The sequence below is a fragment of the Cucumis sativus genome, chromosome 7 (assembly GCF_000004075.3).
Source record: "Cucumis sativus cultivar 9930 chromosome 7, Cucumber_9930_V3, whole genome shotgun sequence".
In the NCBI taxonomy this organism is placed as follows: domain Eukaryota; kingdom Viridiplantae; phylum Streptophyta; class Magnoliopsida; order Cucurbitales; family Cucurbitaceae; genus Cucumis; species Cucumis sativus.
The window spans coordinates 14505467-14576976 of NC_026661.2; the positions used below are offsets into that span (position 1 = coordinate 14505467).

The window sequence follows — 71510 nt, forward strand, 5'->3', positions numbered from 1 at the left end:
TATTTTGTCGGTCTAACATACAACCTTATAACCTCTAAACGCCAAGTACTCAACTTCTTGACACTTCGTCAAAATTTTCTCTTTTTCAACCTAAAAATTAAACTCACCTTAGCAACCCTAACTTAATTTTTATTCTTTCCAACGACCAAAACATATCCTCTAAAACCTTCATTGAGTAAATTTCGAATACCAACACATTCTAAACCTAACCTTTCAAACTTTCAAAAGTTTCAAGTTTTCTTATGGTTTGGGGTTTACACTAGCTTTGTATAGACACTTAAAAATTTTGTTGAGCGAAAGAATAGAGAGATTAAAGTGTTTAGATGAGATATTGGACATACAAGTTTCAAGTTTCAACATACTCATGTTGTGTGATTTGTGTGTGAAAATTTTTAAGTTGTTTATTTTGAATGTGATTTGTATGTTTTGATGTTTGATTGGTTTTTTTTTCTTCTCTTGTATGCTTATTAAGCTTAGTTGAGTTTGGAGAAACCCAAATGAGTTAAGAAAAACAAGAAAAATGATACTTGTTTTGAGAGTTTTTATTAAATATTCATTTGTGTTAGTGTAATAGTGAAGATTTAACTTAGCTTCCCAAAGGATAAGAAGGAGATACCATGGAAGGGTATGTCACGTACCAACGTGAATGATATTGAAGAACTAAAGGTTCCATCGCAGGCTACATTTCTTATCTCAGGCATCAACCATTTAAATTCTTTTGTTCCTTGTATCTTGTTATTCAACAATGCGGGTAAGTGTCTTGGACTTGGAAATAGGATTGAAAAGAAAGCAACATACTTGCAAGAGTTGAAGGAACATGCATGGATAGCTGTCATTATATTCTTGCCGTTTGTAGTCTTGGTATCGCCTCATGATCTGAATTGGTTGTTGTGTAAGATATTGTTTGCTTTCATGCTTCTTCTTGTCAATTACTTCTAGTAATTTTTGTAACAATTTTGTCTCTACGATACTTTCACTCTCCAACAAAACCTAGAAAAAAAAAAGTACATACCAACGAAGTTTTCAAAAAGTGTTTAAGTCAATTTGCTTTTTCATCTAATCAAGTTAGGGCTAGAAAGGTTGCTCGCTAGATGATTAGACTCAAATGCAATGTGAATATTGAATAGACCTAAATTTGGAAGTAGCGGATCATGAAACATAAAAATCACTCTAGAATCATAAGTCAATATTAATAATAATTCATACTCAACTTATTGTTTGCTGATGATAGGGCAATTAAGGGACGATGAAGGGTTTAAATAGGATAGAATAGAGAGTTTGAGATATTTTGAGACTTTTCTGGTGTTTTCATTCGTCTTTTCTTTCTTTTTTTTTTCTTTATTTAATTTAGAAAATTTTCACAATATTCTCCAACCTTCTACACCATGAAAAATGGAATTAAAATTAGTGCAACGATCATTTTGTGAATTCTTCTTCATCTTTGCTTAGTGTTTGAGGAGCAGGACGAAGAAGAATATTTAAATTATATGTTTGTATGTGCTGCAACACTTTCTATAATAGTTTGTTAAAAAGTTCATTTTCCTGTTTGTGAAACCATTTGGTGCTCTTTTACTCTTCTACTCCCATAGTTTCATTCACAGCTAACCTCCACAATTATTTAACCTTTCTTGTTTATACAAAATGAAAAGGCATTGCATTATTTCATTATTTCTTGTTTATCTCTTTTACTTTAAGGTAAAGGATATAGTGTTTGAGTAATGTTGTTCTACATCTAATTCCTTTGGAACAAAGGACAATGCCCAATTGGGTTGAGGAGAGGGATTAGGGGTTATAAAAATAATTATATATTTAATAAATGAAAACTTGGAGGGAAAATTTTGGTAAAGTTTTAGTATAGGAATGTTCTCAGAGGTCACCCAACATAGAATTGCTCCAGATTAAGCGCGCTTAACTTTAAAGTTCCTATGATCAAGCCACCGAAAAGGAAGATACACTTGTTAATATAAATAGTAACTTTTAATTCTTTTAAGTCTTTCTTAACATTACTTTCATGTTCTCAAGATCCCTCTCATTTAGATGTGATACCAGTTCATTCACGTCTCCTTCCTAATCTCTAGCGTTACATACATAGAGATATATGTCTGTTTATTGTTGACATTTGCTTTGTGGCCTCTTGAACATTTTCATCCATAGGCTTTAAGTTGATTGCTTTCACTATACTTTTCCTTGGGTTGAAATTTTTCCTTAGTCAGTTTTTCAAAGTGATTTATTTTATTATAATGCAAACAACATTCCTCATCATTGGTTAAGGCACAAAAGAAGAGATTACAAGGTTAATGTTGGTCTAGATACCATGATTTCAATATATAATATTCATTGCTCTTCCCAGGTACATACTTCAAGGGCTATGTTTCTAGTTTTATGATAGCTACACCCTTTTGTTCATTCTAGTTCAAGTTTGAGAATAAAGGATTTAGAAGAATTTTCTCTGTTGTTATGTTGGCAGTAGTTGTTGGAACTTAGAAGGTTTCCAAAATATTGTGATTGCAGTAATGCTTACACTTGCTTCATCAAACAAACATCACTTTTTATATCCAATTAGTTAACTGTTGAACTTTGACTGGCATGATCATTTGTTGATGGTAAAATGATGGTTTCATCCTCCGTGAACAAGAATCTTTTAAAATGAGATAACCAAATAATGATGATTTACTACCATATTTAGGAATTGGATGATAAGTTATAGTTTAAATTTCAGCAATATGGAGAGGCTTACTAAACGCTAAAGCAAACAAAATCAATGCAAAAATGAATACAAAAAGAATATTCACTAAATATTAAAGTAGAAATTATTTTCTTTGTCTCAAGCATTCTCATTTATTCTTTTGTTGCTAATTTGGAAATATATTTTCAAGATAGGGAAGGTTGAGCACCTTATTGCTTTGTGAAGTGCTTTGTACAATATTGTAACTCCCACACTTATGTTTCAAAGTTTAGGAACAAGCAAAAGAGTTTATACCAAACGAAGGCAAGGGGTACCCGTGACCAAGGCTTGGGCATTAGTTTTTAGTATTTTAGCTGAACCATACATGTATTTTTATTGCATTCAGTTTATGTATTGGATTCTTGTAAAATTGTTATCGACGATAATGTAATTTTAATTTTTATTATAAATATAAAGATCTTTCTAAACATATGTGGGTAATGTTGAATCATGAATTTTATTTTTTTTATGGCAGAAAAATGTTGACATAAGTAAATATATGACATAAAAATATGTGTTGTGAACTGAAAAATAACGACGCTAAAAAGTGTCAAAATATAAAGCATTTATTACATAGGAACATTCTTGTGATAGCACATTTCTTGACAAAAATCATGTGTAACGAAATGTTAAAACATGACACGAAATAAGTGTCATAAACAACGAAAAAAGGACATGAATAAACAGACTACCATCTGAACAATGACACTTTTTTTATGTCGAGTTATAGATAACGATGACACATTTAAAACATTAGTACATATTGGACATATGCCCTAGTTTATTGTATTCATATGTTTATTGTACTTATATGTGTTATTTTCTCATGGTTAAATTCAACGTTGTTTTATCTCATTGGGATTTTTAGTTCGAGTGAAAGTTTGTTGGAGTTTATGTCTTAAAACTTGTAGTTTGTAATCATATTTCATTCAATAAAGTCGTTATTGAAAAATAATTGTTAGTGAAATTGAATACTATAATCTTAAATCCAATAAACTAAGGTCCCGAGACTATAACAAGCACATGCACAGACTTGAGGTGGCAATGTTTCGAGGTTAGGGCTAAACAACTTAGCGTTTCTTTTTAACTTATCTTTTCAAACTGGTCGTACCTAAAAAACATCGTTCGATATTTGCTGTAGAATTGTCTAAGGGCATTAGACGGTATGTACATAAAAGCTAACATGTCCGTAGCTGATCGACCAAGTTATCGAACACAAAAAGCAAAGTGGTACCGAATGTCCTCGACATATGTGATACAAAGGGGGACTTCATTTTCGTCTTAGCCAGCTAAGAAGGATTTGCAGCGGACTTGTGTATCCTACCAGATGCAATTACCCAACCTAACGGTCTAAAGGTTCCGAAGGGTGAGATATATGTTCCCACTAACCCTTGTTAAAATAGTCTGAAATTTATTCATTCTTTCTTGGGGTTAACGCCTTAACATAATGGAACCTTATACCTCAAGAGTTTTACCACCCGTGTGACACGGGATGCCCAAATGTAGAGGGTTTTCTAGCGTCGAATGGGGGGCAACGTTATCATCTACAAGACTGGCGTGGTGTCGGTAACGCTCCACAACACCGAAGGAGTTCTTTAACATGAAACATTCTTATGCATGGAATGTAATTGAAAGAGTGTTCGACCTATTGAAAGGATGTTGGGTAATACTACGTAGAAATCCCACTACCCGATTCAAGTCCAATGTCAGACTATTGTGGCTTGTTGTCTCCTCCATAATTTAATAAATCGAGAGATGATGAACGCCGACATATTGGAGACAAAGACGAGGGTGACTCAACACACGCAACTACTAGTGGTGACGACATCACATACATTGAGGCCTTAAACGAATGGACTCAATGGCGGAATGCACTTGCTTCGTCGATGTTTACCAAATGGCAGTTGCGTAACGTGTTGTATCGTTTCATTTGTAGTACAACCCTGTTTTTAAAACTGTTGTAGTATGCATATTTCCCTGTTTCTTTGTTGTCCCACTATTTCGAATAATGAGACTTGGTTTAAAAAAAAAGTTTGTCCTTCATGTTTACTTTTCTTAATGTTTCGTCGGTTTATATGTTTATATGTTTACATGTTTACACGTCTATATGTTTATACGTTTTTCATTTCGTACAATACTTGATATGATTCAATTGTTATCAGAATGGTCATTTCATATAGGAACCCAAAGCATTCTTAGACACAGGCATATGAGGCATGCCTAGTAGATTGCCTCGTGAACTTGGTGAACACAGAGGGGGGAGGGGGGTAGAGTTTAGACAACGGGACCTTTTGCTTGGGTTATTTAGCATAATTGGTTAGAATGTTAGGAGAAAGAATGCCTGGTTGCAGTTTGACGACCACCGTCATCGAAAGTCGAATAAAATTGTTGAAAAAGGCGTTTTAGGCCATTGCTGAGATGAAGAGCCCAACAAACAGTGGTTGTGGCTGGAATGATGATGTCAAGTGCATCATCGCTAAGAGGGACGTGTTCGACAATTGAGTGTGGGTAAGATTCTAAAATTAATTATATGATTAACAGGGTATACTAGATTGCTAAACGCTTTGCGTTTTTCCTTGTGAATTTTTCATATACATCCTGCAACAAAAGGACTCCTGAACAAGTCCTTCCCACATTACAACAAGTTGTCGTACGTGTTTGGAAAAGACCGCATGACTGGTTTCTGTGCAGAGATGTTTGTGAACATCGAGTCTAATGTGCCATGACCCAGTGACGGTGTTCTCGTAGAGGATGACCTCGAGACCAAATTCCTGATTATGTGCAGCACGAGGATGAATATGTCGTCAGATGACATGATGGCCAATTGATCTGGTCGGACAAGTGACGCTAGAGCAAGTTCTAGTGGTCATGGACGCTACGACTGATCAACTTAAGACCATTGCAGAATGACCTGATAAAGCAATCAACTGGAAGGGCCCGGTGGTGTAGGAAGTCATTACGAATATGAAGTCCATCCCGAGCCTTACTATTGAGGACATTAGTAAATGTGTGATGATAGTGACGGAGAAGGTGTCACTAATGAGAAGCTTCATCAGGATGTCTGATCCGATGAAGGCCGCTTACTGTAGGGTCCTCCTCCCCGATAACCCATGAATATGATGCTTCATTTCTCGTGCTAGACGTTATTTTGTTTTCTCTTTGTCGGAACCATGTATTTGTTTTACTTATTTGCTTACTCGTTTTCTACATTGTACTGGATTTTAACTATGTATTTCAGTTTCTTTTTCGATGTTGCATGATGCGTATATAATTAATTTATGGACATTCCACCTAACACATAGTACCATACGGTGGAAAATGACATCGTTATCGAAATCTAGTAATGACACGTGATTTACGATAGCAATTTCACGTTTTAGAAAAAGAAAAAAAATATAAAGTATCCATGGTTAACGAACAAAAATTCGATTAGTAGATTAAAAAAAAAAAAAACAGAAATTGAAAAATTCAATTCGTTAGAAAAAAACTAAACTCAAAATTTTTTTGGTCATAATCCTTCCCCCAACGAAGATTATAAATAATCCTTCATAATTCTCCCACTTATTCCATTCCCCCAAACAAAACCCCACAATCCTCGTACTTAATCATTTTCCCCAAACAAAGATTATAAATAATCATTTACTTTTCATTATCCCCTTTTCCTTATTCATTTTCTCCCATTTTTCTTTCCTTCCCCCAAACGCCCCTAAATTTTCATTTCGTTCAAGTAAACTTTCCAAAAGAGTAAAACTTGGGTGCGGTGTTACCTAATCGTACATCCCTTCCACGTGGCCCATTTTTATGGTAGCATGTGTCGTTTTTCTTTTTAAAATTACCCTCTTTCTCATTCCTTTGTTCATCTCCTATTTTCTTTATTCTTCTTCTTCTTTTTTCTTCCTCCAAATGTCATTTGCAATCTCCAAAGGGTCATGTTTAGGGTTTAGGGTTTAGGCTCACTTCAGTGGTTGTTGTTCCTCTTCTTCACTATAGCAATTTTAAAGCCATCAAATCTTCTACCGATCTTCGACAAGAGTCTATGGTCCTTAAGATTTGCAAGTTTATGTTGAAGAAGAGATGTTAAAGAAAGGAAATAAAAGTACAAAATGACTGATAGTTGCATGCTTGAAAAATAGACAAAAATTAATGGTGAAGAAAAGAGGCTATAGAGAGGTGGAGATTAGAAAAGATAAGAGAGGAAGACGAAGAAAAGATCCAAAGAATGATTAGGAAGGAAAAAATAAGTGAAAATAAGAAAAGGAGGAAGAAGAAAAAAAAAAGAGAACGGAGAAACTGGAGATGAACAAAGAAAGGATAATATATGTATATTATTTTTAAAGTTAGATACATGGTGCAAAGTTTACTCAAGATAGTTATGAAAGTGAGCTCAGCTAACCGATATCGAAAGTTCAAACTTTTGAAAACGAGTATCATTGTATTGTATATTTTACTTTTATTTTAAACGAGTAACAGTAAAATAGAAAGAAGGATGACTGTTACAGGACCAAAATACAGGTGTGATTAGAAAGAAATTTAAAACTGAAAAAGAAATAAAAGGAAAAGTAGGATTTTCTATTTAGAAAATCTGTCTTGCAAAATTCAAAAGCCAAAGTAAACGACACCGTTTCTCAGCCAACTCGGACCATCCCGCAATTGCATAAACATATAGTAGAAATCACAAACCCAAACTCGGGAGGAGGAAAGAAAACAAGAAGAAGAAAAAGAAAAAGAAAAAGAAAAAGAAAAAGAAAAAGAAAAAGAAATTTCAATCTCTCATTTCCAAATTTGCAATCCAAATTTCTTCGTCACCCGCTTTCTTCTTGGTTCGAATTCTTTGGAAGTCTCATCAAATTCCTCCTGTTTTCGCTTTAATTCAATACTCAAAACACCGATTCATTATATTGATTTAAGCTGTTGGAATTGGTGTCTTAGTTGGCTAAACTAGGGCTTGTTGCTCCCCGATCTGCGGGAATTCAATGGCGGATCAGGAGGAGGAAGATCTCCGAGCGGCTCTACGGATGAGCATGCAGCAACACTCACCGCCGGAACCTAAACGGAGCAAGCCCAGGGATTCCCCGGTCGGACCTCCGACTTCCTCATCGGAGGAGTCTCCAGAAGTGAAGAGCCGGAGGTTGCAACGGGAGCTTATGGCTGCTGCCGCTGAGAAGCGAATGTTGGCCTCTAAGAGTTATTCTGAAGCAGTGGGTTCTTCGTCAAAGTCGGTGAAGAAAGGGAAGGATTCTAGTGTGAAAGACGAGAATTTGGGGAAAGAATTGTTGGAAACTGAAGCGAATCAGTTATTTTCAATGGTCTTCGGGGACGAGGTTTCCAAAGAAATACTTGCGCAATGGAGTAATCAAGGCATAAGGTGTGCTAAATCTCTGTACTAGCATCGGCTTCTGTGGGAAGTCTTAACTCTTAGGATGGGTATTAGTCTTATATTATGTTCTGCTTCTGCTGTATTTATTAATATTGCTACTTGATTTCTATATGATAGAGGAATGTAATTGTGAATAAGACTTAAGAGGGCTGCAAGTGGTATAGGTGACTTATACTTAGAATGGGATGTGTTACAATTTAGAAATTTTGAAGGTTCCATTTTTCTTGTTGATATACATCATGTATCTGAAATTGATTCTTGATACATTATAGCGTTCCTTTTTCTTTTTTTATCCATGATTTCATCAATTGTGGTCTTCTTGCGCTTGTTTAAACTATGATTGGGAAATTTGAATTGAACTCTGGTTGAAATGTATCATTTCTTTCTTTGAGAAAACCGGATCAAGCAGTTATAGTTTGAGTTTTAAAAGAGAAAATATATATGGCATGCTCATTTTAATACCCTTACTGGCTAATACTGGAAGAACTTTCTTTAGGTTTAGCCCCGATCCAGAAACATCAATGGGCTTAGTGCAGCATGAAGGTGGGCCCTGTGGCGTCTTAGCAACTATTCAAGTAATCCCTAATTTCTCAGAATGTAGTTTTTACTATATCTCACAGCATTTTATTTGACATTTAAGTTGCTCATATTGCTTTCAAAACATCTACGCTTCTTACTTTGCATTTATGGTATCCACAGTAAACTCCTGAAGTCCTTCCCTGTTTATTGTTTTGCTGTTAGTTCAAAAAATGAAAATTCGAAGCTAGTAACAGCTGTGCGTATGAATATGTAACTTAAGTTACTGATGCAACCTGCCAAATATTGTTTGTTTTCTTTTTCTTTTTCTTTTTGGAACAAGAAAATTTTCATTGATAAATGAAATAAGAGGAAACCGCAACACCTAATAGGGAAAGCTCTCCATTTGGAAAGAAAAAAAATATAAACTATAATGAGTAAAAGGATGATTAGATTTACACCAAAGAAACACATTAACTAAAACTAAATCCATAGACCACTTAAAAAGTGAGAAGTAATCCTTAAAGATGATCATTACATTCACCCCAAAGTGTCTAGAAGAATGCTCGCACATTAGCCAACCAAATTGTTCTTTTAGAACGACCAAAAGGATGTCTCACTAATAAAGAAGCTAGAAGATCAAATATAGAATTAGGACAAGCAAAAGACCAACCATAAGCTTCCAAAATAAGATTCCAGCTACGAGTTGCAAAAGAACAACGAGCAAATAAGTGAGGTGGAGATTCAATGTATCAACAACACAAGTGTCCCCAAGAAGGGGAGAGATGCATGTAAAGCATCTGCCTTTGTGGTTTATCAGTCCCATTAATAGCACCAAGAAATTGATCTTTTTTGGATAACGATCTTACCAAACTATATGGTAAAGATCCTTACTAGTAGAATCAACCAAACCTCTACCCACCAAATCCGCCATGAGAGATTTAATTGTAAAATTTAAAGAGGGATCAATAGTGCAAGTCCAAGTATCTGATGTTGTGCAGATTCTAACAAAAGATAAGTTATGAGATAAAGTAGCCCATTCAGAAATCTCCAAGTCATTTAGATTATGTAGAAGGTGTAGATCCCATGAATTTGAACCATCAATCCAGACATTAGCCACAATATCATCGGTGTGTAAAGCAAGATGAAAAAGGCGGGGGGATGTAGTAAAGATAAACTGCAATTGAGCTTAAAATCTTTCCAAAAAGAAGTAGAAGAAATATTGCCAATGCAACGTTGTTCACGACTAGCAACCAAGCCAATAGTCCGACAAATAAATCTTTAGGGGAATTTAAAGAACATCAATAACTAGATATTGGCCAAACTTTGATAGTCGCACAATGCTTGGCCATAACAATTAACTATCGCCATAAAGCATCCCACTCAATGAGGAAACACCAAGTCCATTTAGCCAAACGAGCTAAATAACAATGGTGAGAATTGCCGATGCCAATACCACCATCAGTTTGTAATCTTCCAATTCACATTATGCGTGTTGCCATTACGACAAGAACCTTTCCAAGAAAAGTTGGGAACCATCTTTTCTAGGTTATTGATGATCAAGGAAGGAGCATGAAACAAGGATAAATAATAAGTAGGGATGCTAGAAACCACTGATGGATTTAGTATAGGCCCAGGTGACTCGAGTTCCCCTTTAATTTTATGCTATTTATATAAAATATATATGTATAAACTGAAATAATACTAATAACAATAGCTAGCCTAGTGGTAAGACTGTCATACAACCCCCTCTAGACCCAAGTTCAAGCTCCACACTCCTTACATTCTCTTCTAGATTACTTTCACTGAATTCTAAAGTTCCCCGTCAACAAAATTTTTGGATCTATCATTGTGAGAAAGAGTAGTTTGAATGATTGTGTGCCTAAAGCCACAACCTTTAGAGATAAAGGTATACATCCAATTATGAAGCTTATGTCGAATCCTCTCAACAATCGAATGCCAAAAAGTAGTTGCCCTAGCCTTCCCACCCAAAGGCACGCACAAGTAGGTAGACAGGCAACAACCCAGTTTACAACCAAATGTGTTCAATATCTATTCAAAATCAAAATCAATAACATTAATCCCAAGCAACTCACTTTTAGAGAGATTAATTTTCTAAGAAATACAAACATTGACATACTGCACAAATACAACACGACATTGACATGGAGACGCGCTAATCTTAAAAATAGTTGGACACGACACATTGGGATACATTATTACTTTCTTCTTTTCTTTGAAAAATAAATATATGTGTGTATATTTTGACATATTGTGAAATATACACACATATTTAACAAACGGAATAAAAACAGGAATGGAAAAAAAGAACAATAAAAACAGAAGGAAAAATAACAGAAATGGGAAAACAAAACAAAACAGTAAGAGGTTTGAGATTGTATCTAAAACTTTCGCATTTCATAGAAGATTGAGAAATGCTCTCTTCTCTCTCCTTTCTCCTTACCCCCTCTGTTCTGTAACCGTGTCCTTGGCTTCGGCCACCATGGGTGCTACTACCAATCCTTCTTCGACTACTTTTTCCTCCAGATCAACTTATAGATTGGAATATCTTCTCCATTCAACCAGAAGAATTGGCTTGGTCACAAGCTCGAATAATTGAATAGGGTAGATCTTCTTCTACTCTCGCTGTCTTTCATGGATAACTCTTGATTGGCTTGTCTCATCCTTTAATAGCCTTTGCAAATATCCCCATTATCGTAAGTTTTTTGGAAAGATGGATGATGGTAATAATAACTTTTTGTTGGAAAAGCACAAGAAAAATAGCTATTTTGCCGAACTCACACAACTCCTTCACTTTGGTTACCGAGCTAAGCTTTACATTCCCTCATAAGATAACAAGAAGGGTGGTTCTCTTTCTACTCACTGATTTTTTAATATTGAGGGAAGCATCCCCTAAAAAAACAGAAATTGCAGTGGTCTTAATAAGGCTCTCGATCCACTTCATGGATAAGCCTTACCAGCCAACTCTTTTAGACCCTTGCATCACTTTCAATGTCCACCAACAACACGACTGGAGCTCAATGGTGATAGTTTAACGCTACCAACTACACGACACTTGCCCAGAGATTAGAGCAACAATTTGATCACTACTCTACATTCTTTGTCCAAATCCCTTTCAAATTGATAGACCCTTTCTTCATGTTTATGATGCCACAAATTAATTGAACCTTCCATTTGATTTGGCTGATATCTCTCCTCTTTCCGTTCAAATCCAGATAACATCCAACCTCCTTTATTTGGTGAATGTTACAAATGCTTTGGGTTTTCCTTCCAGCTCCTCCTTTTCTTTCCAAATACCAAAACTTGGACCCACAAAAGTCGCTTTCTCCAGCCATCTGTGTGGGGTGGAGTGGGAAGAGGAACAAAAACAGAGGGGTTCTATCACAACCAACAGTCTTCCCAAAGACAAGTGTTCGAACCATCCCAATAAGACAATTAGCTAATCTGGGAAAGGTGGAAAAATGGGAAGGGATCGCTTTCCAAGGGTTTTTGTTGTACCCTTTAGACTCTTTTTAGCGGAGGGTCATTTGACATTTCGTGCACTGATCTTTATTAGGTCATTTCTAAGATTCTGGTAGAAAAATAAAAATGATCCTCTCAAGTTCTGTAGTATTTCACTGATTTCCAATCTGCATTCAGTCAAGGAAAGAAAAATTTTCATTCTTGTTTCACAAAAAATGATGTGGCTGAAGTAACATGAAGGAGAAATCCTCCAAGAACCAAGATTGTGAATAATGTGCTTCAGTTCTATTACACGTGGGGTAAAAAGGGAGTTAACCTAGAATATTACCTAATTTCCCAATTAACCCTTAGTCTTCTTACATCAAAAAAGATTGCATTGATTATTACATATTTTTCTCTCAATATGTTCATCGTACTATTTATGTATTCTTAATTATTATTATATTTTAATTTTAATTTTAGTTTTTCTTTCAATAAGGTTTTTCTTACAGTTTATATCTTATTATTATTATATTCATATTTTACATATACTATTTATATATTCAATGGGCCTAGCTTCGCTCAGGCGTTGCCTTTTTGTTGCCTCTCGTCTTGAGGCGATCAAGAGACTTGTGCTTTGAGAACACTAGCTTAACTCAATGGTAATTGACGTAACCTTCACCTGTAAGGGTCGGAGGTTTGATCCCTCTTGTCGCAGTTGTTGTACAAAAATGTTGGTGTTTGTATCTTTTGAGCATTAATCTCTTTTCATTTTCTTAATGAAAAGTGTCGTTTTCTTGTTCACAAAAAAAAGAAAGAAAAGAAAAAAGAGAGTACACTGATCTTTATTAGGTCATTTCTAAGATTCTGGTAGAAAAATAAAAGTGATCCTCTCAAATTCTGTAGTATTTCACTGATTTCCAATTTGCATTCCGTGAAGGAAAGAAAAATTTTCATTCTTGTTTCACAAAAAATGATGTGGCTGAAGTAACATGAAGGAGAAATCCTCCAAGAACCAAGATTGTGAATAATGTGCTTCAGTTCTATTACACGTGGGGTAAAAAGGGAGTTAACCTAGAATATTACCTAATTTCCCAATTAACCCTTAGTCTTCTTACATAAAAAAAGATTGCATTGATGATTGGAAGAGAAAGAAAAAGGTGTTGCCAAACTCGATCTTGGGATTTAAAAGAACTTCAGCTCTTGTTAGAGAACATGGATCACAGTATGTCTTTCTTGTGCAAACTTCTCAAGTATTATTAATAAGAAGACGGAAAACTCTAGAATCAAAGAAAATCAAATAGATTCTCACCTTCCCTTTGCTGTTGCATTGGTAATTGCAAGCAGATTACTTGTTGGGGGCCTTGATTTGGGTCACTTGGAGTGCTTCAATACAGGAAATTTTTCGTATCATTTACCTCGTTCAGTTTCTTGATGACACTGTTCTTGTTCCCTTCATTTACATGGAAATCTTTTTAATATTAGTAAAATTTCTGAAGCACCTTCTGTCTTTAAGATTAACCTGACAAGTTTAAAAGTGATGGTCTCTAGCCTTGAAATTAAAGGTTTGGTAGATTGGGTGGGTTGTAATGTTCAGTATCGGCCTAAGGTCTATGTAGGGCTTCCTCTTGATGGATGATCTTTAATGTACCAAGTTTGAGAAGCTGATCATCATGAACATTGTTGATAAGCCTCAAACTGGAAATGCAATTCACTCTCCTAAGGCAGAATGCTCAAACTGGAAATGCAATTCACTCTCCTAAGGCAGAATGCTCAAACTGGAAATGCAATTCACTCTCCTAAGGCAGAATGCTCACACTTTTGCAGATCTCTCTCTCTGGAACCTACCTATGCATTGCACGTGCACTTGTTGGTTATCCAAGAAGGTTCCATCTATGACTAAAAGTTATACGTGGGACTTTTACTGGAATTTTAACAAATAGAGTGGTGGGATCCCAATTGGTAGCTTGGAACAAGGTAAAACTTCCTATTCCTGTTAGAGGATTGGGTTTTAGTAATTTTCATAATAAGAATGTTCCGCTTCTTGTGTAATAGCCAGGAAGATCCACCCTTCAAAAAGATCTCTATGTAGAGGACTTATGGCTGCCAAATTTGGGGTTAACTGGTTTAAAAGACTTGATTAAATATACTATTCTTGATTGCATAGCTAAATGTGGAAATTGGAGGGATAATTTTTCCTTATTATGAATAGTTCAATATTGCAGGACAACTAAAGGAAGCATAGCTCAATTTGCTCAATTGACATAAAACATGTGCCCTTGACCATGAGTTAGAGGATTGTTTCCTCCGCCCCCATTTCTTATCGATTAAAACGTTTTTGCATGATAGCCACCGTGGGTTGGCCTGGTGGTAAAAAGAAAGACAGTCTCAATAACTAACCAAGAGGTCATGAGTTCAATTTATGGTGACACCTACTTTGGAATTAATTTTCTACGAGTTTCCTTGACACCCAAATGTTGTAGAGTCAGACGGGTTGTCCTGTGAGATTAGTTGAGATGCACGTAAGCTGACTCAGACACTTACGAATATAAAAAGAAAAAAATCGTTTTGCATGATACAAATGAATCTATTTTTAGATAATTAACCAATTTGATGATGTCTTATCTTATCTACTGTTTAGGCATATATATGTCTAATATTTTCTATTTATATTATTGACTTGGTCTGTAATTTTTTATTTATGCCCATTTGGTTTTGTTACAACAGGCATTTGTTCTGAAGAACATTCTTTTCTTTCCGGACGAATTTGGTAAAGTTGCATCAAATATGGCACAGAATTTAGGTTCAAGTAGATTGTCTAGCAGTGAATGTGTTGCATCAAATAATTTTGCTGCTCTTACCGAAGATGTGAAAAGAAGGTGATCAATCTTTGTGTGAAAACTGAAAAGAATGGAAATATGTAGGTGTCAATGTTCAGTTTGTCAATTTTCCTGCTTGAAGGACTTGTGTGCTTGAGCAAGCTAGATTCTGTAGTGCATGGATTCTTGTTCAAATGCATGTTTAGTTGCACATTTTTTGTAATAAATATAATTTTCTAGCCATTGTTTGGTTTCAAGGTTATTCATCAAGTCTAGAAATTTTGTTTCCAGCAATGAGTTTCTCATGCCATGCACTTCATCTTGGTGGGTGTGCTTTTCTGCGGCAGTGGATGAGCATGGCCTTTTGTCTAATACACATTATACAACCTTAAATCTACAAACTTATTAGGGTCAGAAATCCACATGCATTATGCATAAAAAGTGCAGATTGATGTTTTTTTTTCACTTCTGATATTCTCAAGTTGATTCATATATAATATAGCACATAAGACAACCGTGAATGTGGACAAACTAGTTAAAGTCAGAAACCCACTCATCCTGCATTATTCATAAACAAGTGTAAAATAATCCCTCCAAGTGCTTAGTGAGTGATAACCTAATCAGGCATGCTTAAGAATACAAATTATGGAAGTTTGTAGTCTTTTATGCTTTCTGTAATGATAAGGACTCATTTAGTCTAAATTTTTTTGGGTCTGAATTGCAGCTTTTGTCTCATTCCCAGGCTTATTCCTCGTCTCTCCTAATAAAAAGAAAAAGTTTTAAGACCCCATTTAGTCCCAAACATTTGTATAGTTTTGCATGCACATGTGTGTCTATGCACAAAGGTGCTATTGATAAGCATAAGTCATCTTCAAAGTGAATTTGCACACAATTAGTTGTGCCTAGAGTGCACATATTTATGCAGAAATCATTGTAAGTGCCACACCAAATGTTGAACACAGCTCCATACCATGGACAAACTGCATGGATTAAAATTGTACTGTTCGTAAGATTAAATTTTTTATGTTATGGATATGCTCTTAACCATGAGCATAGCCTCCCTATCTCCAACGCACCATCAAGGAATTCTAGAACCAATACAATTACTGGCGAATAAGGGCTTGAATCTCTTACTAGAAAAAAATATACCAATTTCTTCAAAGATGTCTTTGTTCTAAATAGGAATTGTAAGTCACATTTCAAATCTATATCATTACATGTAACTTTCCTAGCAAATAATCTTTTATAAAATGATTATTAGTCAAAAGTTAAATGCTCAGAAAATGAATGTGTAAACTCTTTTGGCAGGGCTTTGATCAGAAGCATGAGTGAGATATTGTTTCTATGTGGAGCTAATAGAAATGCTGTAATAGCAACTTTAAGTGTGCCTGGAAACAGCGTTGTGGGATCTGGACACATTGCAGAAAATGAGGTATATTAGATTTAGCTTGATATTGATGCATTCTGAAGAATCAGTTGGTCATGCTTGAATCCAGTGATTGTATTTTCTTTTTGGGTCGTCAAGAGCTCGTTTTCATTTTATTCATGATGTGATACATATTTTTTTGTTCCACAGACAAATGCGTTTGAAGGTCTTTCAATAGAATCAGGCTTGGATTTGCAGAAAGTGCTGAGAGTCACCACATGCACATCACAGGAAAGTGCATTACAGAGGCTCGGTGCAGCCCTTCCTGTCTTCCAGAGTCGTATGGGTGCCTTGCTATTCCTGATTTCTGCTTTACTTTCACGAGGACTGGTATTTTTGTCAAATCACGCTCATTCAACTAATTGTCGGATTTAATTTTTCCTGTGTTTTTTAAGATTTTAAATACCAATGAATTGATATGGTTCTATTATTACTGACATTAAGGCAGTATCTTGGTTGTTTTCTGTAAAAGGTGGCCAGAACTTAGATATTCTAGAAAGCCAAACCATCAAGAAAAATAGATAGGAGGGATTTGGCAGTACAACTGTTCATACATTTTGTCATATAATGTTTGTCTTTGATTTATAACTTGGAAAAGTAGTGGTGAATTTATTGGTGGGTGGTTTTTCTTGTAAGTACTAACTTATAATTTGCTTGTTGTAAGTGCCCATTGGCCATTATACATTGTGAGCCCTAATGTCTGATTTCTTTTTTGTCCACAAGGCCTTTTAATTTCTGTAATTTCTGATAACTGAGTTGAATTTGGATGGTACTTTCTGATTATCCTTTCAGGATCTTTATATTGTTAATGCCAGTTCAATTGTACTTCTTTAGGATATGGTACAAGCTGACAGGGATGATCCAAGCCTCCCTCTTGTCACTGCTCCATTTGGTCATGCTTCACAGGTTTTTTGATTTGCATTGTATTTGATTGAATTATGTAATTTCCTTCAGTTTCTGTTTGTATATATACACATAATATATATACGATTTTTATTGCATGAAACAGGAGATTGTAAACCTACTGCTTTGTGGACAAGCCGTTCCTAATGTGTTTGATGGAAAGATGGACTTGGGTGGTGGAATGTCCCTGAAAGGCATATCAAAAAGCGTGGAAGTTGGATTCCTAACCTTGTTGGAATCTCTCAATTTCTGTAAAGTTGGCCAATATCTTAAATGCCCAAAATGGCCAATATGGGTGGTTGGGAGTGAGTCGCACTACACTGTTCTCTTCGCTTTCGATACTTCTGTACAGGATGAGAATGAACTGGAAGAGAGGGAGTCACAAATAAGGAAGGCATTTGATGGCCAAGACCAGAGTGGAGGTGGTGGTTTCATCAGTGTTGAAGGCTTTCATCAAGTTCTCAGGGAAGTCAATATCAAACTTCAACCCGAGAAACTTGATCATCTTTGCAGTACAGGATTTATTGTCTGGAGTGAATTCTGGCAGGCAATTCTGGAGTTGGACAAAAACTTTGGAGGCCTCAAGGATTCAACAGGATCGATGGGTAAAAAAGTGTTTGATCTTTATCACTTTAACGGGATTGCGAAGTCCGATTTAAATGGAAACCAAATAGCCTGTGGAGGTGAGACTCCAATTCAAAGACCCAGGCTGACCAAATTGAAAGTTTCGGTTCCACCACGGTGGACTCCAGAGGAATTCATGGCAGATGTGCCTGTTTCTTCTGCTTCAGCAGGAAACGAATCTGCCAGTAAAGATGTTGAGGTTTCTAAACCGGAACCATCTCAACATGCCCCACTCGTTGATTGCATCAGAACACGCTGGCCTCGAGCTGTTTGCAGCTGGGCTGGTGATCCTCCTAGTATAGTATGATTTATTTTTCTTCTTTTTTTGCTTTCCTTTGTGCACAATGCATGAATGTCGCGGCAAAAAGACGGGGAATTTTCATTTGAAAGCACACAAATGGGCATAATGTGTATTATTATCTTTAGGCTGGTTTGTGCACGAGTTTTGTGTAATGTTGTAGTTTTAACATTCAATTCGATTTTGACTTGTTGGATTGGATTACTTGAACAAAGGCTTATCTGTATTTTGTTTCTCAAATGATATAAAATTTCTTCCTTTGTGCTTTGGCTGTCAATTAATAAGGTTTCTTTGGACTTTGGGAGGTCGGTGCGAAGCGTCACAGCCATTCTCATCGCTGCAACATTGGTAACAGCAGCAAATTTCCATGGCCCGAGGTGGAGCTGATAATTTTATCAGGTGAGCAATTTTAATTCATTATTGGAACTTCAGTGGAACTGTGCTGGCTGTCATCCCCTTCAACATCTAGCTTCTTTGTTAGAATAAATTATGTAAGCAAATAACATTTAGGCCACGTTTAATGGGAAATAGTAATCTTCATTGATGAATGAATCTTAATGTGTCTAAATCGTTAATGTAATTGAATTACCTTTTTTAATTACATTGACTTGGAATTACAAATCTATCACTATTTGACTCTAACGGTTATAGTTACCACCCCTGTGATATAAGATAATATATTTAGAATAAAGCTTTTCATCCTCTCATCTCTCTTACATTCCTCATACTCATAAGGTATGGAGCCAGCCTCGTCGAGTTTAGCCTTGGAAGTCTTTCATTCCACGTGCTAAAGGTAAAAGTAAATGTGGTGGATTTGTTATTTCCATACTGCACAGCAATAATACTGATAACAGTAGCTGTAAATTTTCATGCACAATCAGATTAAGCACCTTCAGTTTCTCAATTGCGTGTTTCGATCATAGAACAATTGAGTGTTTCGGTTATAGATTTGGAAGATAGATTTGGAAGGTGTATTCCATAGTTCATCAATCAATATATTGTTAAACAACAAACATAATCCATTGGAGTTCACTTTTTTTTTTATGGATTACATTTCAATTTCATGGGATAAATGTGACCTTAAATTCATATATTTTTTTTTTTTCCAGAAATAACTAGTCCATTTCCTATGTAAAACAACACTCTCGAAGCAATCCAAAATTCTTAGAAATAATGTAACTTTGTATTGCAATGTTGTGAAAAATGGGGAAACATCCTTTGAAACCTCATGCTCTTACACCATGAATCAACAATTGGAATAGTAAATCATTCCAGGAGTCTATTGGACCTGGTAAACACCAATGTAAACAATCAGTCTGTACTTTTCCATTTCCATGAGCAAATGGATGGAATTGCCTATACCAACCTGGATGCCCATCAGGTCTCAACAACGAGAGTCGTGTTGTGTCGAGAAGCTTCAAAGTTGGTGCCTTTCCGTTTCCGGATCTAACAGCCATGTCAAACTCTTCCAGTTCAATATTTCTCATTACTAAATCCACATCTTTCATGTCAACCTCCCCTCCCTTGAAGGGCACTGTCCTATTGCATTGCCCTCCACTAAACCATTCTCCATTCTCAAAATGATCTGGTATGGTGGTTCTAAACAAAACAAACGCCTTGTGATCAGAATGTTTAATGAAGTCGAATACCAAGCTGATTGCTTTTCTGTACGCGTAAGCGAATCCAAGGTCGGTCACATTCTTTTCCAAGCAGTTATGGCAGCCGATCACAGTGTTGTTCTCATAGTATATAGCAGCCTTCAAAAACCATTTCCCACCAGCAACTACTACATAGTCAAGATCCTTGTACTGTGACGTCCATTCTTCATCGAGCTCATCGAGACGCAGCTTGATCTCCGAACTTGAAACTCCATTTATATCCTCGAAAATGACTGCTTTGGTTAGGAAGGGAGACCAGATGACTGAAAGTGTGAAGTTGTGAGATTGGAAGTGCCATTTTTTGGATCTGTATTCTTCGTCATGGTATGTCTCAATTGCTTCCTCCACCTGTGGGACATTATCATTGGGACTTTGATCACCAAAAATAGAACCGTACTGAAGACATGACAAATCAACACACAGAATAAATGATTCTAAAGAATAAATAAAGAACACGACAAGAAACAAAGTCAGCTATTGTCTATTCCTAATATGTGGGGTTTTGAGCTCTGAAATCCAACCAGATTTTATGAATACTGAAGTTTGGTCCACCATTTTATTCTATCCCACCCAACAAAAAAAGGACTTTCTAAAACAATTATCTACCTTAATTATTTCATTTAACTTTTTAATTGTTTAATTTTGAAAATAAATTATTTTAGAAAAACAATTGGAGTGTTTAGTAACTACTCTAAACAAAATTAAAAAAATTTGAACTGTTCCACGACTAATCAAAACAAATTTTGAAACGTGTATTTTTAAATAGGTTTTTATCCAAAAAAAAAAAAGAAAGTTCAAATAAAAATGAATTTTTTGAAAAACATTTTCTTAAGTTATCGAATGATAGACTTAGTTGTTAACAGACTTTTATTAGTAATAAACTTTATCGTCGATAAATTTCTACAAGTAATTTTTTTATACTGTGATATATGGGTTAATAATTTGGGGCTGATTATTACCGAGGAAGGAGGCCCATTTGAGTTGTTAAGTTGTTAATTATTAATAGTTATAGTAGTTGGTTGATTGGTGAATTATTGAGGATGCGAAAATTGATGTGTTTACTGTAGAAGTTAGCTGAACACGTTGCCATGATAATGGCAGCATAAAGGAAGAGATGTAACATTAAAGCTTCCTTTGCTTCTAAACAAAGTAAAGTTAGCATCAAAATGGACTTCTGAGGCGTAAAACAGTTCCTTTTTCACATTCAAACCAACAATTTACAGGACTGATCTAACCCTGTTTAAACTTGAAAAACAAACTCGAAAACAACATTAATAATTGGTTCAGACTTGATTGAGCTGAGTTTAGTTCTTGTACCTGAGAAAGAATGCAAAGCAATGATTGAACATGGTTACGTTGAATGGAATCCCCAATGAAAGCCCATGATTTGTTCCTCATCAGACGAAGAAACTTGGCGGGATTGAACCTCGGCAACTCGCAGTCGACTGGATTCCATCTCCAGTGAAGATAACCGGTGTCGGGCCGCCCGTTTCGCATACAATTCTGATGAGATTCTATGAAATGACAACTCTCATTTGTGTAAAAAGGTCCTATAGAATCTTCCACCCATTCCCCCACAAATATATCACATTCTGTTCTACTATCTGAATAAAAACCACATGACAATGAGAAAACAGAGCATTCAACATTTGAACCAAATATTAACTTTAAAAAACTTGAAGAAGATAGTAAGAATATTGAAATTCAAGCCAAAATATCTCACCATTTTGAGGTTGGGTTTGAGCCAACTCTGTTGAATCAAGAGGAGGGTGTGGAAATGAAACTAGTTTGAAAGAAAGAGAGAGAAAAATGTGAAACGAAAGTGCAGTAAGGAGTAAAAAGAGGGCAAATTTGAGAAGAACATAACTCATATGGTTTCTTAGGAAAAATGGGTTATGAGATTCAATCTTCATTTCTCTCTCTTTGAGAGAGAGATTCAAAATATTGAAGGAATGAAGTGAAAATGGTAAAAAAAAAATAATAAAAAAAAATAGAGCACTTAATTATGGAACCAACCAAATAAAGGCTTAATTAAGAGGGGGTTGGAGGATTGGGATGTGGGTTTAAAGCTATGATTTTGAAAGGGTTTTTGATAAGATAGTGATTGGTGTGTGTGGGTGTAGATGGGGATGGGGAATCAAATCTTCATAACGTAATTATTAATTTTCAATATCTTTCTTACTGATCTCTTTTATTTTCTATGTCTTCTTAGTTCTTACCATCTGAGATAAGCTTCTTCCCCTTTTCTTTTTCCTTTAAACCTTTTTTTTTCTTTCTTTCTTTCCCTACACTTCAATTATTCCATGAAAATGACACAATGTGATTCTCCTTTACCTAGTGTGAGCATATTTGAAATCTTCATAACTTTTCTATTTCTTGTTTGGTATTTTTAAAGAAGTGAACAAATAAAAGTATGTTTAGTAACCATTTATGTTTATTGAAACAAAAAAAAGAAAAAACAAATCTTTAATGTTAAAATAACTAACGTGTTTTAAATATAACTTAGTTAAAAAATATATAGCATGCATTAAAATTATATAAAATAATAATTATTAAAGTATTTATATTTAGTATCAATCCCAATTTTTAAGTGTTTAAAATAAATGTAGAAAAAAAATTGGTATAATTGTAATAAAATTTTATTGATAGATCAACCACAAATGTAATTGAATTGCGTTTATCTAAAAAGATGAATTTTTATCAAATCTACTGATACTGTTGTGATTTGGGTTAACCTAAATTTCAACCTTATCGGTAACAATGTCAAAATTAAATAACATTTTCTCTAAAAGTGTAACAATAATGATAACCACTGACCATAATCAAAACACAAACGGTAACGATGAAACGTAGTTTTCAGGCGTAATTAGATTGATCACTATTTGCTCGTCAATCAGATTGAGATGTTTGTTTACAGATTTGGACGTGGATCCCATATATATGTCAGTGTGTATGCAACCATAGGTAAACAACACCAAACATAATTATATAGGGACAACTTTTTCAATTACTAATGATTCATACTCATTACACTTGTGTTGATACGGTCTAAAGTTTCATTTTTAATTCTTTGCATATCAATGTTAACGGTTATTGATATATTCAATGGAATTCGTGTTCTTACTTATTAGTATGGGAAAAGAACAAAAGATGTAAAACCACATTATTAAATATAGGTTAACGAGAGACTTCTATAAATTGTTGATAGAAGTTTGCCACCGATAAAGTTGTATCACTGATATTATGAATCAAATTTTCGCTAATAAAAGTGTATCACTAGTCTTAAAGAAGAAAAACGCTTCTCAAGTTGCTCCTATACTTCCTTAGCCATTTTACAACCAATAACATACGATAAAACACTTTTAGACAGAATAACATTAATTAGTGTAAGGAGATTCTAATCCTTTTTATACCACGATTCATACTCCTAATTCACTTGAGGATGGTGATTTGCAACATGAATCATGTGATTGGAGAGTGATTATTCCATCAAGATACTTGAACCATCTATGAGCCCTGAGAATTAGATAGATCTAATATAGCGATAGAACATATCAAGTCTAACAGAGACAAGATATTGCATTTGCTAGTAAGAAGGAATACATTGGAGAAGTCTATGTAACTTGTGGATCTACCATTATGAGAAGGAAGAAGAAGATTTTTAGGGGTGTTTGTTTCAAGGGTTGAGACGGGATGGGGTTAGGTATTCTAAGCCTAACCCTTGTCTCGGACAACTGTTTTGCAAGCTTAGACATTTTACCTACTTTGTCATGGTTTTGAATAGTAAACACTATACAAACCCATTGTTATGACTTTTTTTTCTAATACAATTAGAAAGTTCAATAGCCAACTTACGAACATCATCTCTAGTGATCATTGTCTGCCAATCTACGATTACTATTTCCAACGAACTTCTAGCCACTAACTTCGACAAACACTATTATCTAACTTCTAGTTTCCACAAGCCAACCTGGAAAAATATTAATAAAAGCAGGTTTAGTATATTATAAGTCAAACAAAATTTGTATAGGAAAGCACTTTTAAAAAATAGTTATCAAGCACATTTGTGCTTTTATTTTAAAAAAGTTTTTATGAAAAGTGTTTAAATAAAAATGAATTTTTGGAAAACTTTTAATTCTAATTACTCTTCAAGTTTAATTACAATAATAATTTTTTTTAAAAAAATACATTCTCATTCTTCTATTTTTTTTTTCCTTTTCTTTTAGGGCTCCTTTAAGTATTGCTATTATTAGATTATCTTTTTTTTTTTTTTAAATCTCTATTCTCTCTTCTTTGTTTAAAATTTATGTTTCTATATTATAGGAGATTTTGTTTATTTTCTTTTATTTTTCCGAGGTAAAAAATTGATCACTTATCTATTGCAATCTCAATGTCAAATATATTGGTAATTACATAGGAATTAGGTAAAGTGACGAAAGTCTATGAAATTTAATTCCAAATTTTAGCAAAATCAAGATATCAAATTAATAAACAATAAAACAAAGTAAAATTATAAGTTTATTTAGTCAAAGAAACTTACGAGATGAAAAGGGAAAAAATTACAGAAGAAGAGAAAAAGACGATGAGAAGGAAAAGAAAAATTGTAGAAGAAAGAATATGAAAATGAAGAAAAAATGGAAATATTTTAAAAAATTACAGAAGAAAAGAAAAAGACGATAGAAAGAAAAAATATTCTAGAATAGGAAAAGAAAAAAGATGGTATAGAAGAGAAGAGAAAAAAAACAATGATAATAAAGGACAAAACTGAAATATTTAAAAAAATGATAAATTTCATGGATTTTTTCAATTTATGATACGGACCATAAATATTTTGGTCGTTTGTTCTATTTATGAAAGTTAACCAAATTTTAAACTAATTTAAAATCTAATAAATGATTAAATACAAAAAAAAAAATATGGAATAGTTGCAAATATAACAATTAAATTTATAATAATTAAGAACATAATATTTTAAAAAATTTGCAAAAATAGCAAAATCTGTCAAAGTCTATCAATGATAGAAGTTTATGATAAACCATGTTGCAAATATCGGTCTATCAGCGATATAAGTCTATCACGGATAGATTTTGCCATATTTGCAATTTTTTAAAAAATATTGTCATATACTTAATTATTATTTCTAAAATCAACCCATTATAACTAACCAAAAAGAGCTTTGCAAACTCAAGATTTAAAAATCTCCAGTTCTTTCTAGGGGTGTTCAAATAACCTTAACAATCTGGACTACTAAACCCAAATTATAAGCGTTGAGTTGGGTTAGTTTTTATTTTGAGTTGAGTTGTGTTAAATTTTTCATGTTTTTTCTGATTGGGTTGGATTGGATTTTCGGGTTATTTATTTATTTTATTTTATTTTTTAAGTATATTATTTATTAACTTAAAATACTTAAATTTAAACACATTTTAATAACTAAAATTTCATAAACCTCAAATGAAATTCACCCTTATTTCCTTCTCCATTTCAAACACAGTTTTCTTAAACCTAGCAACTTAAACCTACACTCCAAACACAGTTTTTTTAAATTCAGACTACCTAAACCTCAAGATTCCAAACACGTGCACCAAACGTCCCCTTGGGTTTTGACAGCAGAAAAGAAATGGTTGACCCGAGTGTATTTCTATGATACCATGACGCAATTAATCTCAGAAGTTATCAAATTCTTCTTATTGATTAGTGTTGCCAGAATACATATTTATAGAAAATACAAAAGGATATTAGTAGTTATAAAATTAATTAAAAGCATAAAATAAAAAATAAATACCAGAATATGCACTATTATACATTGCACCTCCCAACCTTCTTCCTTCTCACGATCTACACCGTCTCCATCTCCACATCCATCAGTTTACCTCTGGTCTCCATCTCAAGTTCATAGTTTTTGGCTCTCCTTCTCGCGCTCTCTATCAGGTTTTGTCAATTTAGTGGCAAGAAATTTTGCTTATTCTATTCTTTGTAGAATGAGGGAAAAAGGTATTAGTTTAGATGTGGTTACTTATAATTCTTTAATAGAAATTGTATGGGTGAGGGTGATCAGATTGTCGACTCAATATGTTTCCCCCATTTTTTGGGATAAGATCGAGTGTTGCTTATAATTCTTGTTGCATTAATTGAGTTATTCTCATCACTTGACCAATGTAAATCACCAACTACCTGAGAGGGTAAGTAGCAATGACATGGCTAGTGCGCACAAGGAAGAGTCAGTCTTCCTTCGTGAGATACTTCCATCATTTGTATCCCGAAAGGGGAGCAAGTGTAGGTATTATGCACCGAAAGGTTGGTATCCTCAATCACGAAGATCTACAAGTAGTATGAGTGAACCCTTTTAAATATACCTTGCCAAATCATGTTTGGTCGCTTGGATCCTGAAAGGCAAGTAAGTGTGACATTTAAGGGTTTCGAGAGAAGCTCGCCTTAATCACAAACCAGTTAAGCAAGATATTTGGCATCAAGACTCTCGCATAGTGTGATTGTCTGATAATGCATGACATTTCTTCATCCCTCTCGCATATAAGTTAGTTCACATCATCCTAACGCCTATTCCATATTCCCGCTTTACAGACTATCTAGGCTTACTTCAGTAGTTTAGATTATATTCTCATTCTTTGGATTCATAATTCTTCATATTTTTTATTCCTTTATTTCTTTATACAACCAAAATGACAAGTAGATCCTAGAACTAATGTCTTGAATCAATTTCCTATCTTCGATCTTGGATCATCCAGGTAAACCTACTGTTTCGCTTGCACTTTGACAAGCAGTAGGAAAGCTTGTAGTCATCGAGGACTTAGCCATTATTGGATAAAGAGTTAGATAGTGAACACTTTGCATGCTATTATCATGACCCATGACTTATCGCATAAAATTAATCACACAATACAAAAAGACATTGTGAGCATCTTACATGCGATGAACATGCATCATGACGTATTGCCTAGATTAGAGTTGCAAACTATGATGTGAAACTACTAAGTGCAAACTCTAGAACTAAGCTTTGATATCAATTCCTTGTGTTCGACTCTAGATCACCTAGATAAACCTATTGCTCCGCTTATACTTGGGCAAGCAGTAAGAAATCTTGTATCCAACAAGGATTTAGTGGTTGCACGCTAATGAGGTACATAGTGAGTAATTCACGTACAGTGATCATGACCAATTACTTGTCATATATAGAAGTAATTGTACACTTGTTAATACTTTGAGTCTTAAGTTTAACTTACTCAACATCCCAACCAAATGCTTTGCGTTGTGGGTTAACAAAATACATACCACAACCACAAAACAAACAAACGAATAGCATTAGTGGAACGTGGTTTGGCTTTGCATCGGCCAATGTGTTCATGCTCGATGCGTTTTGTGCGTCAGAAAAACTTTTTTTAATATTTTATTTATTTATTATTATTGATTTTTTTTGCTATTAGGATTCGATTCAATTTAAATTCAATCAAATTCTAAAAATAATTGACGTAAAATGATAAAATTTATTAAAATACCAAATCAAGTTTCTATTAAAATTAATTCAACTATTAAAAAAGTACACATTTATAGATTCAGAAATTACATGGATAATAAAAACTAAATACTAAAATCTAAAAACATAATTCTAAGCGTTGCGGATGCCAGTTCCTTATGTCTTTCAACCTACAATGAAACAAAATTGAATTTAGATATATATAATGAATAAAGAAGTAAAAAACTTAAAAGTTGAGAAATATGTACCATAATGGAATCAAGATTCTCTCTATGCCCGAGTGAGTTCTTCAATCATTTCCTCATTTCTTCCATCTGTCAAGCATTTTCTTCGTGTTTTCAGTTACTTTCTTTTTTTGCTCGCTCATGTAAGTCTGTCACTTCCTGAAGATGAGCTTTTAGTTCGATAACCTCCCTAGCGTGCATCTCTCGCTCGTATGATGTAAATGAAGATTTGTCAGCAGTCTTTTGGGACTTTGGCCTCCCTAGATATTATTTTTGTCTCAAATAATTTGACTTTTTGTAAGAGAAACTACGAAACCATTTCTTTTTATAATATCTATAAAAATATTGATATGTTTAAAATGTTTTTCTATATTTTGAGAAAAGACTAAAACATCACCAATATAAACAATTGTAAAATCTTGAAAATCATTAAAAATATCATTCATGATTTTTTGAAATTCTGACGGGGCATTTTTTAGTTTAAAAGGCATTACATTCCTTTCGTATTGTCCAAACGGAACATTGAAAGCAGTTTTGTATTTATCTTTTAAAGAAATTTGAATTTGCTAAAATCTCGATTTCATATCAAATTTTGAAAATATTTCTGCATTTGCAATTATTTTTAATAAATCTTGTTTGTTGGGAATTGGATATCTAATTCGTTCCAAAACTTTATTTAAAGGTTTTATAATTAATTACTAACCTTGGAACTCCATGCTCCTTTTCGACGGGTTGCTGACATAAAAAGCGGCGTACGACCATGGATTTTTTGAAGGTCTTATTAGATTTTTATCTAATAAATCTTGTACTTTTTCCTACACTGTGTTAGCAAGTCTGAATTCATTTGAATCGGTCTAGCTTTTGTTGAGATATTTGATTCTTTGAACTCTTTGGAATGGAAAAGATTAACTATGTGTTTTTTCTTTATCTCCAAAAGTATTTGGTAAATTAGAACAAATTTCTTTTTCAATTTTAAATTGAATTTCTTTTATCCTATTTTGAATTTAAACTTCTTTTAAATTCTCTTCAATTCTTTTGTAATCAATTTGTAATCAATTTCTTCTTTTAAAAAACTAATTTGTTTTTGTTTTCTTTTAATTTGTTCACTTTTCAAAACATCAATTTCTAAAAGTTTATTTGATAAAATTGGAGAGATAAATTCAAAAATTAATTCTTCTATAAATTTCTTCGTTACTAGTCCTTTTTCCGTTATTGTTAAAGGATATAATTGAGTAATAAAATATATTCGAAGAATTAATTGTTGGCAAAGATCTTTTACTAAAAGAAAAGATGTACTTGTGAAAGCTTAAATTTGATATTTAATCTTTTTCCATTTGCTTTAGTAAGAACCTTTGTGATTTTTTCAAATTATTTTATAGGAAAATTAAACCTTGTTGAATACAATTTTGATATGGAACAAGAGTTATTAGTGCTTTCAAAAAAGTAATTTTGAAATCTTCTATTTTTAGAGTAAGTAAACAATACCATTTTTGAAATTTTATTCTTGAAATTAAATTAATTTCACGATTTAGATTACTTAGAAAATCTATTTCTAAATTTACTATTTTATCGTTTTGTTTCCTGTGAGAAATCTCCTTTCTAATTTCTAAAATTTCATATATATGTTGAAAAATATCTCTTTTTAAGTCATTGATTTGAAATTTTAAATCATTTATAGAAATTAATGTTTCTTTCTTTGGAGTTTTAAAAATTTTCGAAAGACTTTTCTTAGAAATTGTTTTTTTTGGAGGAGGTTTTGAAGAAGATTGTAATGACCCAACTCTTTATATTAAGTTGAGGTCATTACTACTAAAATAAATAAAAACTTTCTTATTAAAAGTAAAAGAAAAAACCAAAATTTCAATAAAAATTTCAAATACTCATTTATAAATTGTAAATAAATTATGTAGAAATAAAAGTAGAAGGTAAAATCCTAGTTGGACCTATCTAACTTTAAATAAAAATAACATAAAAGTAATTCATAAGTTTAATAAATTTAAATAATTTTAAAAAAAAACTAAAAGTCAAATATTGAAAGGCGAAAGCAACTTAAGATTTCTCCTATGACAAGTCAAGATCACTTCTTGTCATTCGTCACCTTTCCTCTACCTCTACCTCTGCCTAAAAAGTTAAACATAAAAAGAGTGAGTATAAACATACTCAACAAGGGACTCACTACTAGCAATAATGGACTCATTACTAGTCCCACTAGGTGTCTGTTAACTTCTCATTAAAATCCCATAAGGAAGTAACTCATATCTATCGTGCTCCCGAACACATGCTATCTAGTGATCCTGTAGGGACACATCTGGTCTTTATGATGAACCCAAAGGAACACCTTAGAGAATTGGGCTGCAAGTGACCCCGTTGAATCACTCATAAAAATTATAAAAGTTATCATGACAGATTGGTGGTCCCGTTCAACACACACAATTATAAAAAAGTGGTGATCCTGAGGGACACCCATATGGGTACGATCCTAATAGACAAAGTTAACAGAACTCCTCAGTCTATAACATGTAGCGTATCATAAATATCATAACATGATCATATCATATCTAAAAAATAACATACTAGTCATCTATGTAGTCATCTATATCAGTCATAGCATATCAGTCATCTACGTAGCCATCTATATCAGTCATATTATGCATCTTGGCTACCTTGATACATAATGAAAAATACATACAAGCTCTTGATTCTGTTTTGAAAGTCTAGTAGTAGAATCTCTTGCCTCAAGATTAGCTAAAACAATATTCCTTTGTTGACAATCAATTCCCAAAGATAGTAAATGTAATTCATCGACCGTTATTAATAAAGTGTAATTATTGTAATTTTCAATAAGTACTATTATTGATTATTTTATTAGTTTTGTCCTAATAAACTAACATCTTAAGCTACTTTATGAGTCTTGAACTGTATGTAGAGACATACAAGGATCAATATTCGAGATACAACTTAAAGGTTATATTATTGTATAGGGATAAAGTTGGGTACTTAAATCCTGGTAAGAATACAATTCACTTTGTATTTAGTACAAATTCAATTATCCAACGCTTGACATATAAATGGGAGTATCCTATGCAATGTGAGTTTGCATAAGACTGGATGTAACTTGTCAATTGGTTAGGTTTCTATTTCATTAGGATATGACTTAGGTAACTTAAATCTTAATTATTTTGAGTGTATTATGAACTCATGTTTGCAAGAGATTGTTATTTGATTTTGTTAGGTGAAAGTGACTAGATTTTGACTCAATATGCCTATTATTTTGGGGACAAAATCGAAGAGAACTGGAAATATAATCACATAAGATAAAATTCACTCTATGTATTTTTTGTTATACAAACAAATACCATATATTTTTTATTGTCTACTTATGTTTGTTTTTTTACAGATTAATTGGGCACCATACATTACTGCTTGATCGATGTCATAATGCCCAAGAAGTTTGGACTTACTTTGGTTCTTTGATATGCTTCCATATCATAGAGTGTCATTTATCAAATCGTGTGTTGTGACAGTTTGATATGCAGCAAATCATATCATCATTGTGTATTGTGTTTTGCAGACCCGACATTACATCAAATTGATTTAAGAGGTAAACACAATCAAGATTGTCATGGTGTGACATACATGTCATGCTTGTTGTGTGTAAGGAGAAGCAACACACGATCCAACTGTATCAGATGACTATGTTTCCTGGTACAATCCAATTACAAGACAATTTATCACACCTAATGATACTTACTATTATTGCATGGTAAGAATTTTAATATAATATGTTATATAATTATATAACATGAACATTGTTTGATGTTATTATATTTAATCGTTATAGAATAATCTTGTTCAAGAAGTATACAAGTACTCCGTGGAACACGAATTACCAATTTTGAGTTTAATGAGTGATCAAACCTTGGTAAATTTAAAACATATTATTCAGCAAACAAGACGACTCAATAATATTGCTGACACGAATTAAAGACGCATTCGATGTAAACGACAACAAGGTGAGGATGTGCAAAGAGAGATGTGAATCATGCTTACTTTGTAATTCAAATTTTTAGTTCACATAAACTTCAATTTTCAATTAAAAATTATATGAAATTGCCTTCTCATTTTCACCAAACCATATAGTTAAATTAGAAACTTAAGTAAAAAAAATTACAAGATTAGAGGATTGATCTTTTTTGAGTTAGAAAGAAATAAGCTATTGAATTTTGAAGGTGGATGTTGAAAGGAAAAAATATAAGCCACATGTCATTAATATGCCTTAAAAAAACTAAAGAACATGGATTGCTTCAATTTAATAATTAAAAAAAATATAAAATCGGGCATCCGATACACAACTTCTCAATCAATAACTTTGACTAATCTTTAGTCATACGGGTTGTAACTAGATTAAATGAAATCGTGTATCGGATACACAACTTTCCTCCCCAACAATTTCTTACCCTATTTTTTTTGTTATTAGTTTGAAAAAAAATACATAATTCTTGAAATGAGTACTCAAGTATTTGTTTTCTTAGTTGCATACCTTGTAACCAAGACGGCTGTGATTTGATGTTTTTGTTTTAACTTTGTTTGTATTAGATAAAGTTTGAAGCATAGTCATGATTTTGAGCCTTCAACAAAAATTCTGAACTGTCATGCATGTTTGTTTAAGTGCTTTGCTCCTCTATCTCACATACTATTTAGATTTTCGTTGTCAATTTGAAAGGTATTGGTGATAGAAGTTAAGAGGTCTAGATGACAATTTAGTGATCGATCTATGATTTAGGTATAGCCAAACCCTTCTGAATAAAGTTTTTTAAAAAATGATATAAAGAAAACAAGCATTTGTTAAACTTCTTGCTCGATGCTAAGCCTCTTTCATCACCCGAATAAGTGGGTTGGAACAAAGGTGGATGACTAAGTTGGAGTTGTTACGTTACTCGAAGTCAGATTTCCTTTACCGTCGAAAAGTGCTGTTGGGTAAGTGATGTTATCTAAGTAACTTCAACGAGAATTCCTCCAAGAACCAAGATTATGGATTTTTATTAGAATGAATAATGTGTTTCATACAATAGGAGAAAACTCCTATTTATAGAGTTCTATTACAATTGGGGTAAAGAGGGAATTAGCCTAGAATATTACTTAATTATCCAATTAACCATTTGTCTTCTTACATCGTTCTACCATTCCAAAAATTAAACTCATCTTGAGTTTTGAAAAGAAGAAATTTATGAAGAAAAAAAAAACAATCATAAACTTGTTCAATAGAGTATGACCAAACCAACCATTTTGAATAAAAATATTATGAACCAAGGGATAACATTGAGACAAAAAATCAAATATGGCCACTAAAAGATGAACCTCTCCTTCGACCGTAAACCCAAAAAAGATGTTTCCTTCAATCTCACTTAAAACTGTATTCAAATAATCAATTTCAAAAGAATTAGCTTTAGAAGAAAATCTTTTATGAATCACATTTTCTTTATCATTCACTTCAAGTTCTTCGACGGTTTGAAAATTCAATTCCACCACAACCAATGTGTCATTGTTCTACTCGATGTTTGATTCGATCTTTTTCATCTTCTTTGAATTTTTCTTCACTTGTGACCATGTCGAAATCAACATTTTCAAATTCTTGTTCTTCAATTTTATCTTCATAATTTTCTATTTGAATTTATTTCCAACCGTGATTTTTTTGTTTTTTCTTTTGTATATAAAGCAGATCTGTTCTTGGACTCTTGCAAATACATTGATGGTTGATTTACATGTTGAATCATTCTCTCCGATGAACATTGATTTCTTGGAAAATGGGTTTGATTGGATCATTGGGTCATTTTTTTATATTGTCGCCTTCTCCTAAACTGTTTTAGAAACAGCATCAAAGTCACTAAAATCAAATTTTCAATTTGGATGATGATAGGTTCTTTGAGAAAATCGAGCATGGCGAAAATTTGAATGTTGAAAATTTTCTTTCGAATCACTTTAATAAGAACTTCAACATTGTTTATGGAAGTAAAATTGATTTTCTTGTCTATACCTATTGCTGATTTTTTTTCTTAGACATCTTCTTTGATCGATAGTAGTCTGTTATTGCAAAAGCTTGAAAGCAATCTTGAATTCTTAGGGAAACTTCTTGTTACTTTTGATTTGGTCTCCTACGTTCTTGAGCTTCAAACCTCCTTGATGAATTTGATAGTATTCTTGAATTCTTGGATGTGGTTCTTGGTAATCTTAGACTGGTTTCCTTCTTTCTTGCACTTCAAACCTTCTTTCTTAATGATTTCATCTAGCTCTTATGTATCTTGAATGCCTCGTTGCCCCCAATCTCGGACAAAATCTTGACGTTCTTCGTGGCATAATTGGCCAAAAATTCGGTCGTCAATGTGCCGAACTTCTTAGTAGTTTCTGTTGTTTGGAAAGGGCAGTTAACGCATACTTCAAGCTAGCGAGAAAGTCATTCAACGATGGTTTGAAGATTTCCCATTCAATCGTTGAGATTTACCACACTTTCTTCGACAACCATCAAACGAGCAGCCGAGGTGCATAGGGATGGGATCTCCTCTTCATCAGGCACAACATCCTTTCCCTTGCCAGAGGTGTTCTTGCCGGTCACAACTTCCTTCATCAGTGAAGCTATGATACCAAATTGATATAATCTAAGTAACCTCAAGGAGAAATCCTCCAAGAATCAAGATTATGACTTTTTTATTAAAATGAATAATATGTTTCATACAAGAGGAGAAGACTCTTGTTTATAGAGCTCTATTACAATTAGTGGTAAAAAGAGAATTAAACTAAAATACTACCCCACTATCCAATTAACCCTTAGTCTTCACATCAGTAAGCTAAGGAACAAAGGTGAAAACAAAGACCCATGGAGTAAAGTTAGCATGGCATGCAAGAGTTATTTTGGGGTTATATTGCAACGCTGTTAAGTTATCGGTTGATGTAAGAGTGTCATGATATTGTCCTCTTACTTGCAATTTGATGTAAGAGTGTCATGATATTGTCGGTTTGTTATAAATAGTTTCTCTTCTCTTTTATGTTATGTCAAATTAACTAAGCTACCTCTAATCCCCTTTACTCTCTCTTTACTATATTTCATACTTTGGGATGTATTTGGACTATCTTGAAGCTTCATGATGGTATTAATCAGGTGCCTAAGATATAATTCTTCTAGCTTAGAGTATCAAGATAATTAAACCCAATTGTCTTTACTTGTTAGATTGCTTAAACTCCGAGCTTCTCATGAATGCTTGTGTTATTTTTGGCTTAATAACTTTTTTCATAATTGTTTTGATTCACTAAAGATTGACTTGTAACATGTAATTGTTACATATGTTTGATCCCCGAGCAGTAAGACATGAGGTATGCTTGTGTGCTTATTAGGTGTTTAATTTACAACATTACATAACTGGTTTAGATTAAGAATTAATTAGTATGCTACATGACTTAACTGTTCAAATAGTTTACCATCTAAGCATTCCTTCATCTTAATATGAATGTTTGATTTTTAAGGAACGCTATCAAACGAGCATCTAATTATTTTTTTAGATTAACTAAACGAACATCAAGCAACTTCGAGAATCTAAATTTTTAGGAGTCCATTTGGTAACCAATTTATCCTTTTTTTTCTGTAAAAACTAAGTTTATTTCTCCCTATATGTTGTAAAAAAATTCTTATGGTAAAAGTAGTGTTTATACACTTAATTTTCAAAATTAAAATTATTATCAAACAAAATCATGATTAAAAAGTAAATATAGTTTTGCCTTTAAATTCTAGCATTTTTATCAACTTCCTAGCTTTGTTAAGCTCACACAACATAAAGAGTAGTCATAACGTTGCCTCCATTTGAGGCCACTTTTGAACCCATTTTTTTTTATAAAAAAAGTTCATTTATTTACCACAAACACGTTAACAAGATTAACTACAAAGGGTATCATTGAATATATAAGTCGGTATGACTAGCTATTTTTGGGGTTACACATTTTAGTCATAAGCCGTTGTTTAATCAAATCACATTTAGAGGGGGAAAAAACTGAAGTTATCATATAGAAATCTTTTTTCATTGCAAATGTTAAATGTTTTGCCCTACCAAAAAATCAGGATGTTTGAATTAATCAACAGAAACATTTTATGGCAAACATGAGAAGAGGCTAATATGAACACATTGCTGATATCTCCTTTCACAAAATGCACGATCCACTGCTGAAAAGGTGGAATCTCATTTCATATAGATGGCCTTCTTGCTACATGCAGGACATCATCTCTTGGCAATCTCTTCTTGTGCTGTAGGTTTGGCAATCACTATAATTGCTGCAATGTAGCTTCTTTCTCCTTTTTCCTTCTTCAAAATCTTCTCAAAATTCACGAACTTTTTTCATACTAAAAATACTTTAATTGTTTCTTCAAGGAAATGCCTTCACTTGACCTCCAAAAACATTAGGAGCTTCAAGTTAATCAACTAAACATAGATGATACTATCAAACAAGCAAAAGCTTCCATTATGTATAATAAACCAGGCTCTCCGCATTGCTATTATCTAACAAAATATAACTTCATGTATAAAAGTTTATTGATATTGTCTAGTAAGAGTAAACTAGCTGAATTTTGCTGGTGAATATAGTCAAAAACCATCAAAAGAATAGCTCGAGTTGGTTCAATAAAAAAACTAAAGAATGTTTCTTGAATTGGGAGATTTGGGAAGGCAAAGCTACAAGATTTTTATATTTAAAACTTCAGCTCACCAGTTTAACCCACACTACAATCTAAAAGAGAGAAGATAATGAATTATAACAATTGGCTGAGAAAACAATTGCTTCTTACCTCACTTTCTGGCACAAGAACCGTTTCCTTCATACCTTCTCTATTATAAGTTGCAACTTCCTTTCAAATTATTTTACACGTAAGCCAGGGATATTTTTGAGACCCATCTTCCCAAGTACTAGTTTGGAAATGGCCGGAGGATTGTCGAGTCCCATGCTTCGACTGAACTCATTGGCAAGTTCGACTAGTCTATACTTGTCCTTTCCAACCGTCTTGTTTGAGTTATAGTAACCAAGCCACGCCTGGTATGCAGCTTCTTTATTCTTCATCTCAACATGAACCAGAGCACGGTCCACCTGTGTACATTTCATGTTAGAGGTTCTCACTTCTCACAGATTATTTTTAATAGAAGTACGTTAAGTAAATGGGGAAAAGAACCAGAACGTAATGGAGACCTTTTTCTTTGTTTCTGGGTCGATTAGGGGCATAGGAGCTTTTGTTATTGGCAAGTCTTTAACTGTAGACAAAAAGAACTCTTCCCAAGGCGTTAGCAACAATATGCCTTGCCCTTCTTTGCCTTTACGTCCTGTTCTACCAAGTCGATGAATGTACTGTTCTCTATCAGCAGGTAAGCCAACCTAAAAGCAAAGGAGCCTTTTGGATAACACTAGTTGACATTTCAAAGTCCACTCTAAAAAGCTCAAGTTGTGGTAAGATACAAGTAAAGGTAGTACTGACAGCAACTATCACATTAACATGTGCTACATGGCCGAATGAAAGAGCAAATTACCTGTATGACAAGGGTCACATCGGGATAATCAACACCACGAGCTGAAACATCCGAAGTTACAAGGATGAGGCCTTTCGACTTTCGGAACTCGTCAGAAACCTTGGTTCTGTAACTCTGTGCTTTCCTAGAATGAATCTCTCTGATGTTCAAGTTCAGCTCACCAAGAAGGTCAGCAACCATTCGTGTGACCATAGCAGTTGTGCAGAATACAAGAACCTGCATCCATCAAGAGATCAATTAGAATTCCCTGAACAGGTACAACAAAACATGAGAGAACATTCTCATTACAAGTTCACAACATTAGCAATGACTTTCATCCACAGCATTGGTTCCTAACATTTTCAAATAATGATTTTGTTTCACATATGGATGAGAAGAATTGGAGAAAAACAAGCTATGGATTACCCATTATCATTATAACAGATAAGGAAATTACTATAATTGAACTATTGATTAAATTTAACACCACGATTGAAGTTAATACCTTATAGTCAACGTCATTAGCGATATGTTCTTTAAGAATGGCATAGAGCAGACTAAAATGCTTCTCCAATGGAGCAACTATTTGCATCTGTCTCACCTGAAAGGATCCAGCTGGTTACTATATGACCGAATTCATTACACATGGTATAAAACCCAGAAGATGATCCAGTTGCTTATCATAGTCCTAACCTGTGCATGTGTGTCCTCACTGCCTTCTTCAATTGTATTGACAAATTCATGATCTCTTCTCAATGCAATGTGACTGATTTGGCGGACCTTTATTCAAGAGGAATGTTTAGCATTCAGTAGTTGGTTACATTCAAATGAGGAGGTTTGATAAGAAACAAGTAACAATATTGCAAAAATAGTAAATAAATACCTCATCCGGAACAGTGGCAGAAAACAGAAGAGTTTGCCTTTGTTTCGGAACTGCAGCAATAATCCGTTCAATGTCCTTGCGAAATCCCATGTCTAATAAATGATCAGCTTCGTCAAGAACAAGGACTTTGACACCCATCAGTCTAGTTGCAAAACCTGCAGTGTTCTCTATATGATCTTTCAGCCTTCCAGGAGTTGCAACAAGAATCTGTAGTTTCAAGTTTGTAAAATTTTAAAGCCATCACCACCATCATCTTATTGTAGCAATTGGCTTAAAACTGAAGTTTAAACTTCCTGATCCAATTGAATATGCAGCATTCAGTGCTAATGGTAGTAGTAGCTAGGCTAATTCCAAAATGATAAACCACTAATTATCGGGATATTAAGCTTGCAAAACATTCAGCGTCGTAACAAAATCATGTCTAAGACTGAACCAGTTGGTAAAATCTCTACTTTCATGCTACTTTGACTTAGAAAAGCTAACCTGGCAAGGGTTTGCTTGCATGCGTTTCTGTTCGAGGGCAAGTCTTGTACCTCCTATTACAACTTGAACGCCAATAGTAGAATGGTACTTCAAAAGAGTATTAGCTTCATTGGCAGCCTGTGTGGCAAGTTCTCGGGTTGGGCATATAACAAGAACAAGAATTGGAGGCCGCTTCTGATCACCAGTAGGTGGAGACTTCACAACAACTTCAATTGAGGGAAGCTGAAATAAAGAACTTGAAAAGTTGATAGCATATAAATTTTCTTTCACTATCATTCCAGGTAAATAAATGAATAGTAGTCATGCTAGCTGGTAACTGCTGTTGGACTTCCTCACATAGGTCCAATTTTATAATGGCAATAGGTAGCAGAGCAGTAAAGATGCTGCTGAAACCAATTTTAGAACTACACAATGTATGATTTAAAAAATGAAAGAAATATAAAGACAATAAACTTCAAAATAGTTCTCTTTTAGATTCTTTCAAAATAGTTCTCTTTTAGATTCTTTCAAAATAGTTCTCTTTTAGATTCTTTCAAAATAGTTATCTTTTAGATTCTTTCAAAATAGTTCTCTTCAGCTAATTTAGGGGGACAAAATTGTTAATCAATCAGTATCATTTGACCATTCTATTAAATTTTATTTTTTTTAATTAACAAACGTAAATGATCTTTTTTGTAAGATGATCATGTAACTTACCAAAAAAGCCACAGTTTTTCCAGTCCCTGTTTTAGCTTTGGCAAGAACATCCTTACCTAGAAACACAAGTGCAAGTACGAGGTAAGAAAACCAAGTAAGCAGAAAATTTACGGGAAATAAATGCATGTACAAAATATTCAGGGATGCACTGAATTAAATCCTTCTGAAAATGGTTACTAAAACTGTGGAGTAGATTAATGAAATAATCGGACAGTATACGTAATTTTGAAAAGAGAAGTGAGAAATATTGATCTACATTATCAATGTAGTTTAAGCCCAAACACTTGAGGAAAAGAAACAAACCTTTTAGTATTAGAGGAAGTGTGGCCTCCTGTACAACAGTCATCTTCTCATATCCAGCATCTTTGATACCCTTTAGTGATAAGGGTGATATTGAACACTGATCGAATCTGCAGGCATGAAAAGCAGTCGTGCACCCATATAAACACAGGCCACAGGGAAATCATTTCTTTATTTCTTTACACTCACATATTCCTTCCCATTTTGTTTCTTGCTATTTTTATTTGTTTGAAAGAAAAAAAAATGCAGACCACCAGAACTTCGTTGACTATCATGGTCAGTCGCCATTTTACTGAAGGTTGTAACTTTCGATTGTTCATTTAGTTTCTGTTAAAAGAAGGTCTGATTATCCAATCATGGATTGAGAGAATATAATTCAGAGAACTTTGAAGTGCATGAGAAAGTGGTTCCCGTTGCTCGGATAAGTTTCTAAAGCTAGATACTTAAGAATTTTGTACCAGTCAGAGTGCTTTTTGTCCCCTCCCGTTGGTTAATAGAGTCCTGGATCCTTAACTACTGGATTACTTTCAGATTTGTAGCAATTCATGGTATCTTATTGAAAGGAAAAGTTTATGGAGAACAACAATTTGAAATGAAAAAACATGAACAATCTTAACTAAATAATAGGGCAAAATGTGCTTAAGAAAACAGAAACAAATTGGAAATGGACCTTTACAATTGTATTTAACGTACCTAGTTTCACTCAAATATGAGTCAGAACCTCCTGGCGAAGTACGTGGTCGATCCATTTCGCTCACTTTCTCTCCAGATGGAAACAAAGTATTAGTACTTTTTCTGAACAGAAAATCTTTTTCCTCGTCCTCGTCGTCCGCACTATCTTCATCGCTTAGAAAATCCCTAACACCAGTTTTAATTCTCTTTCTCTCACCATCATCTTCTTCTTCCTTGTCCTCCTCGCTTTCACTTTCACCTGTAAAACGGGCTTGATTCTTAGAATCCCTCCTACCTCTCCCTAAACTCTCACGACCTCGAATCTGTTGATTTCTCGAATTAATCTCTCTCATCCCACGTCCCCTTCCAATCGAAGAATTCACATTCTCTCTAGGAAAAACACGGTCATTACTGCGTGAACGGAAGTCTTCTCTCTCACCCTCGTACTCACGCTTGAATCGACTAACATTTCGAGAACTCGTCGGATACGACTCCGTTGAAGGGCCTCGAGGTCTCCGACGCTCTGAAGACTCCCGTAACTCATACGACTGTCGATCCCTCCCCCTCTTCAACGACGGAGACTCTCTATCTCTATCCCTATCCCTTCCTCTACTCCCCCTACGATCTCCATCCGAGTCTTCATCACTCGTAATTCGTCCACGAAACGAGCTCCCCCTCTTCAACGACGGAGACTCTCTATCTCTATCCCTATCCCTATCCCTTCCTCTACTCCCCCTACGATCTCCATCCGAGTCTTCATCACTCGTAATTCGTCCACGAAACGAGCTGGTTTTCAAGTCACTAACCCAATCACTGAGTTCAGCCTCATCCTCAACAAGACTCTTAGAGCCACCAAACCCTCCTCTCTCGGAGTTTCTACCGACGGCGCTGCTCCGTCGGACTCCTTGAAAAGCTTGGGAAGAACGAGAAGAGAAGGCCATAGAGGCGTACTTGAGCTTGAAGGGGAAGACGCGAGAGAAAATGGGAAATGGTCGAGATTGGCGAATGGAGGGTTGGAGTTTCATCAAGGGAAAACTGGGAAGAGGAAAAGGATGGTTGAGGAGATGGAGTCGAGGGAAGAGCTTGATGGACATAGTAGAACTTCCAAATTCCTGCTCTACCAGCTGCAGCTACCGGTGGCTAATGAAAGAATGATACATTAGGGTTTAAAGGGTTTTTGAGGAATGAAGGTTTCTGGATTAGAGGTAGTAGTGGATATGGTAACGACTCTCGTAGATCCAACGGCTAGCAGAGTGGTAGACTACCAAAAGAATGTTAACCTAATAATTTCGTTTCAGCCTTTGTTTTTCATCCCATTATATAAGTGTTGTATTCTTTTATATCCATGCAAAGTTTTTCATTCTCTACTCTCTTTTTTTTATCATGTTCCTTCATTTTTATAAGAGAAGTTATGCAAACTACTTCTTAACTATGAGGTTTATTACCCTTTAAATTTTTAAACTTCTAGTTTGATCAATTAGTCTTCTATAGTTAGTTTATTGAGTGCTGCAATAAGCCTCTTTGTGGTAGATGCATGTATCTAAAAGGTGAAAAGAAAATCTTCCTTCTTGCTCTAACCAAAGGAAGAGATTAAGAACTTTCTCTTCATTTTTTCTTAGTTGGATAAACTCCTCCAAGTGTTTGCTTAACAAAACCTTGGTCACTTTAGGAAAAAAAATTAAGAGCATTTAAACCTCTTAAATTCATCTGCATTGCTCGCTCCACGTTCTTGATTTCTTTCATTTGGAATCTGTCAAACTTATTCCCAAAACACATTGACACCAACAAACACTAACATGGTATACTAAAAATACCAATGATAGAGAAAGGAGTTCCAAATGAGAGTGAGGTTGAAGGTGATTGAGAAGAATATCCAAAACCCAATTGCAAGCTCGAGTGTAGGACTCAACATGAGAAGAATGGAGATTTTGAAAAGTGGGAAGTGATACTGTTGTGGTGGAGGCACTAGAGTGGTGTCACACCCCCTCATAAGGCTTCATCATGCGACCTAGTGAGGTGTAACCATATAGACTCTCAACACCTATCATTCAGCGAGATAATATGTGTTGGACACCTAGTAAGTGGAATTCTACAATTCATTTACTCTTTAATGTGTGTTATAGACTAAGCTAACTCAACGAAAGACTTCATTCAAAAAACACTTACTATGACCAGAGACTATATCACTTAAGGGTTATACCACATGGACCTACTCCAATATAAGTCATGTGACATATGTAAATGACTAACTCAAAACAGAAGCTTAACTCGTCTTCTTTCTTGTACTTTTTTTCCTTTAATATCCACTGGAGGGGCAGCAATGAAGGCAATAATAAATATAGAAGTTGCGGTCAATAAGGTAGAGGTCATCAAAACACCAAACCATCATTGCGCATATAAGCCCCTTATAATTGCATTCTCTTTGGTGCCATAAAACAGGTCCAAAGGCCATATATTGTTGAAAATTTTGAGATTGAAAGAGTACGAAAGGGTAGGATTCTTCCTTATTTCGGTAATTTTGAGATTGAAAGGGTACGAAAGAGTACGAAAACATTTTAAAAATCACTAACAGTCGAGATGACATTTCCTTCTAGGCTAAGCACTTGGTCAAACTCTTTGTCAAACTTGGACGTGTGATAACTTTGAAAACTCTTCTCAACACCTCGTAAATTCTCCAGTCCTTACTTAGCTCAAGGTTTTGATTAAGCTCTAAAACTTGCCCAAAACTCTTCCATTTTTAGGCTTTTCCGATGAGAATGTTCATGCCATAATGATTACTTTTGTCCGACAGGGAGTTTAATACAAATCGCGTTATGCCACGTAGCTCTCATTGTCCAAATTTAATCATTATTGAGCAACTTGGTCAAAATTAAGCACCATTCTTCATATGTAAGGAATGACGTCAACTACTTTTGTGTTAAGGAATCTTAGGTCGCCTACTGCCAGAACGCATAAAAACTTCCTCAACACTTGATTGAAACGCTTCCAGTCGACAACTCTTTATCGCATACAATCTTATTGCAAAGCTTAAAAGGCAAGTTGATGTTGTATTTGTTGGGGGAAACTTTTAATATAATATGAATTGTATACACTAGTAAACTTATTAACAACTCAATTTGAAACAAATACACTTAAGCCAAAATGGTATAATAAGACTTAGATATGAAAACATCAAATACTTGTAGGAGTCTCAAAATCTTTGTATACTCAAAGTATAGTTGAGGCACACTTCTAATAAGTGTTGTCTTAAATACAATTATTCGCTCTACACAGGCTTGCAAGCAAACTACAATGATCTTCTTGAAAGGATACAACAACTAACTCTAGTAGAACTGCAGCCTCAAACTACTCAAATTTGGCAAAAGTCTTAGATGTTTGCTCTTAACTCAACTCAATAACAAAGTAAATAAAGAAAGAATTGAGAAACTCTTCAGTTTTGGAAAGGATGCTACAAATGAAGAAACAAGTTACTATTTATAGGCTAGCAACTTAGTACCTCTCTAAAATACAAAATAAAATAAAATCAATACAAATATTGAAACATTTGTCAAATTTAATTTCATTTAGTTGTTATTTGACTAAAATAAAAGGTAACTCATTCAAATTGAAATTTGAATAAACAACAAATTTAATTTTCATACATATTAAATTTGTTTCTTAAACGAATTTAATTTACACAATTAAATCCAACTTTTTATGTTTTAAAATTCACAAAAAATTCACTTTCTCCCCTGTAAATATCCAACAACCCCTTACATGAAAGAACGAGAAAAAATCAAACAAAACCTCTGAGAGCAAATAGACAAGATATTCATCGGGAGAGGTGTCTTCTAAACTTGAACCTTCCTTAGTGAATACTCATTGAATTATATAAAAAAGATTGAAACCAAGTTCGGGAACTATCCTTCTCATTGGTGAATTGAAACAATAGATACCATATACAACTCATCTTGCATCTTTGAGTTCTACATTTGTGTCCACTTTGGTCTTGGACAAATTCTGAATTCATGAGAGCTTTTAGAAAACACAAGCCATTTTGAAAAGTTCTCATAGAAGCGACCCTACTTCTATAATCTCACATAGGTAATATTGATTAAGAGTATTTTGTCATTACTTCTCTTGTAAAACAAGATATCAATATAATCTTAACATCAACATATGACACACTCCAGAACAACATAGAAATGGGAAGAAATTATAAGTTTTATAGTGCATCAACAATGAATTATCTAACTAGTTTGTCTATTGAGCCTAGATCTTGGGATTTTTAGCCAACTAGATTAGGTTACCACCAGATAATTTATTCCATAAGCTTTAGCCTCGTTTTCCTTTATGTATATGCAACTTGCACTCTTGACAATCCTTCATCAAAGGATTTGCAATATTCTCTTTTGATTTCACATAATCAAGGGAAATTATTCCATTAAAGAGCAATTACCTTATCAAATTATGCATGTGTCTAGTATATCGTGACTTTCCATTATAGATATTATTCTAATTTCATATATTAGAACATGTTATACACGTCTGTTTTGAAGATTTCTATGATATGAAGGCTCCACCTTATCAAAATATACCCACGGGTTGATTTAGTCTTCATGCTATCAGAAATCCAATTTGCACCACTAAGTTCTTGTACATGTAATACCTCGAATAATGCAATTCATAGTCTACAGTGTACTTCAAGTATCTTAAAACTCTGACTAACGCATTAACCTTTCTACTGAATAGGAAATATCAAGTCTTATACAATTCATTATGTACATTAAGCTACCAATAACTCTAGAACTAGAGCATCCTAAATGAAATAAGAGTTCATAATACACTTAAGATTAAGACTAAGTTAACCTAGTGCATTCTAAATGAAATAGAAACTCAACTAGTTAACGAGTTACATCTAATGGTTACTATTTTGTGGTTCGATCTTATCTAAACTCATTGCATAGGATGCTTTCACTCACATGTCACTTACACGAACGCATTGGATAATTGTGTTTGTATCAAATACAAAGTAAGTCATATCTCTAGTGTTACCAGGGTACGGTACCCAACCTTATTCCTATACTATAGACCCTTTAAATTGTATCTCAAACATTGATCAATGTATGTCTCTACATACTATTCAAGACTCGTCAAACAACTTAGGATGTTAGTTTATTGAATTTAGGTTATTAAGATAAAATTAATAATATAATCAATAACATTTATTGAAATAATAACATTTTATTAATAACGGTCAATGAATTATGTTTATTATCTACAAGTTTTATGACATAAAACTCAACACTATTATCTTTTTTCTGTGTTGTGTTGTGCTTATCGCTTCGTAGCTAATGAGTTTAACGGTTGAAGGCTAAATGATTAAGTGTTTTCCGTTGCATTGAGTTGTAAAGATCTTATGAGTCCAAAGTTGGAACTCTGCGACAGAGTTTGGTTTGAGAAGTTCCGCTTACTAAGCATTCAACTTGGTATCTCGCAACGAGATACGCATTGGGTATCTAGGTGACACGTCTTCTTTTGGTCGCATGAAGTGGCCAGCAAGGCAGGGTGTGACATAATTGCACTTTTAATATTTACTAAAAAGCTCAATAGAAATTGCCACTAACTTGTGTGTTTTGTTTTTCTTACTCTTTGTTTATATGTGTGTTCAAGTTGAAATACCCTTGTGAGAGGGATAATGTTTGAGTGTCTTGTGGGCTATTTAGGGTCTGTCTAATAACATTCATGTTTTCTGTTTTCTGTTTCTTGTTCTCTATTTTTCGTTCCTTATTTTTCTTTCTTTTTTTAGAATAAGCACGATTATGTTTTATAACTATTCTCGTTTCCTGTTTTTTTGTTAGAAATTTTGATAATAATTTCTTGTTTCTCATTTCTTGTGTTGTTTTTCCTAATATTTCACTTATTTTTTGGTTTAAATATAATTTAATTATGTAAGAAATAAATAATAGATAGAATTCATTAAAACATTAAAAAAAACTATAAAACATTAACATGATCAAATACACATAAATTTCATCGCCAAATTAGTAACTATAAACAATAAATTTTATTAATCATATGTCATTAAAATTTGATTTGAAGTATTATTTCTCATTCAGTTCAATAGTGTTAAACGACGTTAATTCAAATTCAACTTAATTATATTATTATGTAAATGTCGAGGTTGTAAAATATTAAAGATGATCTAAACAAATATTTTAGTAAAAATTATATAGATAATGTTAAATTCTAACTAATTTCAAAGGAAATAAAAATAATAAATTTGAATTAAAAATATCATATTGCAAAATTTTATTTCAAAATTCAGAAAATATTTAAATAAACTTATTAGATATTTAAATTTGAAAGATCAAAATAATACATAAATTTTAATATTGAACCGCGTAAAATTTAAAACTACATTAAACATTATCCATTTGGTTTGTCTCTCAAAATAATACATAAATTTTAATATCGAACCGTGTAAAGTTTTAAATTGCATTAAAGAATAAGAAGTTTTAAGTTTTAATTTGTATTCGAGAGAAAACATCAATTGAGTAAATATTAGATACTATATCCATCATGTAAATCAATATACAAAATTCAATTCCACGAATTACATTTTCTTCAAAAATCTCGTGTGAACAGTGAGAAATAGAAACGTTATCAAATAGACTCTTACGGGCCAAATTGAAAAGTTAAATTAAGGAAACCTAGCTTCGTAGGTAAAGAGCAAGAACAATTCCTCGTACTGATTCACTTAGCTTAAGAAATTAGTCACTTAGATTAATAAACTACTTAGTTTCGCGTTCACATAGGCTACATGTAGAGTAAGGGTGTGTTCCTTTTGATATCTTAATAGTCACCAAAAACATACCAAAGTTGGTAAAATGGTGAATGAAATCAAATTTAAACACTTAAATTGGTTGCATTTATTATTATACTAAATCATATTTATACAAAACAAAATGATAAAAATAAAAGTACATTTTGAGTTTGAATTTAGTATTTAGTTACACTACCCAAAAATATTGTACTATATAAAGAAAACAATAACAAAAAAATTATGATAATATAAATATTATTTTCTTTCCTAGATAAAGTTATAAATAATGACTTGTGAAATTTATAATAATATATAGAAAAAACATTAAGAAGGTATTTTGTAGCATTGATATGAGTGTGGTTGAGTTGAGATAAACATTTAACTCAATGTTTGGCCACAATTTTACGACGTTAGTGTAAAATAACTCAACTCCACCAACTTCTACCATATTTAATAAATATCGAAGTTTGTATACATTTACCAAACAACTCTATTTTTACCTCTTTTTCTCTTATTCCCTTCAATGCTGTGAATTAGTCCACCTATAGATCATCATCGATGATCAACTCTGTCAACATGCTCTGATGACCACACCTCCACTACTCAACTTTGATGACCACTTTCATCGATTACCTTCAACGTCTAACTTTGACCACACACACCATTGACGACTATCAATAACTCAATCTAACGACATGCTTCGAATACCACATTCATTCAAGACCACCTTAGCTTAATCTTCGAAGGCTTATACTTCTTTGTTCAACATTTGAGAATTACGAACATATAGCTAGCTAAGTTAGGGCTTGATATCACTTTGATATATCACTTGTTAGCTATGGATATCTCCATAGCGTGATATGATATCTTCCACTTCGAATATAAACTCTCATAACTTTACTTTTGGGTTTCGCCTAAAATGCTTGATAACATTGATGATAGTTGTTCTCTTTTATATAATCGTGACCATCCTTTTATCTAACCAATGTGGAACTTCGATCACATTTCTAAAACCAACATTACATAATAAATCTTAACCTACAATTTGACATAAAATGAAATAAACAAAAATCCTAAACCCTTTATGACTTACTTTTTTGTGCACATTATACTTATATATTTCACTAATGTGAAAGTATATTGTAATTTCATTTTCTCTATAGAATAAGAGTATTTTATCTATCTCCAATACAATATTTAACATGAAAAATTATAAAATATATGTGAAAATTCTGAGTTGACATCTCAACTTAGTGTTAGAAGTTTGAAAAAATATGTATAAAAAAAGAAGAAAAGAAAAGAAATTCATAAACCAAAAATAAACTCTAAATCCTATTTTCCAAAACTCCCATGTACTTCTAAAAAATAAAATGCCATACCTTTTTTTTAATAAAAAATATATGTAAATAAACGAATAAAAATAGTTAAAAATAAGCACAAAAAAGAGTAGATTATTTAGGTTAGAAACAACTACACCAAATACATATCAAATTAGAATTCAATTCAATATCTCGAACACACTACATGCACCATTACAAACATACACGTATTCTTTGTAGGCTCCGACAAACCATCCATCTTTTAGGTGTTGGCGTAGATATCGATGCCAACAACGAAATTGTCAATATAGGCTCTTCTGACCGTCTTATTTCAATGATTTTTATTGATATTTTATGGAGCTATGCCGAGACGTTTTGACTTTAACAAGATAAGTTTTTCCTAGAATGATATGAACTCCAAATTTTAGAACTCAATGTAATACCCCGAACAATTCCTGCATGTAATTAAGGAAAACAATACCATTACCATATTTAGTTCACAATTTAACATCAAGCTATTATATAAACGAAGTGCATCTCCGAGTGAAATTAAATATTAATTTTAACTATTTTGAATTCACACACTATAACTTAGGTGGTAATATATATAATAGCTTAGAATAGATTTGAGTGTGAAATGAGGACTAGAGCAAAATTGTGTGGTTTTCTTGAAAATACTTTTTTGGTCTTTAGTTTTTGTTTGTCATCGGGTCTCAAAATATTACCGTTCACACGAGATTCTAACAAAGAAAATTTAATTAATTTGTGAAAATGAACTTGATTTTATTAATTTGTAATGTAAGTATTACTGTCTCTAATTTTTATCATTTGATGCTTTCTTTTGAATACATATATTTCAAAATTTAAGTTAGTTGATCTTCTTAAATAATTAACCATTGGGTTTGTTGATCTTTTCTAGAATCGATCTTCCATTTGTAGATGGTGAAGATTTGATCAATTTGTTGAAGTCTACAAATCTTTGAAAAATATCTTCACTTTCTTTATGGATGACAAAGAATCAACCAATTTGTTGAAGTTTTTAAATATTTGAGAAGATTGATTTTCAGATTATAGATGACGAAGAGTTGGTTGATTTATTGAAGTTTTCAAATCTTGGAGGGGATGGGTCTTCAGTTTATAGATGAAGAGGATATGATCAATTTGTTGAATAGAAAATGATCTATTTGTTTAGAGAAGAGATAATGCTCAATTTGTTGAGAAAGAGGTAGTCAATTTGTTGGAGAAGAAATGCTCATTTTATTGAAGACGAGATGATCTATTAGTTTGAAGGAGAGATGCTTAATTCATCGAAGAAGATCATTTCGTCCAATTCTGAAGGTTGAAATTACAGATCTTTAGATCACTCTCTTAACAAATCAAATTAATTATAGACTTTCGGAAGGCTATTGTGGGCTTGGACATGACTGAGTTTGATCCAATTTATTTCAATAAATCTCATATGACGTAGCTTTGAGCCCAATCAACCCATGACACAATTAGATCCAACCAATAATTCATTCCCATATTTGTTGATCATTATTTTAATGAATGACGTGTAAATTTGTGATTGACTCAAACTTTTGATTACATATTTAGATTTTAAATTTGAAGTTTGATTTCGAAATTTTAAATTGTAGACTCAATCTCACTTTTTCGTATTAATATCAATTATTATTATTATTATTTTGAAAAATCAAGATAAAAAATATAAAATTAAAAAAAAGTGAAACAAAAATGAATTATGAATAATATGAAATTATAGAATATTCCTAATAAAAATATGAAATTATATAATATTTAATTGAATTGAAACCGAAAGTTGAAGGAGTAAAAGGGTAAAAAGAAAAAAGTTGGAGGAGTAAATAGAAATGAGATAGATTGATTAGCATTAACAAGTCCCAAGAGCTATGGTTGGTTCCAACTTTGATAATGTATTTTTAATCATCCATTTCTCTCACCTTCTCATAGAGATTCTGTCATACCATTTTCTCTATCCGTCTCTCTCTCTTTCTCTCATCAAAAACAAAATATATGACATTGGAAAAAAGAAATAGAAGAAGAAGAAGAAAAAAAAAAAAAGGATTTCGAAAATTGAGATTTGTTTTTCTTTTTTTTTTTTTTTTTTTTGAGGGAAAACCTCAAAATTACAATCCTCCTTCAACGTCAAAACCGTTCTTTATCGCCTCCTCTCTTCAATCCCATATTCCAATTCCCTAACTCACTATCTCTGATTCTCTTCTTTCTTTTTTTTTCTTCTTTCTCTTTTATCTCTTCGCTCTCACAAACCCTATTTTTTGTTCCTCTGTTTGATCTACCTTTCTTCAGCATTCATTCCCCTCTACTTTCATCCCCAAACTTTGTTCTTTCTTCTTCTTCTTCAACCTCTTTCACCTCCATTTTTGATTCGCCCACACTTCCTACATTTTTGGGATTGGTTTAGTTTTTGTGTTTTGGGGTTTCATTATACCGCCCCTTCTGTAAACTACTTCTAGGGTTTCCATTTCTGCCCCTTTTAGGGTTTCCATCCTTCCCCTTTGCTTAGATTAGATTTCGGTCTTTCTTGATTTCCCTTTTTCTTTATTGGGTTTTTTGTTTCTTCTTGGAATTTTTGATTTTTAACTGTGGGGATCCTGAAATTTTGTTCAACTCTGTTTCATGCTGGGTTGGATTGCTTATGCTTTTGTCAATCTTTAACTTCAAACGCGAACGAATCCGGAGGGGAACGAATTGTATCGCGTTTGGTTTTTCCACCACTGAAAGTTTTCTTTTTTGACTGACACGAACCTTATCAAAAGGTTTGGGGAAATTCGTCGAATTTCAATCTTTTTTTTTAGTTTTGTACTTGTCGTTTGGTTTGTTTTTCGATAAAAGGAGGAAGAGATATAGTTTCTTTTTCTTGTGGGGGTCTAATCGTCGTACTACTTGAGTTGTGGGAAACTTTAGGCTTGCATGGGCGAACATGAGGGGTGGGCACAGCCACCTAGTGGGCTTTTGCCCAATGGTCTTTTGCCCGATGAGGCAGCTACGGTCATGCGAATGCTTGATTCCGAGAGATGGTCTAAGGCGGAAGAGCGAACGGCTGAGCTTATCGCCTGCATTCAGCCCAATCCACCCTCTGAAGAGCGGCGAAATGCTGTTGCGGACTATGTGCAGCGGCTGATCATGAAATGCTTCCCTTGCCAGGTGCAATGGCATTTAAACCCCCCACTTTGTTTTTCTCTGTAGGGAAATGTGTGAATATATCTCTTATGGCTAATAAGCACTGTAGTTCAATACTACACTCTTTTGAATGTGTTGGCAGCTGTTATTAGGTGTTTGTTTGTCAATATTTCATATGCTGTTAAATGATAGTTAGACATTATGCTGGAGATCTTATTTATTTCTGAAGTAATCGAATTATTGTGCATGTTGCACCAATAGAGTACCTTGTGTTATATGGGTCAGCTCATGAAGATGATGCGATCCTACGATTTTCTTAACATTATGTAAACCAATTACTATTCCTCCCCTCTTTATAAGCGAACATTGTTCCACCATTCTCTGTTTTTGGACTTATCTTGGCTAGAAGTCAGTCTTCAAGTCAAGTGGGCTGGTGTATTAGTTTTGCATTTCGCTGTAATAAGTTGCTTTGGGAGATGAAACGAAGGATCGATATCATTCTGTGTTTCAGGAAGAGAAAATGTGCTTTACTACGTTAAACATCAAACAGATGCACTTGGGCAAAGGAAAAATTTGGACTTGACTTTGATAATGGATAATTGAACTGCACGATCACCATTATTTATTTGATTTGGATTTGGCTCAAGCCAAACGGAGAGAATTTAATAATCTTCTTGACCTTGGAGGGCAAGCGTCTTGTTATTTCGTCCTTTCTTACCTATCCCTGTCTTGCATGGCTCATCTAATAAAAAAATTAGGAGTAATTGGGTTTCATTTTGTTATGTCACGAGCTTTGTTTCCGTTCCACGATTACTGTTGATTGCAAAATTTTCACAAGATTTTCTGCTTTCTATTCCATTTGTTATTTTTGCTCAAATTATGATTACAATGTGCAGGTGTTCACCTTTGGGTCTGTTCCCCTGAAAACGTATTTGCCTGATGGAGATATTGACTTAACAGCATTTAGCAAGAATCAAAATCTGAAGGAGACATGGGCCCATCAGGTTCGGGATATGCTTGAAAGTGAGGAGAAGAATGAGAATGCTGAATTTCGTGTAAAAGAAGTTCAATACATTAAAGCTGAGGTTGGTCTCCTCTCATATAAATATTACCCCTTATGGACTTATCTTAGTATTCTAGTTTCTTGTCTGCTTCCAACTTTATTCTATTACTATTTTATTTTACTTAGGCAGTAGAGAGAATTTATATAAATTTAGATCAAAGTGAGGTATTTCCAGCCTTCTAAAATATTGAAATTTCATTTGGTATCGTGTTAAAACATGCAGTTTACCTCATGTAGAACCCATTTTTACACAATTTATTTTATCCCTTTTGCTGATGAAAAATCCAAGTGGAAGAATATGTCACTAATTATAAGTAGTGATTTGCTATTAGTCAGTAAGTGGGCATCTAATACTTTTGGAAATAATCTTTTCTCATTTCCTTTCTTTCAGTCTTCAAGTTTATTTATTATTACATAATCTGCACGGTTCATGAGGAGATCCATGTAACTTGATGGGGCTTTATGTTGATCTACAATCCATGTTTTGTAACTTAGCAAATGCTTTAGATGATTCTGCTGAATGATGATGTTCTAGCATATTTAGATTTCTTCATGAGCATGGGTTAAGAGTATAATCATATTGTTAAACCATGGTATCTATGGACTTGTACTGAGCCGTTGGTTATTTGAGGTTCTTCTATATCCCATAGGTATTGCAGTTTTCTCCTATAAGTATTAATTTTAATGTTGGAGGTCCTAATATTTTTTCTAGCTTCCGTGTGTTATATGTTACTAGTTACTACTACCAATATGGCTATACACTTTTAGTGCTGGCTGATATTTCGCATGAATTATAATAGTAATGCCTTAGATTATATCTTTACATTTTTCAGGTTAAGATAATCAAGTGCCTGGTGGAAAATATAGTTGTAGACATCTCATTTGATCAGCTAGGGGGATTGTGCACCCTTTGTTTTCTGGAGGAGGTGAGCAGTGTTTCCTTACCAGCCCTGCTTCTAATCCCTTTGAACAGCTTTAAGTACAACGTTTAAGACTGATACTTATATAATCATATCTTGAACTGGTAATATGTTTATTTTTGTTTCGTAGGTTGATCATTTAATAAACCAAAACCACTTATTCAAGCGTAGTATTATACTGATCAAAGCCTGGTGCTATTATGAGAGTCGGATATTGGGTGCACACCATGGGCTTATATCTACCTATGCCTTGGAAACCTTGGTCCTCTACATATTTCATGTGTTCAACAATTCCTTTGCTGGTCCCCTTGAGGTTACTCCTACTTCTACTCTCTTTTATTTGTTTTTTAAGTCTTATCTGTATACCAATGCAGGAAAGCATTTGATTGGTGTTGCAGGTTCTTTATCGGTTTTTAGAGTTCTTTAGCAAGTTTGACTGGGATAATTTTTGTGTTAGCCTATGGGGTCCTGTACCTATTAGTTCCCTACCAGATGTTACAGGTACATTGCAATCTAGATAAAGTAATACTTATTTTACTGAAAAGTATTTCTTGTTTGCCCGGGAATAGCAACTGTTTAATGTGTTCGGGATTTCTGCAGCTGAACCTCCACGTAAAGATGGTGGTGAGTTACTTCTCAGCAAGTTATTTCTTGAAGCATGCAGTGCAGTATATGCTGTTTTTCCTGGCGGCCAAGAAAATCAAGGGCAGCCTTTTGTTTCTAAGCATTTTAATGTAATAGATCCTTTGCGTGTTAACAACAACCTTGGGCGTAGTGTAAGTAAAGGTATATAAATTTTATAATTTTTGAGGTTTTGTTATGAATCTGTTCTCAACAATGTAGAAGTAATTATTTTTTGTAGTAAGCTATTGGTGGTACCATTGGAAAAAATAAGTTAATCATGGGCATTAGTTTCTAGTTTCTGACCGACAGATAGCATTTCTAATCATTACATGCTACTATTGAATGTTGACAGTTGATTCTGTCTTAATCTCAATACTTAATTTTTTTTAATGTTTTATTTGTTTGATTCTTGAGTGTTTTATTTGTAGAAATAATTATTTTTTGTAGTAAGCTTTTAATGGTACTATTGAAAAAATTAAGTTAATCATGGGCAGTAGTTTCTAGTTTCTGACTGACAGATAGCACTTCTAATCATTGCATGCTACTATTGAATGTTGACAGTTGACTCTGACTTAATCTCAATACTTAAATTTTTTAGTGTTTTAGTTTGATTTTTGACTTGATCCGGTTCCACTGTTTTTCAGTAACAACTTTTTGTACTTCTTAATAGCAATTTCTTATTAAAGCTTTACAGGTAGAGAAATTTAATAACTGAAAATCTCATATTGGAGCAGTTCGTTAGGGTGCTGATAGTAAAGCCCTAAAGGATATTAATCATTTGGGACTGGGAGGCTTTTAAGAAGGTTTTCTTATCTGTTCTAAATTATGTTAGAAGGTTGATATTATGATAGGCATTAATGATGAGATTGCTGTTGCATAGAAAGACTCAGGTGAACCCAAGCACCATAATGAACTTGCTAGGCTAATTTGAGAATTCATCTTCTCTCTTCAAGACATACTCTCATAAAATCCTTCTTATCCCATTCTTACAACCTCCCTACATTTACACATACAGTCTTCTATCATGAATTTTTTTCTATATACTTCCCTTTTTACCACATACACTTACTATTGTAGGCCTAATATGTTGTTACCGATTTTGTGTGATTGACAATATATTTGGCATTGGTGATAGTAAACATAGAATTGTCCCTTCAAATGGATAAGCAATATTCTAATGGATTTGCGTAATGATTGGATTGCCTATTTTCCATTCTTGTGGTTAATTGATTTATGAAATTTTTTATTTTTGCTCAAGTGCATCATGTTTATTAGTAAAAGGCATGGTTATTCTGCTGCATGCTTTGTTTTGTAATTGTTGGCAGCAACTTCAATTGTGGTACATGTGTTACCCAGGTAACTTCTTCAGGATACGCAGTGCATTTGCATTTGGAGCTAAAAGATTGGCAAGATTGTTTGAATGCCCCAGAGAAGATATTCTTGCTGAACTGAATCAGTTTTTTTTAAACACTTGGGAGAGACATGGCAGTGGCCAGCGCCCTGATGTTCCAAAAACTGACTTGAAGTACCTTAGATTATCAAATTCGGAGCATTTACATGGCTCTGAGAATCTCAGGAATAAAACGAATAGCAAAAGAAATGAGAATCCATCTGTTCGTGAAACCCAAGATGTAGTGGCCCATGGCTCTTATACTGTGAACTCAGTACAAGGTAATTCTCCCTTGGAAAGTGCTTTTAGAAATGACACTACTACAACTTCTCGCAATCAAGCACAGAGGAGTTCCGGAAGCTCAAACAACTCAAGGTCCTCTGATCATAGTAGAAAAGAAATGAACTACAATCACGGTAACCTTATTGATAGAAGTCAGAGATATCCTAAACCTGAGAACCATGTGAATGATCTACAGGGAAGGTTTCTGTTTGCAAGGACACGTTCTAGCCCAGAGCTGACTGACACCTATAGTGAAGTTTCATCTCCATCAAGGCGTAACAGAGTTCCTGAAAGTGGGAAAGCTCCTTCTAACAGAACGGATGCCAACAGGAGGAAGAACCTTGAATCTGATAATGTGGAAACGCACTTGAGATCTTCAACTGACGAACCATCAATTTCTAGACATATTCCAACCCGTCAGAGCATTGATGCTACTGGTGATTCCAACAGTGGTTCAAATAGTTACCAGGATGAGTCTGGCCCTGGAACTGTTGGTGAGGATTTTGCTTCTATTTCAGGAACATTAGCAATGCATCAGGAGGAGCAAGATCTTGTTAACTTGATGGCATCATCTACAGCCCATAATTTTAGTGGACAGGTTCATTTGCCACTGAATTTGACGACAGGTCACTTACCTCTTCCATTACCTTCATCTGTTTTAGCGCCTATGGGCTATGCTCCAAGGAACTTGGGAGGAATGTTACCCACCAATATTCCATTGATTGAGACTCCTTGGGGCGCTAATATGCATTTTCCACAAGGATTTGTTCCTTCTCTGTTGACTCACTATTTCCCTGGCATGGGATTGACAACAAGTTCAGAAGATGGCATTGAGTCGGGCAATGAAAATTTTAGTTCTGTAGAAATGAATTCAAGAGAGGGTGATCAAGACTTTTGGCATGAGCAAGATAGGAATTCTACTGTTGGGTTTGACCATGACAATGGGGGATTTGAAGGGCCTCAGTCGGATGATAAGCAACAGTCTACTTCTGGAGGTTTTAATTTTAGTCCGTCATCCCGAATGTCTGTATCTGGCAGTACTAGTGTTGCTCATAGAAAGCATGCCAAAGAAAATCGAGTTGCAATGAAGGATGGGAATGCAAATGCTTATCAAGATGAAAGAGAGAATGAAGCATGTTATGATGACAGACCATCATCTTTTAGGCCCTCTACTGGTGTTGCACACACTAGTGGTCTAAGAAACAAGATTGCGACAGAAAGTTCTTGGGATGAGTTGTCTTCAAGAGCCTCAAAATCATCTAGGGAGAAACGGGGATGGAAATCTAATACCTTTGACCTGCCATCTCATGGGAAAGGCAAAAATGTTTCTGAACATTCATCTACTGTGACTGATGAAGATAGCAGAGATTGGAATCACGTATCTACTGTGGTTTCGGAATTGACTGAAGTAAGTGGTGGACCTCAATCATTAGTATCGATGCATGCTACAAGGAATCAAATTACGGGACTTGAACCACCTCATACAGCTGGGTCGGATCCACTAATACCTCTTGCTCCTGTGCTCTTAGGCCCAGGTTCTAGGCAAAGACCTGTTGATAGTTCTTCTGGAGTGGTTCCTTTTGCATTTTATCCTACAGGACCTCCGGTTCCCTTTGTTACAATGCTTCCAGTATATAATTTTCCCTCTGAGACAGGAACTTCAGATGCTTCAACTAGTCATTTCAGCGAGGACTCCTTGGATAATGCTGATTCTTCTCAGAGTACTGATTTGTCGGAAGCACATAATAAGTCTGATGTTTTAACCCTCACTAATCCTATTAGAGGGCCTTCCTTTATTGAATCTTTAGAACCCAAACCTGACATTCTTAACAGTGATTTTGCTAGTCATTGGCAAAATTTGCAATATGGGCGGTTTTGCCAAAATTCTCGGCATCCATCACCTGTGATTTATCCTTCCCCAGTTGTTGTACCTCCTGTCTACCTACAGGGTCGTTTCCCATGGGATGGGCCTGGAAGACCTCTTTCAGCCAACATGAATTTATTTACTCTGGGTTACGGGTCTCGATTAGTCCCTGTTGCTCCTCTCCAGTCTGTTTCTAATAGGCCCAATATATATCAGCATTACATTGATGAAATGCCAAGACATCGCAGCGGGACTGGAACATACTTGCCAAACCCTGTAAGAAAACTGCTTCCACTTATTTAATAATTTGCATGGTTCCTTTTCTTTAACAATTTGTTTGGTTCAGCTACTATATGAAGAGGGTTGCTAAATCTGTCCAGTACTTGGATATTCAGCTTCTATCTTGCAGCTTATTAGTTTATCGATTTTGGAAATATGTAATATGCTTTATCATCATGTTGTGGCATTTGTCATTTGAGTATTTACTAATCAAACAGTATTTCTGCCTGTCATACATATTTTTCATTTTTCTGGAGTTTTGTTGGTTCAGAGTACACCTAACAACATTTTTTTTTCCTATTATTATGTTCCAAAGAAGATTATCTAGAAATAAAGTAGAAAGTAAACTTTAATTGTTATTAGGTGGTTACATGTTTTTCTTTTGTTTTCCTTATATTTATATTCTCTGATTGAGGTTTCTGCATTTTTGTTTCATAACAATTTTTTACTCTGTTTTCTGTTCAATTGTTAATGCTTGTAAGGTGGTTCCTTTCTTTCTGAATGGTTTGATTTAAACCTAGGATGTTATTCTTCCTTCTCTAGTTTCTTACCTTCTTCTTTTACTTTGTTTTAGAAGGCCTCAGCGCGCGAACGGCAGAATGCCAGACGAGGAAACTTCAGCTATGAAAGAAGTGATAGTCATGGGGAGAGAGATGGGAATTGGAACATCACTTCAAAATCACGAGCTTCTGGTCGCCGAGGCCAAGTCGACAAGCCAAATTCCAGGTTAGACCGCTTGTCTGCCAGTGAGAATCGAGTTGAAAGAGCTTGGAGCTCACATAGGCATGACTCCTTACCTTACCAATCCCAGAATGGCCCGATCCGCTCAAACTCCACACAGAGTGGTTCTACAAGTATGGCTTATGGCATGTATCCGCTACCCGGCATGAATCCAGGCGTGGTATCTTCTAATGGACCTTCCATGCCTTCTGTTGTGATGCTTTATCCTTTGGATCATAATGGCAATTATGCCTCACCTGCAGAACAGCTCGAGTTTGGATCTCTTGGACCTGTAGGTTTTGCTAACCTAAACGATGTGTCGCAAATGAATGAGGGAGGCAGAATGAGTAGAGCATTTGAGGATCAAAGATTTCATGGTAGCTCAAATCAACGCGCTCCTCTTGAAGAACCTCCTTCACCTCATCTTCAGAGGTAGCCTTAGCTTAATTTCCTTCACGACCGAACTATTTTCCATGATAGCAAAAGCGTCAACCAAAAAGAAGATACATCATGACAGTCGAGCTGTGTCTGTTAAATTCTTTTGATTCTACTAGCAGCAGCTGGCAGCAACTCCGGAGCCGTAGCCACATACCCTTCAACTCAACTCCTATATGAGCACAAGTATGGATGAGGAACCCACCCATCAAAACTCACTTTGCACTGTTTTTCCTCCTAAAGAGCATGCACATTTGGGAAATTGGTTTTACTTTGGCAATCAAGTGTCAGGAACTTTGGTCACGACGAGGCATCTTGAACCATGGGGAGGTCCTTGAATTGAAAGGTCATTTATATTCTGTGTCTTGAAGTGGTTTGAAAAAAAAAAATTCTGATGGAGAAATCAATGGCGTGCAGTAGTTTGTATGTATATTAAAGATCAGAATCCATCCCATTTAGAGGGACAGAAAGTGGCAGTGAAGGAAGAAAGGTAGGAAGGAAGGAGGCCGCGGGTCTCGGGTCCGAGATGATTAGAAGAAGATGGTCATTTTATGGTTTAGATACGTTTATAACTAATGAAGTTAGAATGTAGAAATCATTTGGGTTGGAATTTTGGGGTGTTTTCCCCCTAATATCATTACAACACGATTTGTTTCCATCGAATTCTGTCACAAAAATACATTACAAGTAGGGGTTCCCAATTTAGAGTCTCACTTCACTTTGTAATAGCCTTTTCTTTTTCCTTTTACTTTCTTATTTTACAAACTCCTAAACTCCTTCCTTTGATCAACATATTATGACGTTTGACAGAATAGCAATGACAGCACCACCAACAGCAGCGTTAAACCCCATTTGCTTCTTCACTTCCTTTTTCAAAATCTTGAATTTTTGAGCTCGAATGCAACTATTACTTGCAACATTGATCATTAGTGTTGATGAAATCTGTTTTGTCATCTTTGCTTTATCTTTTAGAATTGAGACTTTACGACTTTGCAGTTAATTTTCAATAACAATGAGATATTTTGGAAATGAGTACCTTTTTTTTATGGATCAACTCTATCTAGTTCCTGTATTTAGTCTGAAACAACACGTTTCGGTAGAGTTTTTGGATCGAGGTGAAACAGCATATTGCTTGATCAATAGAATTACTTTTATGTCGTGCCAACTTGGTTCAGATAATTGTTCAGATAATTGAAACTTACCTCTGGTCACTTTTTTTCTTTCAAAATAAAAGAATCATAGTCTTAGCATTTGAAGCAGTAAATTAATTAATTAACTATCAACAGAATTAAAAGTAGTAATTAAAAACTCACAAGTTGGAATACAAAAAGGTTAATAGTACGATCACTGAGAATTTAAAGATTTTTTCTTTTATTATATTAAGTAAACTTTTAAATATAGTATGAAAATAAATTAGTAAATTAATCGTATCGTGTTTGCCAACTTAAAATAAAAATCTATAGAATTTTTAAAAAGCAAATGAAGTAACTTAAAAGGGTTAACGATTCCAAATTTGACAAAATAGTTTGGACTCGTTTAGTAATCTTGTCAGCTTCGTTTGGTAGTTGTTTCGTTTTTGTTTTTGAAAAGTAAACCTATTTCCTTTCCATGTTTTTACATATCTCTTAAATAAAAGGTTTGAGTTCTTAACCAAATTAAAAATAACAAAAACAACTTTTTTTTTTAGTTTTACAAAATCGGATTGATTTTTTAAACTATTGGTAAAATGTAGATAACAAGAAAAAAAAAGTTGAGGTGGACTTAACACTTATAGACTTCATTTTCAAAGACAAACTAGAAAAAAATGGTTGTCAACCGGAGTTTAATTTTCTTCCTTCTTTCTACGTGGATAACTCTATTGTTTTTAATCTTTGAGTTCAAATCTTATGCGATGTAAATTTATACGACACATTATTTTTTAAAACTTATTTTATATGGAAATAGAATGAAAAATAATATTAAAAAATACTCTTGCTACTATTCCTCATCAATCCATAGCCTAACTTGTCAATCAATCTATCAAATTATTTGTTTGGAAGGCCTTTAGTTTAACATATTAGCAATCTCTGTTGTAGGAAGATGATGAATGCGTATTGGTTGTGCTTCAATTTTATCTTTGAACAAATGCTCATCAACCTCGTATTTTGTTCTATCATTAGAATTGAATTATGGGCGATAGAAATGATGACTTTATTCTTATAATAAATATGTATAGATGTAGTAAAAGAAGTCTTCAACTCTTCAAGTACCCCTTTGATCCATATGTGGCCTCACGGTCATATTTTTCCAAGATGTGTTTACCTATGGTTATATGTTCAGAATATCTCCAGTTTATCTTATCTTTATATTGCATATCTAGTTCAGGCAATTGCCTTTCTTTTTAAGTCATAAAACTTGGGTGTGACATTTCGACATTTTCATATGCAAGCCTACCAAAGCTGAAAATATTCAAAATGTACTATAGGGGAGACATACCAGTTGAACCCCCGCCCAAACATTAGTTTTACTCTTTGCAAGCACCCCTTTTTCCTTGCAACTGACCATCTTTAATGCTTATTGTAACGTCTATTTCAATGTATTTCTTTCCTTCCCGCATTTTATAAACAAATTTCCCAAGAATGCCTAGGAAGGTTATGACATATGTCGACGTTACCCACAACTTTTGGATTTTGATCGGCTAACTTGTTCATCGAGTTAGAATAAGTGCTGCACAATCCTCCGTCTTGAGGTTGAAACGCTATGATTGTGACAAGTGGTATCAGAGCCAAATTGGCTAATTGACAATTGAGACAGAAAGATGTCGACTGCGAAACAGATGGGGAAGACCCATAATGAACGATTGATGGAAATCGAAGAGCAGATGCTCTATCTGGTGGAAGTTCCTGATTCCATCAGCTCATTAGAAACCCGACTTGATGAAATATCAAAGAAAGTCGATGCCATTAATGCGGTGTCCGATTGTCTGGACGGATTACCCATACAAGATTTATTGACTAGAGTTGACACGCTAGAGTCACAAGTCATGAGAACTGGAAATGTTACCTACGAGCGTGGGAACAGTTCATTGGGCTTTGCTGCCCAGATGGAGGAGCGAGTTATGGAGCTAGATAACTCCTAGAAGGATATAATGGAAATGATAAACGACATGACAGAAGATTTTCGAGCCACCCTGGATGTCGTTAGAAATGAAATCACAGAGGTGAACACGAAGGTGAACCTTACAATGTGAGTGTTGGCAAATCAAGCTCCAGTTGAAGGAGCGATTACAATTGGCAAGATAAAGATCCCGAAACCCAAGCCCTTCTGTGGGGCAAGGGATGCAAAGGCATTGGAAAACTTTATCTTCGATATTGAGCAGTAGTTTAAAGTTACGAACACCGTTACAGAAGAAGCCAAAGTGACAATGGCAACCATGCATCTATTTAAAGATGCAAAGTTATGGTGGAGGTCCCGATATGTTGACATTCAGAAAGGGCGTTGCATAATAGACACTTGGGACAACTTAAAGAAAGAACTTCGTTCGCAGTTTTTCTCCGAGAATGTTGAAATTCTAGCTCGACGGAAACTGCGGAAATTAAAGCACACTGGAACCATTCAGGAGTATGTCAAGCAATTTGCGGGGCTAATGTTGGACATATCCGATATGACCGAAAATGAAAAAATCTTTAGTTTTGTTGAAGGGCTGAAGCCGTGGGCAAGAACTAAGGTAAACGAGTAGAGGGTTTAAGACCTTGCATCGGCCTATGCAACAGCTGAGCGTTTGTTTGATCTTTCTAGTGACGCTCAAGAGACGAGGCATCATCAAAGCTCTTCACCTGGAAAAGACAGAAACAACCGACCGAATTCTCCCGAAGCTGTCAGGGGAAATAGAAGTCTCGGTAAAGACCGCAAGCCTTCCTAGTCAAATACGGGGAACACCTCGCGAAGACCCAATGGTCAAAGGGCATCCCATATTTCTATTAGTTGCTATATATGTAACGGGCCACATCGGGCAAGGGAATGTTCGGACAAATCGGCCTTCTATGCCTGTCAGGCCTCTTTAGCTGCAAACTCAGATGATACGTCGAGTCAACCAAAGAAGGAAGTTGGACAAGTAGAGGAAGTTCAAAATGTCAGAGTGGGAGCCATAAGAGTCTTGTCATCCCTTCAGAAGAAAACGAGGGACACAAGTGGACGTAGAAAGGGGGCCTAATATATGTTGACACCTGGATCAACCGAAAGCATGCAAGGAGCACTATGGTCGACTCCTGTGCAGCTCATAATTTTATAACAGTGGCCGAAGTCGGACGACTAAACTTTCATTGGAAGAAGGATATATAAAAAATGAAGGCCGTGAATTCTATAGCTCTACCCGTCGTTGGAGTAGTGAAACGAGCATTGATACAGTTGGGAGGATGGAGCGGCTTTGTTGATTTCATAGTTGTAGGCATGGATGACTTTGATGGAATTCTTTTGGAGTGATCATGATGGAATTCTTTCTCGAACATCAAGTAATCATGATGCCTGCAACTAGATGTTTGGTGATCACGGGGTCTACCCCCACCGTTGTGCAGACAGACCTTCGACAACCCAAAGGACTGAGAAGGATCTCAGCCATGCAATTGAGAGAGGACCGTGTTTAGGAAGACACAAGGTGTGTCGTGGAGAGATGTTGTGATGGGAAACGTGATAGTTTTTTCATGTCAGAAAACATAATAGCACTACCACTTCCAAGTAAACGTCTAGTTTTTCTTTTAGTAAATCCATTTTGTTGATTAGGAGTATCTCGACATGTAGATTGATGAATAGTTCCTTTGTCTTTAAAAAATTCACCAAAAAACTCATTAAAGTACTCAGTTTCATTATCAGATTATAAAACACAAATTTTGATTTGAAATTAGGACCCTAAACATTTGTATCAATTAAATAAAAAGGTTTCGAAACCCGGTAAGATTTTGAAAAATATGTGGACGGATGATTTTTTTTCGAAAAAAATATAACTTTGAAGATCGAAACATAAACAATTAGTTCAAGTGAATAAATTTGGAAATAATTATTTGGGATAAGAAAAACTAGGATGTACTAATGTATGATACTACTAAGATATCTTGAGTTATTTTATTTCCAAAAGAACCTCTTCATCAAAACAGTAAAGACCATCAAGCATCCTAACACTCCCAATCATCCTCCTCAAATCTTGATCCTGGAAAATGCAATGAGATCCATAGAATGTAAAAGGACAGCTAGAATCTTTGGAACATGTTAGACAAACATAGAAATATTTTAAGTCAATTTAATAATTCATCTTTTTGCAATATAAGAGAAACTACCATTCATCATTCTAATTTTCTCATTACCATATGATAGAAAGTACAAATTAAAAAAGGAAGAATAACCTGTGACTTAGAGAGGTGTGGCGCTTGAGATGCAAACTAACCTGCGGCTGCGATGCAACGTCTAACGAAGATCAATACGATCGATAACTGAGAGCCATCGTTCGACAAAGCTTTGAGCTACTAGATTTTTTTAAAAAACTAGGTTTTCTTTAGGTTTTAGAGCAAATTAACCTTGCTTTGATACCATGTAGAAATTAGAGGAAAAGAAATATTAATCTCCTTTTTCTGTTATTGAATATGTGTAATTTAGTCATACATGTACCAAGAGATTCTAGATTTAAATCTCTCACACTTAACGTATGTGTAAAAATAAAAGACTAAGTGCATATATATTAAGAAAGAAAATGTATTCTATTAAAAATAAAAGGAAATTGTTATGAATAACACAAAAAAAAAACTATTTACAAAATGTAGCAAAATTTTCAAAATAATTTGGATGAATTTTGCTATATTTTGTAAATAGTTTCAATATTTTGTTAAAAATGATTATTTTGGTCTACCGTGAATGATTTTAAATATAAGATTTTCTTATCGATAAAAGTATAAAAATTTGCTATTTGAATTCACATCTCTTTCACATACATTATTATTTACACAACGTAATATTTGTCAAATCATGTGATCAAAGTGTTCATTCACATGTTAGTAATTTGTTTTATCCCAGGAGACGATTATTCACGACACATTAATTACTTTGGAGAAAACAAAATTGCCTTGAAAGAAAACATTGTCATCAAACTTAGATCTTTCAAACAAAAAAAAAAGTTTATAAAAACTATTTGTTTGTTTCAATTTTTAGAAAACAAAAAAGCTTTTTTCAAAACAGAAAAAGAAAAACATATTTTAAAAAATTAAAAACTAAAAATTAAAAAGAAAGAAAGAAAGAAAGAAAGAAAGAAAGGGTTACCAAATGGGCTATATGAGCAATGTTTTCTTTTTCCTCTCCAATTACTTATCCCCCTTTTTTTTTTTTGTATAACTATTTTACAAAAGACCTATAAGAATAAATATTTTTTTTCCCTTTTTGGAAAAATATATTATTGTATGCATTTACAGAGGTTGATTTACAAGATGATTACCAAGCTGAAAACTGAGCCATCCATCTTCAACAAGCAAGGCAGAGCTCATGAAAAATGGTCTCAAACACCTGTCATTATCTCATTGGACAGCAAACTATTATTATTGTCCAAATTTCCATCATGGCTCCATAGCTCTGGAGATGGTGAAGCAAGTAATGGCCATAACAATTTCCTCTGATTTCTGACTTTTCCAACAGCCATCTTTGTGTGTTGTTTAAGAACCCCATTCAAAGCCTTTAGATAGAAACTTGAGTCATGGTCTCTTAAAATGGTGCCCTCTGACCCATAGGCTGTAGGGTCACTGAGTGTCTCAAGTGGATGAGGGCAATTTAGAAAAGCCCTAAGAAGGCCTTTGGAGTATCCATTTTGGGTGCTATCTAAAGTATAGAGAGCACTTCCTTGAGGAAGCATAGGATGAGGGGGAGATGACATCTCATCAGGTTGCAAAATGAATAGCTTACCCAATGGAGAGTATAGTAATTTCTGCATAAAAATAAATGTAAAGTAAACTTGAAATTTGAAATCAGCTACACATTCTGTATAATTTCACCTAAAACAGCATAAGAGAAAGCAGATTCTAAGAATGCTTACACTTTTGTTGAGGCAAGAATGCGAGCGAAACGATCCACTCAATCGCTTGAGTACAGCAGCGACATGGTTAGGATAGTTGCAGGAGAAGGCCCTTGGAACAATATCTCGATGCATTATGATGCAATGAATGTTGTCCTCATCCAAACCCAATTCATTTAGAATCTTGTGTCCACCACAGAACACAAATGGAGAGCCAAAAGTGACCACTGGTTGAAGCATAGTAGGTTTGACAATCCCATTCTTCAGTAGCATCAAATGCACCAAAAGGGAAAGACTGCCTCCAAGAGAATGGCCAGTAAACTGAAACCTTGCATGGGCTCCATATTTTTTTAAATGGTCTATAATTTCTGGCATGAATTGTTTGTATATTCCCTTTGCAGCTTCATATATTCCTCTATGAACAAGCACATCTGTCCCCTATATTAAGTTCATTTTTAATTAATAAAATTTCATGAAGTTTTCACTTCTGACTTAGCAATAATAGAGGCATACTTTACCTCAAATTTGGTGGGCTCGAAAAAAAGATTTGCTTGCCAAGATGCCAAGGAATCTGATCCCTGTATTTCAGACAAACTAATTGGTTAAATTATATGTTTGGTCTCTAAACATTTTTTGGTTGGGCCTATCAGTGTCACTTTATACTTAAAAAGGTTTCTTTTGATTTTTGAACTTTCAAGCTTGTATTTGTTTAGTTCCTATACATTAAAAAGATTCTTATGGGCGGTTTAATGGTTAATATAATATCTAATAAATCTTTATCATAAACTTCTGTTAGTTTAACAATGATGGTGTCAACCACTTGAGCCTACCCAAAACCAATCCTTGGATAATAAAATCAACATGTTCAAATTTAAATTTACGGTGTTAGTCACAAAGACTATTATACATGATATTGAAAGTTTAGGAACCTATTCAAAACTGCTTAAAGAGACTGGATAGACCAACCTTAAAAGTTCATGAATCTATTAGAAACAATTCTTAAAGTGAATAGATTGGAGAAAGCACCTGAATAATGAAGCATCGAGTTAAGGTGTCGGTATCGTCACAAACAAACCATTCACAAGGAGAAGAGTGAAGAGATTGGAGGTCTTTTGCAGCCTCCTGTTTCTGCACCTCCTCAGCAGCAACCACAGCAGTCATTGTTGAAGCTGCAACATAGGCAGCTACCTCAGGATTATACACTCGAGTCGAACCGTCTCCCTTTTCTTGTGATTCCAAAGGATGGGATGAAGTATTCTTGACTCTAGAGTGAACATAAGATGCAGCTGTTGCAGCAATCTCATAAGCAACAGTTGTGGGGATTTCTTGTGTCCTCTCCAGCTTCAAGGCTTCCACTGAACAAGATTCACCAACGTTGAAGGCCTCATCAGAAATACAAGTTGAGTGCTGATCAAGTTTTTCTTTGATATTAATGGCTGCTGCTTCTGCTTTCTTGTGCAAGGAGGACGTAACAAATTGCAGGCCATGGTATATTTCCAGATCCTCTGCCTGTAATTAAAATAGTGGAATTTAATGGATACCAAAATATACATTTGACATTGTAATCTAAGACACAGCTACAAAGCACAGCCAGTTTAGTTTTAGTTTGGAGAACGTGTCCATGTACGGCATCTGAGTGACACTCCTATATCTAAATACTCATTGAACACACAATAATCACGATTCAAACACTAATTGTATAATCTGAATGAGTATGACACTTATCATATCAAACACTTTGTTATGCATAATAAATAAACATAAATAGCAATCTATACTGTACATAAGAGTCATATATATACAAATGTATATTTTAATAACTACGCCCAGAAAATAACGAGTCACCGTGTCAGTGTCTCCGTAGGAAAAAAATGCATAGTACCTTGATATTTGGTATAACGTATGCCATGTTTGACAGGAAAGCCAACTGAGAGAACACCTTGGTATCAGACACTGGAACCCTAATCAAATATCTTGCAAATGATTCAGTGTCAAAAGTAAGCCCTTCTTCATCTTCAGAGTCATAATAATCCACTTCACAGCCACCATCATCTCCACCACATAAACTCTCAGCGGATTCATCATGATCTGCATAAAGATCATTCTCAAGTCCTCCTTTTTGCTGCTTTAACCGCCAACGACTTCGAATCTCCAACAATCTCTCTATCCAGTTTGCTCTTTTTGTCACCTCCTCTTCAGTAGTGAGATTCTTTGAGGTTTCCTCCATGTCAAACAAAAATGATCTGACCGCATTAGGAAGAAAAGACCCTGAGAATTTCAAAGGAAAAATCCCCATTCCCGTAGAGTTGTTATTTTTGTTTTTTGGCTTTGGCTGTGTTGAAGTGGCATGGATTTTATTTGCAGAGTAACAAATCTGGTTATCAGAATAAGATCTTTTGATGCAAGCTCGTTCTCTGACGTCCTTGCTTGAATGCGAACGACGAAGCATGCTATATTCTTTGAAAATGATCTCTTTTGTCATTGAAGCGGCTGGAGAATTGCCAATAGCCACTGAAGTACAAGCCATGATGATTCTTGAAGAACTGTCAGTTGATGATGGACCAAAGAAACTATTTGTGTTTATTAGACCCTCTTCACAACAAGGGATTCCTGAAAAAGGAAGACAAGAAGAAGCCATGTCAATAAGCAATAGAGATGGAAATGAAATTGCAAGGAAGCTGAAAAATTTAAACAATCTCGTACTCCATTGATCTTATATGAAGAGGTTATATAGAAATGAGAAAGAATTTAATAATCAATCAGATCTTTGGTTTGTCCGTATGGTCCTTAGAAATAGAAATTGATGACATCCTATTTCAATGGAGCAGTGATCTTCTTGTTAGTAACGAAAGTATGCGGAAAAAAATTTTGAACCCCACTAAGGCTACGCATCTAATTGTTGAATTTATGCATAAGAGAGAGGTGATTAAATATATATGTTAGGTAGAAAAGGATAAGTGGGTTTCTCACCAATAACAAAGACAGCTAAAATCCAAATCCTGTTGCTAACACCTATGTTTAAATTCAACCGTTTACAAAGATAACAAATGTAAAATCAACATAGAACACTACAAAAATTTTGACTACCAAAAAAGACCGGACTGTTTTGGATATTCCCTTTGTTGCTAATTTTACTATGCAAAAGAGCATCTGATCTTAGCAATATACTCTGATTTGAAACACTTGAAAGAATAAACGATACTACTAAGGTGCATCTCTCTTTTCAGTGGTCCGACAAACAAAAGGCAACAACACATTAAATTATGTGAGTAGAGGTAAAGATTGTTGGAACAACACCCGTTTTACTCTCAATGTTGAAGTCAAGTAAAAGTAGAGAGGACCAGAAGATTATGAAAGTGTGGTTAAAAAAAGACTTGAACGGCTGTCAAAATCCCTCTTTCTTTTCCGTAGCCCATAAGACAAAATTGTTTGGCAATTATGCAAGCGGGGGCTAACCACAATGAAATTTTCAGTCTCGAAATTTGATGTAGCTCAAGGATCTTGAGACTGCAAAAATTGTGGATACTACCCATACAAACAAGATGCATGCCCATAAGAAGTTGCTTGACAATTACGCAAGGGGGGTCAACCACAATGGAATGACCCACAAGAATCATTTTCAGTCTCCAAATCCGATGTAGTTCAAGGTTCTTGAGACTGCAAAAAATGTAGATACTACCTATACAAACAATATTCATGCCCATAAGATAAATGTGGGCGATGAACAAAACATGTTGAAACGACCCATGCATTTTCACTCTCGTGAGTGAAAGCAACTCAAATCAAATGCAGGGGAATTTCGAAATCGAATTGTGGGAAACAAAGAAAGGACGGAGAATACAGGGGCTGAATCGTATGAAACGAAGAAAGAAAGAAAGGAGGGTATAGGGGGTGATGAACAATGAAAAGGTTCGAAATCCGAATCAACTATCAGTCACCTCAACTACTTTCTCTCGAAACTATCGATCTTAAATTAATTCCCAACAACTAAAAACACCGACATTGTTGAAAACAGAGGTTTTCCCAAAAGAGAAAAAAAGCCTCACAAACTCCAACATTAAACAAATCAAACCGATAATAGCAAAGTGACTGAACCCCATATAAATCGATCAAACAAACATCACATGCTGCGAAAAAGAAGAAGAACAATAAATAAGAATGTAGCATCTAAATCACATATCATACCCGGATTCCTCCAGAATCTGATTGCTCCACCAATGCAAATGCAAGGGAGAGCGGAAGGATTTGAGTTGGCGGTGAATAAGAAGAGAAATTGAATCAAAAGAAAATTGTGAATGTGGGTATCAGAGTTTTTGTTTGATTTATAATTTGGTGGGGTTCGTGTCCAATTTATATGAACATTGTTGACAGAGAGAGGAGTGAAAATGGTGTTTTTGCCATTGTTATATATACATACACAATGGAATGAAGAAGAAGAAGAAGAAGAAGAAGAAGCAACAACGGACTATTTCTTTCATTTTCTTTTTTGAAACAAAATTTAAATAACTAATAAAAATTTAATATTCAAATTAATTAGCTACATTATGATCCCTCTAACCTTTTTCATTTATCTTTCTCGATACTATATAAAAAGATGGAGAAGAAGAAACTTTTGCTTCGCTCATTCACCCTCATTTTCACAAATTGATATCAAGTCATAGAGAGGATCATAAAACCATTTAATTTTGTGATGGAGATATAGAACTGCCTAATATATATATATATATATATATATATATATATATATATATATATATATATATATATATATATTATGTTGATTGAAGTTAGTTTGATTTTTTTTCTCACCATATTAATCATTCAATAAATTACAATTAAATGAAGTCTAATAACAAAAATTTGTAATTCTATTGGGTCATAAATAAAAATCATTTTCAACAAAATAAATGAAGTAAAATCATTTTCAACAAAATAAATGAGGTAGAAAAAATTAAAAAGAGAATTTTTAAAAATAGTAGATTTGACTGTGATCACTTGTCCATAAAGTACATACACATGTCAGTTGAGCTAAACATTTTAGATGATTTTTTTATATTATTTGTTCAACTTTTAAACTCTTATTGATTAAAAAAATGTGATATCATATGTACCAATTTTTTATAACTCTTTTTGTTGATCTTTATTACTTACTTTGAAAGAATTTTGGACAAAATACTGTTTATCGGTGAGATTTGGTGTTTCTCCCAATTTTGCTCCAAAATGTTTTGATTTTAGTATTGAATTAACATAGCAAATATATAAGGGTAGTAATAATAAATAATAGTAATAATTTCTTTTTTTTAAAATCTCATTCACCTCCTCTCTCTCTCTCCTTGTCCTATCACATCAATTTGTTTTTGTTTTTAAGATAATTAACACTATTACATATATTGTTGTTAAATATAAAAAGAACGAAAAGAAAATATTACAAATATAATAAAATATCATAATACAAAAAACAAAGAAGATAAATAAAATTACTTTCTAACTTCAATAACTATAAATAAGTTTATAAGATTTATTTGAATACTTACTCGG

The 71510-nt window shown here is 34.2% G+C and overlaps 5 protein-coding genes across 9 annotated transcripts; 2 read left to right on the forward strand and 3 right to left on the reverse strand.

Annotated features, from left to right (window-relative positions):
- The first annotated feature begins 7394 nt into the window (after window positions 1-7394).
- Window positions 7395-18427, forward strand: LOC101205336 (ubiquitin carboxyl-terminal hydrolase MINDY-3). Its single transcript, XM_004139593.3, has 7 exons — window positions 7395-8090; window positions 8599-8677; window positions 14808-14959; window positions 16208-16331; window positions 16476-16655; window positions 17160-17231; window positions 17335-18427. The coding sequence occupies exons 1-7, from the start codon at window positions 7699-7701 to the stop codon at window positions 18157-18159; spliced, it is 1824 nt and encodes a 607-aa protein (XP_004139641.1). The 5' UTR covers window positions 7395-7698; the 3' UTR covers window positions 18160-18427.
- Window positions 18428-19209: 782 nt separating this feature from the next.
- LOC101209033 (protein trichome birefringence-like 26) lies at window positions 19210-22028 on the reverse strand. The gene is made up of 3 exons (XM_004139609.3): window positions 21532-22028; window positions 21126-21412; window positions 19210-20156 (listed from the first exon to the last, which is right to left on the reverse strand). The coding sequence occupies exons 1-3, from the start codon at window positions 21719-21721 to the stop codon at window positions 19377-19379; spliced, it is 1257 nt and encodes a 418-aa protein (XP_004139657.1). The 5' UTR covers window positions 21722-22028; the 3' UTR covers window positions 19210-19376.
- A 13512-nt stretch (window positions 22029-35540) lies between these two features.
- LOC101209361 (DEAD-box ATP-dependent RNA helicase 31) lies at window positions 35541-41371 on the reverse strand. Of its 3 annotated transcripts, none has more exons than XM_011660846.2 (11): window positions 40110-41371; window positions 39420-39526; window positions 39117-39172; window positions 38421-38642; window positions 37938-38144; window positions 37748-37834; window positions 37560-37655; window positions 37076-37291; window positions 36741-36923; window positions 36346-36641; window positions 35541-35939 (listed from the first exon to the last, which is right to left on the reverse strand). In XM_011660846.2, exons 1-10 carry the CDS (start codon window positions 41180-41182, stop codon window positions 36414-36416), a joined length of 2475 nt encoding a protein of 824 aa, XP_011659148.2. In that variant the 5' UTR covers window positions 41183-41371; the 3' UTR covers window positions 35541-35939; window positions 36346-36413. The 3 variants fall into 3 exon arrangements, with proteins under 3 accessions (XP_011659148.2, XP_011659147.2, XP_011659146.2); XM_011660845.2 differs by having other exon boundaries at window positions 35541-35944; XM_011660844.2 differs by having other exon boundaries at window positions 35541-35950.
- An 8966-nt stretch (window positions 41372-50337) lies between these two features.
- LOC101209112 (hypothetical protein) lies at window positions 50338-59799 on the forward strand. 3 transcript variants are annotated; one of them, XM_031888382.1, is made up of 9 exons: window positions 50338-51395; window positions 52268-52456; window positions 53268-53360; window positions 53485-53667; window positions 53753-53855; window positions 53955-54140; window positions 55335-57790; window positions 58368-58694; window positions 58777-58958. In XM_031888382.1, exons 1-9 carry the CDS (start codon window positions 51162-51164, stop codon window positions 58807-58809), a joined length of 3804 nt encoding a protein of 1267 aa, XP_031744242.1. In that variant the 5' UTR covers window positions 50338-51161; the 3' UTR covers window positions 58810-58958. The 3 variants fall into 3 exon arrangements, with proteins under 3 accessions (XP_031744242.1, XP_011659149.1, XP_004139736.1); XM_011660847.2 differs by having other exon boundaries at window positions 50339-51395; window positions 58371-59799; XM_004139688.3 differs by having other exon boundaries at window positions 50341-51395; window positions 58368-59799.
- A 5427-nt stretch (window positions 59800-65226) lies between these two features.
- LOC101208871 (phospholipase A1 PLIP1, chloroplastic) lies at window positions 65227-70632 on the reverse strand. The gene is made up of 6 exons (XM_004139687.3): window positions 70158-70632; window positions 67855-68582; window positions 66999-67481; window positions 66491-66550; window positions 65994-66410; window positions 65227-65885 (listed from the first exon to the last, which is right to left on the reverse strand). The coding sequence occupies exons 2-6, from the start codon at window positions 68497-68499 to the stop codon at window positions 65463-65465; spliced, it is 2028 nt and encodes a 675-aa protein (XP_004139735.1). The 5' UTR covers window positions 68500-68582; window positions 70158-70632; the 3' UTR covers window positions 65227-65462.
- Between the last annotated feature and the right edge of the window lie 878 nt (window positions 70633-71510).

Bases quoted from the DNA above. Each gene is read 5' to 3' on its own strand.
- LOC101205336 (XM_004139593.3), top strand. From the start codon at position 7,699: ATGGCGGATCAGGAGGAGGAAGATCTCCGAGCGGCTCTACGGATGAGC. The intron at 8,678-14,807 runs GTAATCCCTAAT...TTGTTACAACAG, and splicing joins GCGTCTTAGCAACTATTCAA to GCATTTGTTCTGAAGAACAT. The intron at 16,656-17,159 runs GTATTTTTGTCA...GTACTTCTTTAG, and splicing joins CTTTACTTTCACGAGGACTG to GATATGGTACAAGCTGACAG.
- LOC101209033 (XM_004139609.3), bottom strand. From the start codon at position 21,721: ATGAAGATTGAATCTCATAACCCATTTTTCCTAAGAAACCATATGAGT. The intron at 21,413-21,531 runs GTGAGATATTTT...GTTTTTATTCAG, and splicing joins TCAAACCCAACCTCAAAATG to ATAGTAGAACAGAATGTGAT. The intron at 20,157-21,125 runs GTACAAGAACTA...AATGTCCCACAG, and splicing joins TGCTTTGCATTCTTTCTCAG to GTGGAGGAAGCAATTGAGAC.
- LOC101209361 (XM_011660846.2), bottom strand. From the start codon at position 41,182: ATGTCCATCAAGCTCTTCCCTCGACTCCATCTCCTCAACCATCCTTTT. The intron at 38,643-39,116 runs GTAAGTTACATG...TCTTTATTTCAG, and splicing joins GAAAAACTGTGGCTTTTTTG to CTTCCCTCAATTGAAGTTGT. The intron at 37,835-37,937 runs GTATTTATTTAC...TCTTGAATAAAG, and splicing joins CTGCCACTGTTCCGGATGAG to GTCCGCCAAATCAGTCACAT.
- LOC101209112 (XM_004139688.3), top strand. From the start codon at position 51,162: ATGGGCGAACATGAGGGGTGGGCACAGCCACCTAGTGGGCTTTTGCCC. The intron at 51,396-52,267 runs GTGCAATGGCAT...TACAATGTGCAG, and splicing joins TGAAATGCTTCCCTTGCCAG to GTGTTCACCTTTGGGTCTGT. The intron at 53,668-53,752 runs GTTACTCCTACT...TTGGTGTTGCAG, and splicing joins CCTTTGCTGGTCCCCTTGAG to GTTCTTTATCGGTTTTTAGA.
- LOC101208871 (XM_004139687.3), bottom strand. From the start codon at position 68,499: ATGGCTTGTACTTCAGTGGCTATTGGCAATTCTCCAGCCGCTTCAATG. The intron at 66,411-66,490 runs GTAAAGTATGCC...AACTTAATATAG, and splicing joins TCGAGCCCACCAAATTTGAG to GGGACAGATGTGCTTGTTCA. The intron at 65,886-65,993 runs GTAAGCATTCTT...ATTTTTATGCAG, and splicing joins ATTCTTGCCTCAACAAAAGT to AAATTACTATACTCTCCATT.